This window comes from Hylobates moloch, unplaced genomic scaffold (assembly GCF_009828535.3).
Source record: "Hylobates moloch isolate HMO894 unplaced genomic scaffold, HMol_V3 SCAFFOLD_19, whole genome shotgun sequence".
NCBI lineage: Eukaryota > Metazoa > Chordata > Mammalia > Primates > Hylobatidae > Hylobates > Hylobates moloch.
The window spans coordinates 5,865,596-5,933,984 of NW_026652294.1; the positions used below are offsets into that span (position 1 = coordinate 5,865,596).

Here is a 68,389-nt window from a genome sequence, read left to right on the forward strand (position 1 = left end):
GGGCCACTTCCTGAGGTCAGGTCTTGGTAGGTGCCTGCATCTGTCTACCTTCTGGCTGACAATCCTAGAAATCTGTTCTCTAGAATCCAGGCCAAAAAGTTCACAGTCAAATGGGGAGGGGGATTCTTCATGCAGGAGACCCCGGGCCCTGGAGGCTGCAACATACCTCAATCCTGTCCCAGGCCAGATCCTCCTGAAGCCCTTTTCGCAGCACTGCTATCCTCCAAAGCCATTGTAAATGTGTGTACAGTGTGTATAAAGCTTCTTTTTTTTTTTTAAACTGAGGATTGTCATTAAACACAGTTGTTTTTTACCTGCCTGCTTATTGTCCTTTTGTGAATGCTCAGCCAGGATTGGGAGGCCTGGCCACTGTCCAGCCCAATCCTGGGAGCTAGGGTCGAAGTCCACCACCCCCAAGCCTCTGGCCCTTGGGGCTGGACACAGTGCTCAGGGCTCTTTCAGCTCCATTTCTACATCACATTTTGTTACAGTGGCTTCTTAACTGGCTCCGCACTTTCCTACTTGTCCCCTCTGTTCATCCTCCAGAGTGGTGGTTTATCTGCTCATGCCACAGCCCAGCCTTCCATACATAGCTGTGGTTTCTGCATCATAGGCTCAACTAACCTCGGGTAGAAAAAAAAAATGTTTAAAAGATGTGGCCGGGCGCAGTGGCTCGTGCCTGTAATCCCAGCTCTTTGGGAGGCCGAGGTGTGTGGATCACCTGAGGTCAGGAGTTCAAGACCAGTCTGGCCAATATGGTGAAACGCCATCTCTACTAAAAATACAAAAATTAGCTGGGTGTGGTGGCAGGAGCCTGTAATCCCAGCTACTTGGGAGGCTGAGGCAGGAGAATTGCTTGAACCTGGAGGCAGAGGTTACAGTGAGCCGAGATAGTGCCATTGCACTCCAGCCTGGGTGACAAGAGCAAAACTCCGTCTCAAAAAATAATTAATAAAATAAATAAATAGGCCAGGCGCGGTGGCTCATGCCTGTAATCCCAGCACTTTGGGAGGCTGAGGCGAGCAGATCACAAGGTCGGGAGATCGAGACCATCCTGGCTAACACGGTGAAACCCCGTCTCTACTAAAAATACAAAAAATTAGCCAGGCGTGGTGGCGGGCGCCTGTAGTCCCAGCTACTCGGGAGGCTAAGGCAGGAGAATGGTGTGAACCCAGGAGGCGGTGCTTGCAGTGAGCCAAGATCGTGCCACTGCACTCCAGCCTGGGCGACAGAGCAAGACTCTGTCTCAATAAAATAAATAAATAAATAAATAAATAAATAAATGATGGTTACCTCTGTACTGAACATGTACAGACTTTTTTCCTTGTCATTGTTCCCTAAACAATAGTATAACAACTATTTATATAACATTTGCATTGTATTAGGTAGTATAAGGAATCTAGAGATGATTTAAGGTATACAGGAAAATGTGTGTAGGTTATATGCAAGTATGACACCATTTTATATAATGGACTTGAGCATCTGTGGACTTTATTATCTGCAGGGGGTCCTGGAACTAATTCCCATGGATACTGAGGGATGACTGTACTTTGGTTTCCCACCACTGTGAGGATACAGAGCAAAGCAACTTCAGTCACTGCCCTTCCCAACTCTCCAGTGTCTCCTTGCCCTACCTTCCAGCCCCATGTGTGTCTTCGTAATAGCATAGTTGCATTTTTTTTTTTTAAGAGAGGCAGGGTCTCCCTTTGTTGCCCAGCCTGCAGTGCAGTGGTGCAATCAGCTCACTATAACCTTGAACTCCTGGGCTCAAGGGATCTTCCCCTCTCCACTTCCCAAGTAGCTGGGGCTACAGGTGCACACCACCAAGCCACACCAAGCTTATTTATTTTAAAATTTTTGTAGAGACAGGGTCTTGCTGTCTTGTCCAGTCTGGTCTCAAACTCCTGGCTTCAAGTGATCCTCCCTGCCTTGGCCTCCTAAAGAGTTGGGATTACAAGGCCGGGCGCAGTGGCTCACGCCTGTTATCCCAGCACTTTGGGAGGCTGAGGCGAGCAGATCACGAGGTCAGGAGATCGAGACCATCCTGGCTAACACGGTGAAACCCCGTCTCTACTAAAAATACAAAAAATTAGCCAGGCGTGGTGGCGGGCACCTGTAGTCCCAGCTACTTGGGAGGCTGAGGCAGGAGACTCCAGCCTGGGCGACAGAGCAAGACTCTGTCTCAAAAAAAAAAAAAAAAAATAAGAGTTAGGATTACAGGCATGAGCCGCTGAGCCCAGCCACAGCTGCAATTTCATTAGACTGAACCGTGTGAAATCATCAGTAGTGGGCCACTGTTTTACTCCCTGCATTATTCAATCAGATACATAATTGCTTTGAGACTTTCATCAGTTTCATTAGCTTCGCGCTGTAAGAACCAAGAGGCAGAGCCACAGGGCTGGGCTGCCTGGTTTCGCTCCCCACTGCAGGGCTCGGTTAAGCAGAGTGTAGAGCTAAGAGAGGAATGGAGAAGGTGGAAGGTGTCCCTCCCTTCCAACGCTCATCTGATGCACCAGCCAAACCAAATACCACCTGGGCCTTTGAACATTGCCAAGCCTCATCCGCTGTTGTCATTTTGTCCACCTCCACAGCTGCAGGGACAGCCGTAGGCCTGGTACTGGGATATCTCTTCCTAGGGGCCTGCCTATCTACTCAGCTGCACTGCGTTTTAGGGGTGGGGAAGCTAGGGCACCAGCTTGGGGTCCCAAAGCATGCCCAGACCACTCAGGCTTCCAGATACTAGGTCCTCCTCCTTCAGGCCTCACTTCGTTTCTTTTCCCCTGGGCTCAGTTCCAGTCCTGGCTGTAAGACTGGGAAAGCCACTGCTTGAGTCAGGACCTCAGTGGCTATTTTTGTCCGTGAGAAGTCCTCTACACCACGACTTAGGAGGCAGCCTGGGAGAAAGAGAAATTAGTCGTGGCTCCTTTAAGGGGTCCGCGGAGGCGCGCCCGGCCTTTTGTTTGAGCGGCGGCGCGCGCGTCAGCGTCAACGCCAGCGCCTGCGCACTGAGGGCGGCCTGGTCGTCGTCTGCGGCGGCGGCGGCTGAGGAGCCCGGCTGAGGCGCCAGTACCGGGCCCGGTCCGCGTTTCGCCTTCCGGCTTCGGTTTCCCTCGGCGCAGCACGCCCCGGCCCCGCCCCAGCCCTCCTGATCCCTCGCAGCCCGGCTCCGGCCGCCCGCCTCTGCCGCCGCAATGATGATGATGGCGCTGAGCAAGACCTTCGGGCAGAAGCCCGTGAAGTTCCAGCTGGAGGACGACGGCGAGTTCTACATGATCGGCTCCGAGGTAGCCCGCGGCGCGTCCTCGCCCTCCCCGGGCTCGGCCCCGCGGGAGCCCCGGGGCGGGCCCATGCGCCGAGAGCGCGCGTCTCCATTCATCGGGGCGGGCGGGCGGGCGCGCGCGCGCGCTCGGGGCTGTGGGGCGTGGCCTAGTGGGCGTGTCGGGTGTTGCCCCCGCCCCCTCATCGACCTGGGATTTCCTTACTCATTCGCCGAGGTCCGCCGTCTTAAGTGCTGCCAGGATTTTGGCGCCGTGAGGAGCCCCAGTGGTTCCGCGCTGGGTTGGTTTCCAGCCAGACGCAAAGAAACGGGATATTTAGTTAGCCCCTGCGACGCTTGGGGGACCGCACTGCTGCCTTTGACCCTTTTTAGCTGTCGTAAATTTCACGTGCACCCGTCCCCATATTGCTACTTGTGGGAACCTGAAATGGCAGGCTGGAAACCCTGGACTTAGTGAGGGCTCATCCTCATTGTGTTTGTTGCCTCTTAGGTGGGCAGTGGAGGTCTTTTGACCTTTGTTTACCAGTGAAGAAACAGATTGGAGGAAGATGTTTGCTTTTGGGTGAATAAGGGCCCCATGCCTAAGCTAGATCTTTAAGCAATTCTGAAGCAATTGACACTTTCCATATCTGTGAACTGCTTCTGAATTATTACAGGGGAAAGAGCCTAAGGATGTTTAACCCTTAACTAGAGTGGCTGCATTTTGTTGCATCAACTGGATGACTGACTTCAGGAAAACCCTACTGGCCTTTGAATGGGTGTTTGTTCCAAGTCTATTAGGTTCTTGTTTTTTGTTTTTTATAGAGACCCGCTATGTTGCCCAGGCGGGTCTCCAACTCCTGGGCTCAAGCAGTCTGCCCGCCTGGGTCTCCCAAAGTGCTAGGATTACAGGCATGAGCCACCATGCCCAGCCGTATATTAGGTTTTTACAGATTGTCTCAAGCTAGCCTTTTTTGCTCCAAAGGCAGTCCCCAGCTAGTATATGTTACCTTTTTTAAAAAATTATGGATATACAGTTCAGATGTACAAATGTCAAGCAGTAGAATCTCATGTAAGGAAGTAAGTGCCAATCCTGGAGAATTAAAGCTGTCATGAAATGCCAAGAGTTTCTTCTCCTTATAGCAGTTTTTAGTATCATATTCCAGCATTTTATTCATACTTTGTTTTATTTTTATTTTTGAAAAAAGGTCTCACTTTGTGCAGTGATGTGATCTCGGCTCACTGCAGCCTTGACCTCCTGGGCTCAAGCGATCCTCCTGCCTCAGCCTCCCAAGTAGCTGGGACTACAGGTGTGCACCACCATGCCCGACTAATTTTTGTATTTTTTGTAGAGACAGGGTTTTGCCATGTTGCCTAGGCTGGTCTTGAACTCCTGGGCTCAAGTGATCCTTGCACCTCAGCCTCTCAAAGTACTGGAATGACAGGTGTGAGCTACTGCACTCACACTCAGCGCATTCATACTTTTTAAACTTGTAGGTTTTTTCCTTCACAATTGAGCATAGCATGAATGAATGAAGCCTCGAGATGGTCACACTGAGTCCCATGGATGAGACTAAAGTCAATAGCATCAGAATTTTAGTGTTAGCATTTTCCACCATTTTTTTTTCTTCTGGATGGGGTTTGACTCTGTCACCCAGGCTGGAGTGTAGTGGTGCAATCTCGGCTCACTGCAACCTCTGCCCCCCAGGCTCAAGCCGTCCTCCCACCTCGGTCTCCCAAGTAGCTGGGACTACAGGCACACACCACCACACCCGGCTAATTTTTATATTTTTAGTAAAGATGGGGTTTTACCATATTGTCCAGGCTGGTCTTAAACTTGTGAGCTCAAGTGATCTGCCTGCCTCGGCCTCCCAAAGTGCCGGGATTATAGGCATGAGCCACTGTGCCTGGCCTCCACCAATTTTTATAAAACAAAAAATACAGGATTCAATAAAATTTTCACGTTGTCACTTAAATTACAGCTCTTCAAAGATGCCAGTGCTAGGGAGGTGGAGCCAGTGCCTGTCCATCTGCCACAGTTGAGAATGGTCCTCATTGGCCAGTAGGCGCCTGCCTAACTGCAGAATGCAAAGGGTGTCGAATTTCAGCCTGTGATACTAGGCGAGTTGTTTACCTGATATAATGGGTGTGAAAGTAATCAGTTTGGCTCTGAGTGGGTGACACTTCAAAAGAAAGCTTTCATTTATTAGTTGGAGCAAATTGAGAAGCTGTGCGTGGCCAAGTGGGAAGAACCTTGGGAGGCCTGGTTCCAGCCCTGCTCTGCCTTGCTGTCGTGTTTCTCATGTGTATAGTGTGATGCTTAGACTAGATGGTCTCCAAGATCTTCCCCAAAACACATTTTAGTTTCTAGAAAGCTAATTACAGTCTTGTCTTTCAGCCCCTTCACTCCTGGGCCTCCCAGTAAGAATAATCTTCCTGAGACCCAGGCTGTAAGAGACTCAGATGGAGAGGCAGTTTGTTCTTTTGGGCCTGACTTAATTATCAGACCTTCGGAGTTTAGGGAAGGGTTCAAGGTCAGAGCTCTATTGAAATTCAGTAGCTCCAGTGACAGTAGTGGATGGACGGTCTCAGCCCACTGCCCTGTGGAAAACAGGCACTGTATTCAGAGAGGTGGGCCAGCCATAGCAACATACCCAGTGCCTGCATGCGCCATCTGTGGAGCTGTCTTGGGAAGGCATCTGCATTTACTATGAGTGTGTGTCACAGTTCTGCCATTGACAGCTGTATTTACCAAGCCGGAGTCATGGAGCTTTGAGGACCCTAACAGATCCCCAAGTTCAGCACCTTCATTTTATATTCAGGAAACCTGGGTCCCAAGAGGGTGAAGGCTGGTTCAGAGAAAAGCCAGGAAGGCAAGTCCAGTTTCCTAAGTTCTGAAGGGGCTTTGTGGGGCATCTAGGAGACTCAGAGCCCTGCAGGGCCTGCAAGGTAGTCATAGGGGGGAGTATTGTCAATTTCTTTTAAAAAACCTAATGGAAACTCTACATTTACCATGATACTGGATGATACTGACACATAAGCCAAATAACATAGAGGGGTCTGTGCCCTCTATGTGGAAAGCGAGTGACTTACTGTGGCTGCTCTTCTGTCAGTGTTCAGTAGCCCTGGTTGTTGATTACAGTCACTGCTAAAAATGGAGAAACATTTTATTTAATACTATGCCTGGGTCTCATACCTATAATCCCGGCACTTTGGGAGGCCCAGGCAGGAGAATCACTTGAACTCAGGAGTTTAAGACCAGCCTGGGCAACATAGTGAGACCCTTGTCTCTACAGATTTTTATTTTTTTTAATTAGGCCAGGTATGTGGCTCACACCCGTAATCCCAGCACTTTGGGAGGCCAAGATGGGCAGATCGCTTGAGCCCAGGAGTTTGAGACCAGCCTGGGCAACATGGTGAAACTCCGTCTCTACAAAAAATACAAAAATTAGCCAGTTGTAGTGGCATGCAACTATAGTCCCAGCTACTCAGGAGGCTGAGGCAGGAGGATCGCTTGAGCCTAGGAGTTTGAGGCTGCAGTGAGCTATGATCACACCACTGCAATCGAGCCTGGGTGACACAGCGAGACCCTGTCTCAAAAATAATAATAAAAATTAAAAATAAATTTAAAAATTCAAAATATATACTATGTTGGGCAGATAAAATGGGAAACATAATAGAAGTGGTCCTTCATATGGGTGAAGTTCAGAGTTGCTGAGCATTTGGCAGATGAGTAAAGAGACCCAGAAAATGGGAAGTGATCCCAGGTTACAGATGGAGCCAGCACCTGGCACCCAGTCTGTTGGCCATCCCCTGCAATGTGACTCCAAAGTGATCATACTTGAAAAGTCAATGAGACAATAGGGTACCCTCATAAAAACTTTAGGTCTAGATTTATTTTCCTTAAGGAAGTCAGACTTTCAGTATTTGGTACAAGCAAACTGAAGCCATTGTTTGAGTCAGTGATGATTTATATAGCAGTCTGGTGATTGCCTTGTAAACCTTTTGGAAAATTCCTTTGGTATCCCTGGTTTGGGTTTTGTTACTAAACAAAGCAACACAGGCCATCGGGGAAATTATCTGGCATCTGTCTAAAATTAAAAGACCTTTTTGGTGTTTATTACATTGTAAAAATATCAAAGTCTCGTCCTTAAGATAAAAGAAGGTCAAGGAGGCCTTGCATTTCTGGAAAGTGCCAGAGATCCTTAGTCCAAAATCAAAATCACCACGAACTTCTTGCTAAGCTCTGGGGGCCTCCCACTCAGGCATCTGCCCAGGCCTTTCGGAACTTGGTTCTGTTGTCAGGATGCACACATGCAGGCCAGATGTGCACTGCTGGTGAACCCTTCATATCAGTGGAATGTGTTTTAATGCTGCCGAAAGCGTGGCGCCTGGGGGCCACCTCGAGGCCTGTTTGTCTGTTGCTTGATGCAGTCTGCGCCAGGACCCTCCCCTTCCCTGTGGTGCTGCGACCCTTATAATGAGCCTTCTTGCTTTACTCATAGGTGGGAAACTACCTCCGTATGTTCCGAGGTTCTCTGTACAAGAGATACCCCTCACTCTGGAGGCGACTAGCCACTGTGGAAGAGAGGAAGAAAATAGTTGCATCGTCACATGGTAAAAAAACAAAACCTAACACTAAGGGTGCGTCTTCACGAGGGTTTGTAAACCTGTTTCAAAACCACTCGCTTATGTCATAAAAATAAAACGTTTTCACTCCAGAGTGTCTTCACTGCAGCCTTGGCCTTAGTCGGGCAGGGAGCATCCCAGGGGTGGGCCGCCCTGTGAGCCCTCCAGGCGAGGAAGTGGCTCCAGGGAGCCATTGGTGGTCCACCGTCAGGTATTTCCAGTGGGGCCATTGGGTACGTGAGCGGGCCGGGGCCAGGACACTAGCAGGTGCTGTGAAGACATGTTGGTCTCAAAACGTTTTAGGAATGCTGCGATGCTCTGCCATCTACCGTGGGTGTGTCGCCATAATCATCTTCCATGCAGCCTAAGTGGCGGGTGGTGGTCCCAGCTCCCACTCTCCTCTGGGGCTTTCACCGCTTGCTTCCCGGAGCACATCCATCCCATAGCACTTCATCCTGGCAGCCAGTGTGCTAGAGCCCATGTGCATGTCGCTGCTCCTGGTGGCCTGCGTGTGCCTGGGGCTTGCTAGGTACACTAGTGAAACTAGTGGGCTTTGGGTCATGGCAGCTCTGTGCAGGGTGAAAGGGTGCTCTTCAGACACTCTGAGGGCTCTGCGGGAGACACTCCCATGGAGACATTTGGGTATGGACACAGCATGTCCTTTGGCAGGTGGCGAAACTGCTTCCCACGTGGCAATGGCGCCTTGTAGAGAGCTGCCCTGGGCCTGGGTGTGTCTGTGAGCACGTGCGCGATGCTTCGTAGTCTGCCCTGTTTGTTTGTGTCTGTAGGTGCTGCTGTGGTTTTGTCCACTGCGGGAAAGTAGTGGTTCTTTTAATGCAGGAGCCGGAGCTTCTTTTTGATCTGCTGCTATGACATTTCCACTCACTTGCTTAAAATAGTTAACTTTTTGTTCTCCCTCCTCCCCTAGCAGAGCACCAGTCGCTAACACAGTGAGTCCCCAGCTTTGCTTCCCCCTCCGCAAGTCCCTGGGCTAAGTCTTGGGAGATACCTTCCCCATAAGCGATTGATTTCTCCAGGAGAAGCCAGACTGGGCCCACAGACAGGTAGCTCTTGACGGAGATTCCCCGGAAGAGCTAGGGGTCGAGCTGCCTAGAATCTGTCCTGCTTCCCAGGCAGCATGTGTGGACCGGCTTGGGGATAGAAATTCGTGTTTGGTGTGAAGCAGCTCTGTCCAACTCTCTGGGCTCTTGTTTTAAAAGAAAAGTATTCTTCATCTTCCATTCCATCTCCCCACCTTGCATCGTGTTGTGGATTGTGGTGGTGTCAGACCTCTTCCCACTGGGGTGTTACTCTGGGAGCTTTCTTTTCCCCTGAGTGAGGACCAAGAGAATATGCTCTGGAGTCGAGTGTCCCCGCTGGTCGTGCTGTATTGTAGTCACTGGTGCTGCCCTGAGCACTTCCCTCTGCCCCTGAGCCAGTGCTCCTGGGGCAGATTAGTCCAAATCAGTCCCATTGGAGGCTCTACCCAGCAGGACTTGTAAGTAAAGCTCTCAGTCCAGATTGCCCTTTTGGAAGAGGCCAGCATTCAGCAGTAGTAAGTTTGACACCTTGCTTTTCCCACCTCCCGCATGCGAGGACCTTGATGTGCTGCATCCACTTGGCTGGCTGCTGTGTGCCACCGCCACCAGCAGAGTGACCCAGTGATGTCTGTCTGTTACAGATCACGGATACACGACTCTAGCCACCAGTGTGACCCTGTTAAAAGCCTCGGAAGTGGAAGAGATTCTGGACGGCAATGATGAGAAGTACAAGGCTGTGTCCATCAGCACAGAGCCCCCCACCTACCTCAGGTAATGCGTTCCTGGCCAAGGCATCTCTGGGGACATCTGTGGGGTCTTTTCGCAGACTCAAGAACTAGTTGGGTTGAAGTTAAATTGAAACACTTTTTTTTTTTTTTTTTTTTTTTGAGGTGGAGTCTTGTTCTTGTTGCCCAGGCTGGAGTGCAGTGGCGCGATCTCGGCTCACTGCAACCTCTGCCTCCCAGGTTCAAGCGATTCTCCTGCCTCAACCTCTCGAGTAGCTGGGATTACAGGTGCCTGCCACCACACCTGGCTAATTTTTTTTTCTTTGAGACAGAGTTTCACTCTTGTTGCCCAGGATGGAGTGCAATGGCGTGATCTCAGCTCACTGCAACCTCTGCCTCCTGGGTTCAAGTGATTCTCCTGCCTCAGCCTCCCAAGTAGCTGGGATTACAGGCATGTGCCACCACGCCCAGCTAATTTTGTATTTTTGGTAGAGATGAGTCTCTCCATGTTGGTCAGGCTGGTCTCGAACCCCGACCTCAGGTGATCCGCCCACCTCGGCCTCCCAGAGTACTGGGATTACGGGCATGAGCCACCGCGTCCGGTCCTAATTTTTGTATTGAAACACTTTTTAACAGTTCCCTCTGTTTTTATACATTTTCTTAGCCATGTTTCTAAGTTTCTTCTGTATCATTGGAATTTCTAAGAAACGTAAGCCAAGTCCTGGATTCCGGAGAACAGTTTTAAATGCTTGGAAAGTGGGACTCGCGGGGCACGTGGCTTATGTTTGTAATCCCAGCACTTTGGGAGGCCGAGGCATTGCTTGAGGCCAGGAGTTTAAGACCAGCCTGGGGCAACACAGTAAGACCTCATTTCTTAAAAAAACAAATAAGTGGGACCAGTTTGTCAGAAAAATCAGTGGCTCACATAAACTCACAAAAGAAACAATAGATTTGAATGTATAAAAACTTAGAACCTGGCTGGGCACGGTAGCTCACGCCTGTAATCCCAGCAGTTTGGGAGGCCGAGGTGGGCGGATCACCTGAGGTCGGGAGTTCGAGACCAGCCTGACCCACATGGAGAAACCCCATCTCTACTAAAAATACAAAATTAGCCAGGTATGGTGGTGCATGCCTGTAGTCCCAGCTACTTGGGAGCCTGAGGCAGGAGAATTGCTTGAACCCGGGAGGTGGAGATTGCAGCGAGCTGAGATCACACCATTGCACTCCACACTGGGCAACAAGAGCGAAACTCCATCTCAAAAAAAAAACAAAAACAAAACAAAACTTAGAACTTTTAGAAGAGTATTTATAGTAACAATTAAAAAACCAAGTAATTGGGAAGTTACGATGTTGTATCTAGAATCTATACATCTAGATTTATACAACAAACTTGGATACCCCAACAAATAGGTAAAAGATAGTCCATACCTTGAAGTACAAGGGAGTAAACAAACATGGAAAGAATTTGCCCTCATGTGTAATTTCAAAAATTCCAAGCATAAGACTGGTGGCTTATGCCTGTAATCTCAGCACTTTGGGAAGTCAAGGCAGGAGGATCGCTTGAGCCCAGGATTTGACTGTGTTGCCCAGGAGACCAGCCTGAGCAACATAGTGAGACGTTATCTCTACTGAAAGTTAAAAAAATTAGCTGAGTGTGGTGATCACACCACTGTCCTCTAGCCTGGGTAACAGAATGACACTCTTCATCTCTTAAAAAAAGTAAAAAATAGGCCGGGCACGGTGGCTCACGCCTGTAATCCCAGCACTTTGGGAGGCCGAGGCAGGCGGATCACCTGAGGTCAGGAGTTCGGGATCAGCCTGACCAACATGGTGAAGCCTCATCTCTACTAAACATACAAAGTTAGCCGGGCGTGGTGGCGCAGCCTGTAATCCCAGCTACTCAGGAAGGCTGAGGCAGGAGAATCACTTGAACCCGGGAGGCGGAGGTTGCGGTGAGCCAAGATTGTGCCCCTGCTCTCCAGCCTGGGCAACGAGAGTGAAACTCCGTCTCAAAAGAATAAAATAAAATATAAAAAATAAATAAAAAATAAAAATAAAAATTCCAAGCATAAAACAAAAAACTGGCAATGTAAGGAATTGGGGAAGGTGTGATAGAGCTGTGCTCATATGTGCTGGAGGTGGTTTTTTTTGTTTCTTTGAGACGTGGTTTTCACTCTTGTTGCCCAGGCTGGAGTGCAGTGGCGTGATCTCGGCTCACTGCAACCTCCGCCTCCTGCGTTCAAGCGATTCTCTTGCCTCAGCCTCTGGAGTAGCTGAGATTACAGGAATGCACCACTATGCCTGGCTAATTTTTTTGTATTTTTATTAGAGGCGGGATTTCACCATTTTGCCCAGGCTGGTCTCAAACTCCTGACCTCAGGTAATCTTCCCTCCTCGGCCTCCCAAAGTGCTGGGATTACAGGTGTGAGCCACTGTGCCCAGCCGGGAGTGCCCTTTGTGTAAAGCATCCTGACATCAAACTTTTTTGTTCTCTGGCCCATTAATACCACCCCTGGGAATTTGTCCCAAAGAAACATTTTCAAAGTACAAAATGAATCAATAAACCCACTATATGTACAGAGATTCTTTGTAGCATTGCAAATAATACTGGAGAATATAGAGTTGCTTAAGTATCCAGCCTTAAGGAAAGGCTAGGTTAGTGATGGGTCAGCCACTTGAATGGACAAAGGTGTGACCCATACATGGTATAATTAAGTAGATTCTGCAGTGACCCGAGACAGGGGTCCTGTGGGTGAGACGTGCGTAATACAAGATTGTACCCATCTACCTTGTGCATTCAGCCCTCAATAAAGTATGCAATTCTCTGCACAAAGCCCAAGGAGCATTAAGGAAGAAAAAGGATTATTGTTCAGAGTGATGTGGTTATGGAAAATCTTTTTTATGATTCACCCAAAAGAAAGGTAGCACGCCTCCAGGCTGGCCAGTGTTACAGACGTGTGCTTTGCAGATTCTTTTTCCCCCAAGGGATGTGGTAAGAACGTAAGGATGGCTTGACCTTCCCAGGGAAGTTGCACAAGGAAATTGTGTACATATGGATGGCACTTTAATTCTGCACACTTCAGCTGGGAATCTTTTATGGGGCAATAAAGCAGTTTCTTGGTGATCATGTCGTGAGGAACAGCTGCAGGAGTGGAATCCTGTTGCCCTGGAGGTCAAGTCTTTAGGGGTGGGGGCTGGCAGAGGTTTGAGGGAAGTGGCTCTGGCTGGCTCCACACTACTCAGTCAGCCCAATAAGGGGACTCATGGCACCCTCCCCATCCTGTCATTGGACAATTTGAGCAGAGGCTGGGTGCCCTCTCTCAGGGATGCTGGGATTGCAATGGAAGGAAGGTTGTTTTTTTTTTTTTTTTTTTTTTTTTTTTTTTTGAGACGGAGTTTCATTCTGTCACCCACGCTGGAGTGCAGTGGCGCCATCTTGGCTCACTGCAAGCTCCGCCTCCCAGGTTCACACCATTCTCCTGCCTCAGCCTCCCGAGTAGCTGGAACTACAGGTGCCCGCCACCACACCTGGCTAATTTTTTTTGTATTTTTAGTAGAGATGGAGTTTTACCGTGTTAGCCAGGATGGTCTTGATCTCCTGACCTCGTGATCTGCCCACTTCGGCCTCCCAAAGTGCTGGGATTACAGGCATGAGCCACTGCGCCCAACCTTTTTTTTTTTTTTTTGAGATGGAGTTTCGCTCTATCACCCAGGCTGGAGTGAAGTGGTGGGATCTCAGCTCACTGCAACCTCTGCCTCCCGGGTTCAAGTCATTCTCCTTCCTCAGCCTCCCAAGTAGCTGGGATTATAGGCACCAGGCACCACACCTAGCTGATTTTTCGTAGTTTTAGTAGAGACGGGGTTTCACCATGTTGGCCAGGCTGGTCTCGAACTCCTGACCTCAGGTGATCCATCCACCTCGGCCTCCCAGAGTGTTGGGATTACAGGTGTGAACCACCACACCTGGCCGGAAGGTTGAATTTTATGGCTTAGATTTGCAGATTCTGTGTATGGCTGAGCATGTTACTCACATTCACTGTGTCTAGTGACACTTGCATTGCCCACTTGGTAGCTAGACCTGGAAATGAGAACTTGCTACCGAGATAGGGCAGGATGAGGGGGAAGGGGCTCAGCCCAGGCTCTAACGTATCCAGTCAGAAAAGAGGAGGTGGTCAAGATCTGTGGTTTCCAAATACAGGCTCAGCTGCCTGGGAATCACCCATGGAAGCTGCAAAGAACCCATCTTCTTGGGCCCTTCCTCAGAGGTGGGAAGTCACTCCACCTGGGTGGGGCTCAGGAATGTGCTACTTAAAATTTTGCATTCTGGGGTCGGGTGTGGTAGCTCACACCTGTACTCTCAGCACTTTGGGAGGCCAAGGTGGGAGGATTGCTTGAGCGCAGCAGTTTGAGACCAGCCTGGGCAACATAGTGAGACCCCCCATCTCTATAAAAATAAAAAAATAAAAAAATTGCACTCTGAGTCTGAGCGGCCAGGATTAGGAACCATGACCCAGATAGGCTGTAGAGGGGACCCCTGTCTTGCTGTCCCCTCTCGTAGTCTCTGCCCAAGCTGATTCCATGTTCCCCAAATTGGGTACTACAAAATCCTCCCTACCCCTACCAGCGATCAAGGGGTAGTCCCGGGCCTCAGCATCAGACGTGTAAGTGACTCCCACTTTAGAAGGGAAAAGAGTTAAAGGGCCCAGAGTCCAGGCAGGTCTTGGCCATTGCTTCTGCCCTCCCCCTTCTGCCCTCCCCCACCCTCTGGAAAGGAGAAGGACCTTTGTGCTGTCTTCCCGGGTCCCTCCTTAGAGGGCGCTGGCAAACATTTGTCGGCCAGGCGCAGTGGCTCACGCCTGTAATCCCAGCTCTTTGGGAGGCTGAGGCGGGCGGATCACGAGGTCAGGAGATCGAGACCATCCGGGCTCACACGGTGAAACCCCGTCTCTACTAAAAATTAAAAAAATTAGCCAGGCGTGGTGGCGGGCGCCTGTAGTCCCAGCTACTCGGGAGGCTGAGGCAGGAGAATGGCGTGAACCCAGGAGGCAGACCTTGCATTGAGCCAAGATGGCACCACTGTACTCCAGCCTGGGCGACAGAGCGAGTCTCCATCTCAAAAAAAAAAAAAAAAAAAAAAGTTTGTTATGACTTGCTCTGAACGGTTGAATAGTTACTGTGGAAGTGGTTGCGCAGGTGTTGGGGTTACACAGGGAAGTGACACACAGTCCTGCCTGCTCCTGCTCACAGCCTTGCCAGGGAAAATGGGAACGCACAGAGCACAGCGGGCACCCAAATGCTCTCATCTGTCTCACCCAGCCGTGGAGCCTTAGTTTAAAATAGCTTTTTTGTTTTGTTTTGTTTTGTTTTGTTTTTCGAGATAGGATGTTGCTTTCTCGCCCGGGTTGGAGTGCGGTGGCTGATCTCGGCTCCCTGCAACCTCCGCCTCCTGGGTTCAAGTGATTTTCATGCTTCAGCCTCCTGAGTAGCTGGATTATAGACGTGTGCCACCATGCCTGGTTAACTTTTGTATTTTTGGTAGGGTTGACGTTTCACCATGTTGGCCAGGCTGGTTTTGAACTCACCTTTTTTTTTTTTTTGAGACGGAGTTTCACTCTTGTTGCCCAGGCTGGACTGCAATGGTGTAATCTCGGCTTACTGCAACTTCTGCCTCCCGGGTTCAAGCGATTCTCCTGCCTCTGCCTCCTAAGTAGCTGAGATTACAGGCTCCTGCCACCACACCTGGCTAATTTTAGTATTTTTAGTAGAGACAGGGTTTCACCATGTTGGCCAGGCTGGTCTCGATCTCCTGACCTCAGGTGATCCACCCTCCTTGGCCTCCGAAAGTGCTGGGATTACAGGCGTGAGCCACCACACCTGGCCTGGTTTCGCACTCTTGACCTCAGGTGGTCTGCCCATCTTGACCTTCCAAAGTGCTGGAGTTACAGGCGTGAGCCACTGCACCTGGTGCTTTTGGTAAAAGCAACCTGGAATTTGGGAGAAAAGATCAAACTCTTCATGGGATATGGGTTATTTAAATTACCTTGGATGTCACCTCTGGAAGGTATTTATCAACCCATCTTCTCACTTCTACTGCTCTGGAAGCTCAGAGGCGAGAGGCCTTGCCTAGTTCATCTCAGGATGGCTGGTATGTCTAAAATGACAGCCTGATGACATCTCTTCCTTCAAAACCCTGGGGACTCCCAGCCACCTGCTGAGTAAAGTCATCTTCTCACGGAGCATGTGAGACCTGTGATCAGTCCCCTCCCTGGGGTCCTCCTCCTTGGACTGCCCCTCAGTCTCTCCTCCTTGCTGCTGCCCATTTCCCTGCCCGCAGTGAACCCTGTCTCAGTGTCTAAGGCTCGGCTCTATTGTCCACTCCTCTGGGAAGCCTCCCCCTTGTACCACTTCCCTGCTTGCAGGAAGTGCTTCCGTGGAGCCATGCCTGGTTCATAGTGCGGTACACCATGGCCGTGCTGTGTCTGCTGCCCCTCCATACCCTTGCCCTTGCCCAGGTGCCTCTAGCATCTGATGACAGCCTGGGGAGCAGGCTCCTGCAAAATCAGGTGCACAGACAACTCCCACGGGAGCCTTGAGCCTGACAGTGGTACAGTGGGCATCCCTGGAGCATGCTGGTGGGCAGGATCAGGCTCCTAGACTGACTGGGGGGACTTTTCTTATATCTCCTCAGAGAACAGAAGGCCAAGAGGAACAGCCAGTGGGTACCCACCCTGCCCAACAGCTCCCACCACCTGGATGCCGTGCCGTGCTCCACAACCATCAACAGGAACCGCATGGGCCGGGACAAGAAGAGAACCTTCCCCCTTTGGTGCGGCTGCATCACCATGCTCACCCTCCGTGCTGATTCCGCCTTAGTTCTCCAGCACGTTTCAGTCCCTTCCTCCCCAGAAAAACACTCTGCTTTGACCTTGTGCTCCCCACGCTACAGTACCTCCACCCCTCTGAACCTCTGTGTTTCCCTGACTTCCAGGACATTGTCCGTAGCCTCTTTGGCTCTGTCTGCTGTCACCTTGCCGTGTCCTCCTCACCTCTCTGGCCCCTCAAGTGGAGTTACTCGGGGCACAGTCCTTGGGCCCTTTCTCTGCCCTCAGTTTCACAGGAGTGGGCCACAGCCAGTCTGATGGTTCAGATGCCATCCACGTGACTCCCACTGCGCCACAACTTCCCAGAGGCTACTGGAATAAACCACCACAAACTGGTGGCTGTGAGCAGAGCACATTTCTTCCCTCTCGGTTCTGGGGCCCAGGAGCCCGGATTTAGTTTCACTAGACGAGACTCACGTGTGGACAGGGCCATGCTCCCTCCAGAGGCCCTCGGGGCGATTCGGTCCTTGCTTCTTCCAGCTTTGGGGGCTGCCACGTTCCAGTCTCGGCCTCTGTGGTCACGTGGCCTTCTCTGCGTGAAACTTCCCTGTCTCTCTCTTAAAAGGACACTTGGTGATGTAATTTAGGGCCCTTCTAGTTAATCTCTCAGGATCTTAATCGCATCTTCAGAGTCTCCTTTTTTGGCCATATGAGGTGACAGTCACAGGTTTTGGGGATTAAGTTATAGACGTCTTTGGGGTCTGTTTTTTACCTCTGTGGCCCAGACTTCCTCAGCTGCCCTCACCCCCTCAGCCTCATGCTGCCTAAAGACCTCCATCTTGGCACGTGGAGATCCAGCCCTCTCCTTGCTCAGGCCATAGGTTTCTTTCCCAAGGCCTGCCTTTTCCTCACACAGTAAGTCCAGTCTCTCCAGGTTCTCGCCTGGGAACTGCCTCAGTCAGCCCCCTACCTCTCTCCTTGGGGTCTCTAGCAGCCCCTGCCTCCCCTCCCTGCTGCCTTGTCAGCTCTGCAGCTGGTGTGGCCTCTGCTCCAGGCAGATCATGTCACCTCTCCACGCAGAATCCTCCAGGCTCCCCATCACCCTCGGAGCAGAAGCAGGAGTTCTCACTGGGGTGCCAGGCCCAACCTGGCCTGGTGCTGCGACTGCCGCACTCTGCCCCACTCACCCTGCCTCAGGGCTGAGAACGTCCTCATTGCTGTCAGACCTCCCAGAGCTCCTGCCCTGCAGTTGCCTCTGCTGAGGTTTAGCCCTGTTCTCCCTCCTTCCCTCTTTCCTTTCCTCCTTCCTTCCATCATTCCTCCTTCCATCCCTCCCATCCTACCCCCTCCTCCTTTTCCTTCTGTCTTCCTTCCCTCCATCTCTTCTTCCCATCCCTAGTTGACTGTCGCTTTCTCCCTTAGAGTGGCCACCTCTTTTCTGCAGCACCCCTGCCCCTTTCCCTGTCTGTTTCCCAGCGCATTCATGCCTGGCACTCAGCTCATTTCTCTCTGTCTTCCATCTGCCTCCCAAGGTCACTGGGGGCCCTTCTCAGCCCTCTCCTTGCTCCCAGACGCCCTTAGGTGTCCTCTGTCCTCCAGCTCCATCTCACCAACCTGCCTGCCCGACTCTTCCCTCTTTATCTTCCCAAAGTACTCAACTCCATTGCTTAGAATCCTCCTGGGACTCCCTGAGGGCAGTGGCCAGTTTGCATAGCCTGAGAGGAGAACTGTGGGTGCTTCGACACCCGCTAGCTTTGCAGCATCCCTGACCACTGCTCCCCATGGAATCTGTGCTCTGTGGTCTGTTTATGCGTCCTCAGCAGTTCCTCCATTCACCTGCCTTGGCCTTGCTGGAATATTTCCTCTTCTGGAAATGCCCTTCTCCTTTCCCACAGCCTTCCATGAAAGTCCTGCCAAACTTCAGGCTTAAATATCCCTTCACAGGACATCTGGGTGTTGTTCCAACACTGCCCAGGTCGATTCTATTGCAGACAGACTGGTGCTTGTTACTTATGGCCCCAACTGTCCCCATTAGACCGTGGCCCCGGGACCCCTGCTGGCCTCGTCTGCTGCCTCAGCTGTTAGCTGACAAGTGGCTGTCTTCCCCAGACGGGTTTGCAGAGGCCTGCTGTGCAGAGAGAGAGGCTGAAAATTTGCATACCTAGGGCTCCGGCCCTCTTGCTGACTGTTGCTTCCATTTCACTTTCAGCTTTGATGACCATGACCCAGCTGTGATCCATGAGAATGCATCTCAGCCCGAGGTGCTGGTCCCCATCCGGCTGGATATGGAGATCGATGGGCAGAAGCTGCGAGACGCCTTCACCTGGAACATGAATGGTACAAGGTGGTCAGGCTTGGCTGGGCCTGGCCCCAACCCCTGTGTGTTACGTGGGAACAGTCCCCTTTCCTGCCAGCTGCCTGTCTGGCAGATTCTGGACCTGACACACAGGACATTGGGGCATAGTTTTGGAGGGTGTGGGCTCTGGGTTCAGTCCTGGTTCTGTTGCTGTTCACTGTGGGTTGGGCCTGTGAACTCGGACTCCTTTCCCCATACTGAGATTGGGTGGCCCAAGGGGCCTGGCATGGGAGGTGGCTGATCTGCATAGCATGGATGATGATGACAATGCCAGTCAGACCTAGTTCAGCCCCCGAGTCCTGCACACGCCTGCCTTGGGTCCTGTCTGCCACCCTGCTTCTGCTGTGTGAGGCTGCATGTGTGCCCCGTGCCTCTCTCCACCCCTAACTGGTCATCTCTTTAGACATCCTCACTCTGTAAGTCCTGGGTCAGATGCCATCTCTTCTGGCTCTTCCTGGGCTTCCAAAGCCTGAACAGAACTCGGTCTTTGTGCAGATGTAGACAGAAAGGTTAGAAGGATATGCATCCCAAGTGTCTAGACTGCTTATCCCATCTGGGAGGGAGGATCATGCATGCATTTATTGTTTTCTCTATTTTTAAGTCTGTTAGAATGTATTTTTACTATTTTATTATTACTGTTGTTTTAGATCTTGTTGCATACCAGTTTTTTTTTACTTAGTGTCTGTATCCTGCTGAATTTTTATAATGAACATACTATTTATATTCAGACAAAATGCAGTGAATATCATCTTTATTTTATTTTACCTTTTTTTTTTTTTTTTTAAGAGACAGAGTCTCATTCTGTTGCCCAGGCTGGAGTACAGTGATACTCTCATAGCCCACTGTAATCTTGAACTGCCTGGGCTCAAGCATTCCTCCTGCCACGGCCTCCCAAATAGCTAGGAATACAGGTGTGCGCCACTGTGCCCAGCGTTATCATTTTTAAGTGAGTAAATGTTTAAAATCATCAGAATCTCACCACCTGAATAATGTTTTCAGTTTTACCTTTTCTGTCAATTCCACATGCAAACATATTTAACATAGTTGTCACTACAGAGCAAGTATCGTTTTATTTTTCTTCACTTATCATAAGTATCTTTCTGGTTTCTCTTTTTTTGCAGGGGGAGATGGAGTCTCACTCTGTCGCCCAGGCTGGAGTGCAGTGGCGCGATCTTAGCTCACTGCAGCCTCTTCTAAGTTCAAGCGATTCTCCTGCCTCAGCCTCCTGAGTAGCTGGAACTACAGGCGCGTGCCACCATGCCTGGCTAATTTTTATATTTTTAGTAGAGATAGGGTTTCACCATGTTAGCCAGGCTGGTCTTAAACTGACCTCAGGTGATCCGCCTGCCGTGGCCTCCCACACTGCTGGGATTACAGGCGTGAGCCACTGCACCCAGCCTCTTTCTGATTTCTTTAATCTTCAAACAGTGCAGCATTTTCTCCTGGGTCAAGGCGCCTTTGTTTGCTAAAACTCCCCCTGCTGTAGACGGCTCCACAGCAGATAACATAGTTGCAGCATTTTTCTCTCAGAAGGGATTTCCTAAGGGAGGAGAGTGTGAGTGGTTGTTGATATGTGGCTGCCTTGAGCTTTCTGGAAGGATTAGGCTGCTTCCTTTGGTCATCCTCAGGCACTCAGCATGCTAGGCCTGAGTGCTAGGCCTACCACTTGCTCACACCAGTGCCAGGCCTGAGTCCAAAGGCCTCTGCTCAGCCCTGAGAAGAAGGCCTGAGAGCCATGTGCTGGGTGCTTGTCCCCTAGGTCCCACAGGTCAGCTGGTGAGGGGGGACGCCAGTGGGAGGAGACATGGGTGAGGGAGGACACTGGCAAGAGACTCCAGGAGGTTGTATTGAGTGTAGATGGGGACAGGTACAGTTCACTGGTCATGCCCCAGAACAGGGACAGGACAGCCCATGGGGACCAGGCCACCAGTGCTGCACAATGCCTGTTATCTCTGCCAAGGTCCCCGCTTATCTCTGCTGGCCCACATCATAGTTATTTGTTAATTCTTGTCTCTCCCTCCCCATTTCAACCCTTTAAGGTCAGGGGCCTTGTTTTTCATTGCTGTTTTTCTTCTTTTTTTTGAGATGGAGTTTCACTCTTGTTGCCCAGGCTGGTATGCGATGGCGTGATCTCAGCTCACCACAACTTCCGCCTCCCAGGTTCAAGTGACTCTCCTGCCTCAGCCTCCCGAGTAGCTGGGATTTACAGGCATGCGCAACCATGCCTGGCTAATTTTGTATTTTTAGTAGAGACGGGATTTCACCATATTGGTCAAGCTGGTCTCAAACTCCTGACCTCAGGTGATCCACCCGCCTCGGCCTCCCAAAGTGCTGGGATTACAGGTGTGAGCCACCGTGCCCGGCTGCTGTTTCTCTTAACATAGAATCTAGCCCAGCATAGGAACTTAGTTGTTCAAATTGGATCAGTCCATGCTCTGTCTCGTTACCTTTCTTTGGGCAACACATAGAAAGTTCCGGTTTGTTTATACATCTGCCCTGTTCCAGAAAGGATGCAAGGAAGCTTACCATATGTACACTGGGCCCAAATGACTAAAGCAAATGAAAACAGAGTGGTTAGGAAAAACTGGATAAAGAGGAAATGTTCAAGTTGAAGAGGGAGCTCGTACTCAGATTTTATTTGGTGAATGTTGGCTGGGAGTTGGGCGTGGCTCTGGGTCTTTTTAGAACCAGGCAGAATGAGACGTGAAGATCATTTGCATACTCAGTGTGGTCAAGGTTAGCAGCAGCCTGTGGCCCTGAAGAAGTAGAATCACACGTGGTCCTGGAATCTGAGATTTCCTACAGCCCTCAGGAAGAGGGCACAGTATAGTAAGGAAGACCAGGATCGTCCATGAACTCCACAGTGAGTTTCACTGGGCTGTTCCTCCTAGGAGTCCTCATGTAAAATATGATGCCCACTGAAAGTAATTTAGAATAAAGTCTTAACCAGTGGAGAACCAAAATAGTGTTGTTCTGCGAACTCTTCCTCAGCTCTGAGTGGTATTTGGCATGTGTAAGAGCTGTGATTCTTAATTGGTGGTTAGAAGGCCATGCCAAAATTGTTATTGATTTGCTTTGAAATTTCATACATTTTAAAGGTGGGCATGAGAGTCTATCACAGAGGGATTAAATATGTGAAGTAGCATTACTTGAGTAGCATGAATGAAGTGTATGTTCAGGCCACCTTCAGAAGCAGGATTGGCCAGGCATGGTGGCTCACGCCTGTAATCCCAGCACTTTGGGAGGGTGAGGTGGGAGGATCACTTGAGGCCAGGAGTTTGAGACCAGCCTGGCCATCATGGCAAAACCCCATCTCTACTAAAAATATAAAAATTAGTCGGGTGTCGTGGCACACACCTGTGGTCCCAGCAACCTGGAAGGCTGAGGCACAAGAATCACTTGAACCCAGGAGGCAGAGATTGCAGTTAGCTGAGATTGTGGCACTGCACTTCAACCTGGGCGACAGAGTAAGGCTCTGTCTCAAAAAAAAAAAAAAAAAAAAAAAAGAATCAGGATTTTTCTCAGGTTTCTGGTAGGTGTTGTGATGAGTTTGAGGTTATTTTCTCTGAAAAGGACTTGAAGTAGTGCTTCTCTGAATCACTGGTGATGTATGGTGTCACCTGCCTTAACAGCCTGCTGAGGGAGGGAAGTATTAAAATCCTCCAGAAAAGATGAGTTGCCTAACCAGAACACATGCGGACATAGACGCCATTTTCACCCAGAAGGGGAACAAGGGAATCCCCTCAGGAAGAGGTTTGGAATCTGTCTTGGCACACAGGCAAAGGAGTGATTAGGGCCCTGAGTGTTACACTTGGCTACAGAAGGCAAGTTTTTAGAGATTTATATCCACATGCTTGTTTTGGGCTCTAAAAAATTAAATGAGGCTGAGCACAGTTGCTCACGCCTGAGGCTGAGGCGGACAGATCACTTTACCCCAGGAGCTCAAGACCAGCCTGGGTGACATGGTGAAACCCCATTTCTACAAAAATTCACCAGATGTGGTAGCGCGTGTCTGTGATCTCAGCTACTTGGGAGGCTGAGATGGGAGGATCGCTTGAGCCCGGGAGGTTGAGGCTTCAGTGAGCTGTGATTGAGCCACTGCACTCCAGCCTGGGCAACAGAGTGAGACCCTGTCTCAAAAACATTTTTTTTAAAGTTAAAAAAAAAAAAACCAAATGATAGATTCAGGAAGCCAAGTGAAGCCCAACATGATTAACCCAAAGCAATCCATGCAAAGACACATCATAATTAAACTTCTGGAAACTCAACACAAAGAAAAAAATCTTGAGAGCAATCAGAGAAAAAGGAAAACTTACTTATAGGGAAAAGACAATAGATTTCTTTTTTTTTTTTTTTTTTTTTTGAGACAGTCTCATTCTGTCGCTCAGGCTGGAGTGCAGTGGGCATGATCTCGGCTCACTGCAAGCTCCGCCTCCCGGGTTCACGCCATTCTCCTGCCTCAGTCTCCTGAGTAGCTGGGACTACAGGTGCCTACTACCATGCCCAGCTAATTTTTTGTATTTTTGTATTTTTTTTTTTTTTTTGAGACGGAGTCCCGCTCTGTCGCCCACTCTGGAGTACAGTGCCTTGATCTCGGCTCACTGCACGCCCCGCCTCCCGGGTTCACGACATTCTCCTGCCTCAGCCTGCCGAGCAGCTGGGACTACAGGCGCCCACCGCCATGCCTGGCTAATTTTTTGCATTTTTAGTAGAGACAGGGTTTCACTGTGTTAGCCAGGATGTTCTCGATCTCCTGACCTTGTGATCCGCCCACCTTGGCCTCCCAAAGTGTTGGGATTACAGGCGTGAGCCACTGCACCCGGCCGAATGATGGTAGATTTCTCATGAGAAACTGGAGTCTAGAGGAAGTGGCATGATATTTTTCAAGTACTGAAAGAAAAGAACTGTTAATCTAGAATCCTGTACCCAGTGACAATATTGTTCAGGAATGAACGATATTGGACATTCTTAGTCAAGACATTCTTAGATGAAAGAAAACTAAGTGCTGGGCGCGGTGGCTCATGCCTGTAATCCCAGCACTTTGGGAGGCCAAGGCAGGCGGATCACGAGGTCAGGAGTTGGAGACCAGCCTGACCAACATGGTGAAACCCCGTCTCTACTAAAAATACAAAAACAATTATCTGGGCGTGGAGGCGCATGCCTATAATCCCAGCTACTCTGGAGGCTGAGGCGGGAGAATCATTTGAACCCGGGAGGCAGAGGTTACAGTGAACGGAGATCACGCCATTGCACTCCAGCCTGGGCGACAGAGTGAGACTCCAACTCAAAAAAAAAAAAAAAAAAAACTATCCCCTGCAGACCTTCCCTAAAAGAGTGGCTAAAAGAAAGGAAATGATTGCCGGCGTAGTAGCTCCCCACCTGTAATCCCAGCACTTTGGGAGGCCGAGGCAGGCGGATCACAAGGTCGGGAGTTTGAGACCAGCCTGACCAATATGGTGAAACCCAGTCTCTACTAAAAATACAAAAATTAGCCGGGCGTGGTGGCACACGCCTGTGGTCCCAGCTACTCGGGATGCTGAGGTAGAAGAGTGACTTGAACCTGGGAGGCGGAGGTTGCAGTGAGCCGAGATCACGCCACTGCACTCCAGCCTGGGCAACACAGCAACTGACTCTGTCTCAAAAAAAAAAAAAAAAAAAAAAAGGAAATGATTAAAGAAGAAACGTTGGGACATCAGGAAGGAAGAAAAGAAAGCATGATAAACAAAAATGTAGATAAATAAAATAGACTTTCCTCTCCTCTTGGGTTTAACAAATTATGTTTTGACAGTTGAAGCAAAAATTGTAACAGTATCTGATATGGTTCTAAATGTATGTCGAAAGATTTAAGCCTGGGCACGGTGGCTCATGCCTGTAATCCCTGCATTTTGGGAGGCTGAGGCAGGCAGATCACCTGAGGTCAGGAGTTCAAGACCAGCCTGGCTAACATGGCAAAACCCTGTCTCTACTAAAAATACAAAAATTAGCTGGGTGTGGTGGCGGACGCCTGTAATCCCAGCTACTTGAGAATGGGAAGCTGAGGCAAGGAGAATTGCTTGAACCCAGGAAGTGGAAATTGTGTTGAGCTGAGATCACACCGTTGCACTCCAGCCTGGGCGACAGAGCGAGACTCTGTCTCAAAAAAAAAAAAAAAAAAAAAAAGATGGATAAAGGTAAAACATTAATCAAAGGAAAGCTGGAATGACAATGTTAGTATCACTAAGGCAGACTTCAAAGAAAATGACCAGAGACAGAGAAGGACATTAAATAATGATAAAAAGATAAGTTCACCAAGAAGACATAGCAGTCCTAAATATGTGTGCAGCAAACGACAGAGCTGGAAAATATGTGAAACAGTATCAGATAGAACCGAAAGGAGAAATAAACAAATTCACAATCATCAGAGACCTCAGCATTCCCCTCTCAACAACCGATGGAACTGGACGGAAAATCAGCAAAATGATGTAAGATCAAAAACAGTATCGACCAACAGAATCTGATTAGCATTTATAGAACACTCCAGCACAGCCGAATGCACATTCTTTCAAGTGCCTGTGCAACACATACCATATAATCCGTATAATGGATCATAAAACAAGTTTCAACAAATTTAAAAGAATTGAAACCATTTAGACTGTGTTCTCCAACCACAATTGACTCAAATACTTGTAAACTAAATAACAGACTTCTAAATAATCTGTGGTTCAAAGAGGAAGTCTGTAGGAAAATTTAAAAACATGCACAGACCTAAATGAAAATGCAGCATATCAAAATTTGTGGGATAAAGCTAAACAGTGCAATGCAGATTATCTGTAGCACCAGTGCGTACATTAGAAAACAGGAAAAGCTTTCCTCAAGTCGATAATCTAAGCTCTAATCTCAAGAACCAAGAGAAACAAAACCAAAGGAAGCAGAAGGAAAGAAGGAGATTTGAAGAGCAGAAATCAATGACATTGAAAACAGAAATCAAACAATAGAGAAAATTAATGAAACCTAGCTGGTTCTTTGAAAAATTAATAAAACTGGCAATCTCTAGCAAGGTTGACAAAAAGAACGTAAATTATCAATATCAGGAATGTAATGGGATGTCACCACAGACCCTGCAGATTCAAAAGGAATACTGCAAACAATTCTATATCTATAAGTTTGACAACTTACACAAAATGGATTAATTTCTTGCAAAACACAAAGTACTACAACTCATCCAATATCAAATAGATAATTTGAGTTGCCCTATAACTATTAAGGAAACAGAATTTGTAATTTAAAAACCCCAAAAAATGGCCAGGCACGGTGGCTCTTACCTGTAATCCCAGCTCTTTGGGAGGCTGAGGTAGGAGGATTACTTGAGGCCAGGAGTTCAAGACCAGCCTAGGCTACATAGCTGGATCCAATCTCTAATTAAATTTTAATATAAAACTATTTTTAAAAAGGAAAACAATTCTCCCCCCCCCCAAAAAAAATCTCTGGGCCCATGTGATTTCACTGGAGAATTCTATCAATCAAATGTTGACAAATGCATTAAAACCAATTCTAAACAATCTCTTCCAGAAAATGGAAGAGGAGAACGCACTTCCTAATCAGTTTTATAAAGCTCGTATTACCTAGATACCAAACCTAAAGACAGTACCAAAAAAAGAAAAATACAGACCAATATCCTTTATGACTAAAGATGCAAAATCCTTAGCAAAATATTGGGAAATAGAATTCGGCAATGTATAGAAATAATTACATACTGTGACCAAGTGGGATTTATTGCAGGGATGGAAGCCTGGGTCAATATTTGAAACTCAATCAATGTAATCCACCATATTAACACACTAATGAAGAAAAATCACAGGATCAGATCAGTTGATAACAGAAAAAGCATTTTGTAGAACTCAACACCTGATGATAAAAATGCTCAGAAAAATAATAGCAAGAAACTTCCTCCATTTAATAAAGAGCGTCTATTTAGTACAGAAAGTCCTGTTGCTATTTTTTTTTTTTTTTTTTTTTTTAGACGGAGTATTGCTCTGTCGCCTAGGCTGGAGTACAGTGGCATGATCTCAGCTCACTGCAAGCTCCGCCTCCTGGATTCACGCCATTCTCCTGCCTCAGCCTCCCTGGTAGCTGGGACTACAGGTGCCCTGCCACCACGCCCAGCTAACTTTTTGTATTTTTAGTAGAGACAGGGTTTCACAGTGTTAGCCAGGAATGTCTCGATCTCCTGACCATGTGATCCACCCGCCTTGGCCTCCCAAAGTGCTGGGATTACAGGCATGAGCCACAGAGCCTGGCCTCCTGTTGCTAACATTTAATAGTGAAAGGTTGCATGCTTTCTGCCAGAGACCAGGAACAAGCCAAATATGTCTGCTGTCACTATTCTTATTCAACATATTGTTGGAAGTTCTGGCTAATCCAGTAAGCCGAGAAAAGGAAATAAAAGACGTGTAGATTGGAAAGGAAGAAATAAAATCCTATTTGCAGATGACATGATTGTCCATGTAGAAAATCCCAAGAGATCTACAGAAAACTTGGAGAACTAGTAACTGAGTTCCCCAAGATCACAAGATACAAGGGATACAAGGTAAACATACAGAAATCCATTTTATTCCTATATACCATTAATGAGTACCTAGACACAAATTAAAAATACATTACCATTTATCATCACTCAATAAAAAAAGGAATACTTAGGTATAAATCTAACAAAACATGTACAGGATTTATATACCAAAAACTATAAAACACTGACGAAAGTAATTAAAGAAGACCTAAATAAGTAGACATATCATATTCACGGATTAAAAGACTCAAGATGATGTCAGTTTTCCCCAAATTGATATACAGATTTAATGCAATTTCATTGAAAATCCTAGCAAGAATTATTTTGTAGATATAGACGAGATTGTTCTAAGATTTATATGGAAAGGCAAAGAAACTAAAATAGCTAAAGCAATTTATTTATTAGTATTTTTTTTTTTGAGATGGAGTTTTTTCTTTTGCCCAGGCTGGAGTGCAGTGGCATGATCTCTGCTCACTGTAACCTCCACCTTCTGGTTTCAAGCGTTTCTCCTGCCTCAGCCTCCTGAGTAGGTGGAATTACAGGTGCCCGCCATCATGCCCAGCTAATTTCTGTATTTTTAGTAGAGACAGGGTTTCACCATGTTGGCCAGGTTGGTCTCGAACTCCTGAGCTCAGGCAGTCTGCCTGTCTCAGCCTCCCAAAGTGCTGGGATTACAGGTGTGAGCCACCGCACCCGGCCAGCAATTTTGAAAAACAGTAAAGTGGGAGTAATCATTCTACCCAATCTCAAGGCTTACTATATAGCTACGATAATCAAGGTTGTGTGGTATTGGTGGAGTGACATACCGTGATGGAACAGAATTGAGAATCCAGAAACAGACCTACACAAACGTGCCCTCCTGATTTTTACAAAGATGCAAATGTGATTGAATGGAGGAAAGACAGCTCATTCAACAAAATGGCACTGGAGCAATTAGACAATCATAGGCAAATAGGCTGGTGCAGTGGCTTACGTCTGTAATCCTAGCACTTTGGGAGGCTGAGGTGGGCGGATCACCTGAGATCACGAGTTGGAAACCAGCCTGACCAACATGGAGAAACCCCGTCTCTACTAAAAAAATACACAATTAGCTGGGTGTGGTGGCGCATGCCTGTAACCCCAGCTACTCGGGCGGCTGAGGCAGGAGAATCGCTTGAACCTGGGAGGCGTAGGTTGCTGTGAGCCGAGATCGTGCTGTTGCACTCCAGCCTGGGCAACAAAAGTGAAACTCTGTCCCAAAAAAGCAACAACAACAAAAAAGGCCAGGCACAGTGGCTCACGCCTGTAATCCCAACACTTTGGGAGGCTGAGGCAGGCAGATCACCTGAGGTCAGGAGTTTGAGACTAGCTTGACCAACATGGAGAAACCTTGTCTCTACTAAAAATACAAAATTAGCCGAGCATGGTGGCGCATGCCTGTAATTCCAGCTACTTGGGAGGCCAAGGCAGGAGAATTGCTTGAACCCAGGAGGCTGGTTGCTGTGAGCCAAGATCACGCCGTTGCACTCCAGCCTGGGTAACAAGAGCAAAACTCCGTCTCAAAAAAAAAAAAAAAAAAAAAAAAGGGCAAAAGACACGAAGAGAAACTTCACTAAAGAAGTTATACAGGTGGCAAATAAACATTGAAAAGCTTTTCCACATTGTTAGCCTTAGGGAAATGCAGGTTAAAATTACACTGTTATTCCACATCTTTAAAAAGTGGTGACAGCATCAGATGCTGGCGAGGATGTGGAGGAACTGGGTCACTCATAAGCTGCTGATGGGAATGTAAAGTGGCTGGAAAACTGCCCTGGAAAACAGTTTTGCAGTTTCTGTTAAAAACTAAACATGCGGCCGGGCACGGTGGCTCACACCTGTAATCCCAGCACTTTGGGAGGCTGAGGTGGGCGGATCACGAGGTCAGGAGATGGAGACCATCCTGGCTAACACGGTGAAACCCCGTGTCTACTAAAAATACAAAAAATTAGCTGGGCGTGGTGGTGGGCGCCTGTAGTCCCAGCTGCTCGGGAGGCTGAGGCAGGAGAATGACGTGAACCCGGGAGGCGGAGCTTGCAGTGAGCCGAGATAGTGCCACTGCACTACAGCCTGGGCAACAGAGTGAGACTCCATCTCAAAAAAAAAAAAAAAACACTAAACATACAACCAGTGTACCTGAGCATTTATCCTGGAGAAATGAAGACATGTTTACACAATAGCCTGCACATGGATGTTCATAGCAGCTTTATTTATAATAGCAGGAAACTGGAAATGATCTAGATAGCCTTCAGTGAGTGAATAGTTAAAGTGAGGCCCCTTCGTACCACAGAATGTCACTTGGCAGTAAAAGGAAGTGACAACCTGGATGAATCACTGGACACAGATACAGTCCTGTATCTTGACTTTTTTGGAGGAAACTGGGCGCAGTGTGCATGGAATTTCTCTGTGTTGTTTCTTGCATCTGCACAGGAATCTACAATTACTTAAAAAGTTTAATTTTAAAATGCTCTGGGCAGTGTATTCACTGGGTGTTTACCCCATGCACCTGAGGTTCCTGCTGTTGCTGCCCTGCGGGCTGTTAGGATGCTGGTCCCCAGCGTGTCTTTAGGGCAGGGAGGAAATAGTGGGGCTATGATCTGTTAGGCAGACCTGCTTCTTGATGATGGAATCCTGCTGTCTGCTCTGAGGGAATTTTTCTTGGCTTTTTCAGCTTATCCTTGCAAGGCGTCTTATCAGTAAGGTCTGGGCAGAGTAGGGAGAGAATGTTGACTGAGAGGACCTTGCTGAGGTCTGGCTGGCCACACATGGTCCCTGTGAGCTCCCATCTGGTACAATTACTTTTCCAGGATCTGGGATCTGTAGGGACCTCCACGCTTGTGACCTTGTTGAGGCCCTGCTGCTGCTACTGCAGTCAGAGGCCTGGAAATCGCTGTGGCTTGGCACAGTGTGTTTTGCTCACATGAGGCCTGGTATTGGGCCAGCCTCTGTGCCATCACGTCTGCCACCAGTTCAGCACAGAGGGGAGTAAAGAGATGGCACGCAAGCTTCGATGTGCCTTTGCTGGCCTCGCCCGGATCATCTCATTAGTTGGGATAATCTCATGCGCCCACCCAGTTATGAGTGGAATGGGGGTAGTGTTTATGGCCATGACCACCCCCAGGGCATGGAGCAGGAGGTCTGTACAGGATGAGGGCTGGGGGCCTGCTAGTCATGTGCTTCCTCCTTCCACTCCCAGTTTCCAGGAAGGCCACCCTCAGTGTCCTGATTGTCATCTCCTGCATCCGGAGATGTTTGGCTTCAAAGAGGAAGGGGTGAGGGAGGCCAGTCCATGCCCAAGCACGGTGCAATCTGTTGGCATCCCTTCCCTCTCCTGATTTCAGAGAAGTTGATGACGCCTGAGATGTTTTCAGAAATCCTCTGTGACGATCTAGATTTGAACCCGCTGACGTTTGTGCCAGCTATCGCCTCCGCCATCAGACAGCAGATCGAGTCCTACCCCACGGACAGCATCCTGGAGGACCAGTCAGACCAGCGCGTCATCATCAAGGTGGGTGACTTCTCATCCAGCACTGGAGCCTTCCTGGCCCTCAGGGTGGGTGTCATCATGGAGCACTGAGGGTACACCAAGGCCTCAGCAGAAGCCCGTCTTTGGGTTCCATGTCATCTGGAAAGTCATAGCACCTGGCTTTGCTCCTTGCAATCCCCCAGGAAGGGCATAGTCTGAGTTCTCATAGTAAAGTGTTACATTCTGCACACATTCAGGGGGTGCCTCTGAGGCACTGCCAGGCTATGAGCAAAGCCCGGAGGTCTAGAGGAGGTGAAGGCAGCTGATTGGCTGGGCCAGGCTGAGCGCTCCAGGGTGGCCTAGTAACCCAATAAGACGCTGCCTTAGCGGCCATATTACAGGTGAAGAGGTGGGCACGTGGAGAGCTGAGATCACCTGCAGAAGTTGCAAACTGGCCAGTTGAGAAATGGTGGGGCTGGCGATTGGGCGCAGGCCTGCACCCTGCAGAGCCTATAGCATAATCCTTGCTGTGCTGAGCTGCCACTGCCAGACTATGCCTTGAGGGTGAGGGGGGCTTTGAAAATAGGAAGATATGAGAAGTAGATGAAATTGGCACATGTGATGACCCTAAAAAGGTCAGTGGTTTGGTTAGATCTGATGCTGTGCCTTTGGCTTCCATTTTAGGAAAACGTTGATGTACAAAAATAAGAGCCATGTTACAAAGGGTTCCTGAAAATAGTCTTTGGGGTGGAGGAGCCTCGGGAGGGACGCCTCCTGTGACCGAGGGACGCCTCTGCCCTCTGCGCCAGATGGAGCCTGGGCCCACTTCTTCCCACTGTGGTTCTCCGTGGCACTTTACAAAGATTTTGGGAAATAATGTGGGGGAATCACCAGCAACTTCCTCTGTGGTCCCCTAAGTAGCAAATAACTAAATATCTTATTTAGTTAGTTAAGAGTCTCACTGTGTTGCCCAGGCTGGAGTGCAGTGGCACGATCTCGACTCACTGCAACCTCCACCTCCTGGGTTCAAGCAATTCTCCTGTCTCAGCCTCCCGAGTAGCTAGGATTACAGATGCCCGTCACTATGCTAGGCTAATTTTCGTATTTTTAGTAGAGACAGGGTTTCACCATATTTGTCAGTCTGGTCTCAAACTCCTGACCTCAGGTGATCCACCCACCTCAGCCTCCCAAAGTGCTGGGATTACAGGCATGAGCCACCGCACCTGGCCTAAATACTTTGTTTTCTTTCTTTCTGTGTGTGTGTGTGTGTATGTGTGTGTGTGAGAGATGCAGTCTCACTCTGTCGCCCAGGCTGGAGTGCAGTGGTGCGATCTTGGCTCACTGCAAGCTCCGCCTCCTGGGTTCACACCATTCTCCTACCTCAGCCTCCCAAGTAGCTGGGACTACAGGCACTTGCCACCACGCCTGGCTAATTTTTTGTATTTTTTTTTTTTTTTAGCAGAGACTGGGTTTCACCGTGTTAGCCAGAATGGTCTTGATCTCCTGACCTCGTGATCTGCCTGCCTCAGCCTCCCAGAGTGCTGGGATTACAGGCATAAGCCTGCAATACACCGTGCCTGGCCAATACTTTATTTTCTTGATTAATATTTTAAAATTGTGGTAACATTCATAACATAAAATTTACCATTTTAACCACTTAAGTGTAAATTCAGTGGCAGTATATTCACATCCATGGCTGTGTAATTATCACCACCACCCATCTCCAGAATTCTATCATGTAAAACTGAAACTGTCCATCAAACACTAACTCCCCATTCCCCCTCCCCCAGCCCCTGGCAAGCACCATTCTGCTTTCTGTCCCTATGAATTTGACTACTTGAGGTGTCTCATTTACATTCCATAAGGGAATCATGCAGTATTTGTCCTTTTGTGACTGGTTTATTTCACTTAGCAGAATGTCTTCAAGGTTCATTTATGTTATACCATGTCAGAATTTCCTTCCCTTTTTAAAATGTATTTATTTTTAGACAGAGTCTTACTCTGTTGCCCAGGCTGGAGTGCAGTGGCACAGTTACGGCTCACTGCAACCTCTGCTTCCTGGGCTCAAGTGATCCTCCCAGCGCAGCCTCCTGAGTAGCTGGGAAGCTAGGACTACCGGCACACTCGCCACACCCGACTAATTTTTTGTATTTTTTTGTAGAGATGGGGTTTCGCCATGTTGCTCAGGCTGGTCTCAAACTCCTGGGCTCAAGCCATCTGCCCACCTCAGCCTCCCAAAGTGCTGGGATTACAGGCGTGAGCCACTGTGCCCAGCCTCCTTTCTTATTAAGGCTAAATAATATTCTGTTGTATGGATCTATTACATTTTTATTTGTTCATCCCTAAATGGACAGACACTTGGGTTGCTTCCACATTTTGGCTATTGTGAATAATGCTGCTATGAACCTGGGTGTGCAGATATCTGTTGGTGTCCCTGTTTTCATTTATTAATTAATTAATTCATTCATTCATTTAGATGGAGTCTCACTCTGTCGCTCAGGCTGGATGGAGTGCAGTGGCACGATCTTGGCTCATGGCACTCCTGTCTCCCAGGTTCAGGCGATCTCCTGCTTCACCTTCCTGAGTAGCTGGGATTACTGGCGCCCACCACCATGCCCAGCTAATTTTTTTGGATTTTTAATAGAGACAGGGTTTCACCATGTTGGCCAGCTTGGTCTCAAACTCCACCTCGGCCTCCCAAACTCAAATGATCCACCTGCCTTAGCCTTCTAAAATGCTGAGATTATAGGCGTGAGCCCCTGTGTCTGGCCCCTGCTTTCATTTCTTTTGGGTGTATACCTAGAAATGGAATTCCTGGATCGTACGATAATTCCGTGTTTAGTTTTTTGAGGAACCACTATACTGCGTTTCTCAGTGGCTGCACCTTTTTATATTCCTACCAGCAATGCACAAGGGTTCTAATTTCTCCACATTCTCACTGACACTTGTTAGTTTTTCTTTTCTTTTTTTTAGACAGAGTCTCGCTGTGTTACCCAGGCTGGAGTGCAGTGGCATGATCTTGGCTCGCTGCAACTTCCATTCAAGCGATTTTCTTGCTTCAGTCTCTCGAGGAGGAGCTGGGACTACAGGCGCATGCTACCACGCCCAGCTAAATTTTGTATTTTTAGTAGAGACAGGGTCTTATATTGACCAGGCTGGTCTCGAACTCCCGACCACAGGTGATCCACCTGCCTTGGCCTCCCAAAGGATTATAGGCGTGAGCCACTGTGCCTGGCCAGTTTGCCAGTATTTTTTTGAGGATTTTTGCATCAACATTCCTAAGGGGTGTTGGTCTGTAGTTTTCCTTTCTTGTAGTATTTTTTGTCTGACTTAGGTATCAGGGCAATGAGTTAAAGAATAGTTTGAGAAGGATTGGTGTTAGTTCCTATTTAAATGTTTGGTAGATGGCCGGGTGCAGTGGCTCACGCCTGTAATCCCAGCACTTCGGGAGACCGAGGCAGGCAGATCACCTGAGATTGGGAGTTAGAGACCACCTGACCAACATGGTGAAACCTCGTCTGTACTAAAAATACAAAAATTAGCCGGGTGTGGTGGTACACGCCTGTAATCCCAGCTACTCAGGAGGCTGAGGCAAGAGAATTTCTTGAGCCCGGGAGGCGGAGGTTGCAGTGAGCCGAGATAGTGCCACTGCAGTCCAGCCTGGGCGACAGTGAGATTCTGACTCAGTCAATCAGTGTTTGGTAGAATTCACCAATGAAGCCATCAGGTCTAAGGCTTTTCTTTGTCAGGAAGGTTTTGTTATTGATTCAGTCTCTGTACTTGTTAATACCTTTTTGAGAGGAATACAAATTTGTTTCCCATAACCTGTTTCAGTTTCACATTATGGCCAGCTAGGAGGAAAAGAAGGGACAATGGTAGGAGAGAAGTGGGGTGGGGATGGGAGCGGCAGCAAGCACCTGCCCTGTGTCCTGTATATGGTCTGCTGGCTCTGGAGGGCAGCCCTGAGGGCTCCACTCTGTGCTCCTCTTTGTCTTGTAAACATGTTGAGGATGAGGCCATGTGGGCTAACCCACCCAGCCACATGGTTCCAAATGACTGGGATTGGCCACACACAGGGTCCTCATGACGCCTAACTGGCAGCTTCCCTTACATTTTTCTCAGAATTGAGCCCATTTTCGTTGTTATTACCTTGATGGGCCTGTGGAGGAGCCATACAGGAAGTTGCCCAGCAGCTGTAATCCTCCTGGGGCTGTCCCCTGCCCCACCAGAAGAGGCTTCCCCAGTGACCCTCTGACTTACCCATGATTCCCACCTGGGGGATGGTGGCAGCTGGCAGGTTGAGAGACTGTCCCCAGCCAGGTGTCCTGCTCTGCCCTTTGGGTCAGACCAGATGTCACAGGATGGACACAGCTGGCCCAGGGAAGCCTGCGTTATGTGGGACAGACTGCATTTTTCAGGCCAGAGGCCTCCTGGGCACCGTGACCCTGGGAGCAGTGTCCTGTCTTGCCCATGAGGAATAGAAGGTCACACCCAGGGTTTCCTATCTATAACTCGGACTCAGAAGAGCTGGGTATTTCTTTTTTCTTCCTTCCTTTTTTTTCATGGTTCACCGCAGCCTTGACCTCCTGGGCTCAAGTTATCCTCCCATCTTGGCCTCCTGAATAGTTGGAACTATAAGCATGTACCACCATGCTTGGCTAATTTTTAAATTTTCTGTAGGAAATGGAGTCTCGGCCAGGCACCGTGGCTCATGCCTGTAATCCTAAGACTTTGGAGAGCTGAGGTGGGCAGATTGCATGAGCTCAGGAGTTCAAGACCAGCCTGGGCAACATGATGAAACCCTGTCTCTACTAAAAATATAAAAAATTACCTGGGCGAGGTGGCATGCGCCTGTAATCCCAGCTACTCTGGAGGCTGAGGCATGAGAATTGCTTGAACCCGGGAGGTGGAGGTTGCAGTGAGCCAAGATTGTGCCACTGCACTCCAGCCTGTGCGACAGGCTGTTAACATCCCACTGACTCTGTCTCAAAAAAAAAAATAAAAAAGAGAAAATGGAGTCTCACTATGTTGCCCAGGCTGGTCTCGAACTCTTGGGCTCAAGCAACCCTTCCACCTTGGCCTCTCAAACTGCTGGGATTACAGACATGAACCACTGTGCCTGGCCAGAGCTGGGTGTTTCTGTAAGGACATCCTTCTTTGTCTTGATCCTGGAACATGACTGAAGGAAAACAAGAATCTTTGGAGCCATGGCACGTGAGGACCATCTCTCTCCTCAGAAAGAGTGCCTTAGGTTGGAGCAGCATCTTCCAGATATTCTTGGCAATGCTAGGACCAAAGCCCAGGCCTGGCTGCCCTTGCCAGGGCACCTGGCCCAGGCTGGCTTTGCCCAGTTCCAGCAGGGGTTGAGGGGCAGGGGAGGAAGCTGGGGACATGGTGCTGCTGAAATTTGAGCCATCAGACCCTGTGGCACTGTCCAGGCCCCGTCTGGAGAGTGCATGGGGTGAGATGTGAGTCAGGGCTGAGGAGGTGGACAGGGGCCTGGCCCTGTCTTAAGAGTTTTGTGAGTCCACCTGGAGTCCAGCGCTCCTCACTACCCTGCCAAGGCCACTGCCAGATGGCTCCCTTCCTCCCTCCCCACCTTCCGATGGAGGTCTCAGCATGGCAGCTCAGCCCGTGTCTCTTGTCTGCCCAAAATACCGCAGAAGCTTCCCACATCCCTCTGTGGAAGCCAAGCCCTTCCAAAGGCCTCAGGGCCCTAACTGCTCTCTGCTGCAGTCCCTTGCCACCCTCATCTCCTCCCTTTTCCCCTCACTGGGCCAATCCGGGTGCCAGACCTTGGCTCCTCAGGCTTTCACATCACTGTGTCCCCCACCTGGGACTGTTCTCCCCCCGGGAGCCACATTCCTGCTCCCTGGGCACGTTCACTTCTTCCTAAAGGCCACCTTCCTAGAAGCCTTCCTGGCCTCCTGACTTCTGAGGCCAGCCCGGACTTTCTCCCCCTCCCTCCCTTTCCTCCCTGGCACTCCCGTGCTGTCCGGCACACCACATGCTCACTTAACCTACTTAGTGTCTGTCAGTGCCCCCACCAGCATGGCTTTTTTTTTTTTTTTTTTGACACAGAGTCTCGCTGTGTTGCCCAGGCTGGCCTCAAACACCTGAGCTCCAGTGATCTTCCCACCTCAGCCTCCCAAGTAACTGAGACTACAGACGTGCACCGCCTCACCTTTCTCAGAGCAGCCTTTTGAATGTTTGTCTCTCTTGTGCCTCTCCTTGGTAGACACACAGTCTAGACTCTGGCATAAATGAATGTGTTAGTGACTGAATGGCAGGGGACAGGCAACTCCATCCATGAGCCCAGGGCAGGGAGGGCCTGCTGGGTGGGAGCCATGTGCCCATGGTCCTATGGGGTCCTGTTGGGTGGTTCCATGGGCTGTTTGCTGCTGCACGTTCTTTTTGGACCGAGCACCCACATAGTTTGCTTGGCATTAGATTCCAGTTGGGAAGGCCCAGCACCTCCGATTCCATTCATCATTAGGTGTGGGCGTTGTGGAGATAGCAAAGGACATGGGGGCCCGACTGCAGCCCCCATTGCCTGGCTGCATGCCGTGTACAGGATGCTGCAGCTGTGCCCTCGGCTTCCTCCCTCTGCGTGAGGATTCCTTCATTCCCAGAACAAATACACTCTGCCTGTGCTAGGATTCCTGGAGGCAAATGATTCAGATTGTTTCAGACAGTCCTAAGTGCTGTGAAGAAAATAGGGGAGGTGCCAGCATGGTGGCCTGCACGTATAGTCCCAGCTACTCAGGAGACTTGTCGGGGGACGATCTTTTGAGGCCAGCCTGGGCCGACACGGAGAGGCAGCAGGGAAGCCTGCGGGGAACAGAAGGCTCAACCACAGGGTCTCTTCTCTGCCCAAAACACTTGGTACATTGCCTGGGCCTTGTAGAGACCTTGTCTCTACAAAATATTAGCCAGACATGGTAGTGCATGTCCGTAGTCCCAGCTACTCAGGCGGCTGAGGTGGAAGGGTCTCTTGAGCCCAGGAGGTCAAGGCTGTAGTGAGTCATGATCATGCCATTGCACTCCAGCCTGAGTGACAGAGTGACATCCTGTCTCCAAAGGGGGAGAAAATGGAGAGAAGGGTGTGGAAAGGGGCTGATGGGAAGGGGAGCTCTCAGGAGCTGGCACTTTAGCTTAGACCAGAATGCTGAGAAGAGGCTGGTCCTGCCAGGTGAGTGGAAGACCATTCTAGCAAGTGGGTGGTGGTGTGCAGGACTCAGAGGCACAGGGTTTTATGAACATGATCGGGGATTGGGATGCCCTCATCTCTAAAAGGAGGCAGAAGTCCCCGGAAGGGCTGGGCTCTGAGGCAGTGGTGAGTTCTCCCTGCAGCTGCCCACCCTGATCCTTGACTTAAAAGATAAGGGCCAACAATGAATGGGCAGGTGCACCGTGGCCTGCTTGCCCCGTGGAGCACTGGACAGCAGTGAGGGATGACCCCAGCCCCACACTGTAGTGGGAGGAGTCTTGTAAGCATGACGCAGAGTGAATGAACCTGGACCCCGAAGTGTCCATCCTATTCAGAACAGCCACACCTACTCAAGGGGTGAGAAGTCAAAATGGTGCCTCCCCAGCGGGGGCGGGCGTAGGTGGGAGCTCCTGGGGTACAGTCTGTGTTCTCTCCAGCTGGGTGCTGGCCTTCCAGGTGTCCACTGGTGAAAAACTCCAGGTGTCCACTGGTGAAAAACCCGACAGCACACCCGGGGCCTGGGCCCTCTGGCTGTGAGTCACACGCTGCAGGGAGTCCTCTGGGGAGTGTGGGAGGAGATGGCCCAGCACTGTGCTCCTTGCAGGCTTCTCTGTCCCCTCACCGTGTTGGTCCAGAGTAGGGTGCATCTGTGAACACGCTAGGCAGGGTTTTCCGAGAGGGGTAAGCTCTGTAAAGGGCATAGACATTGTCTTAAGACAGGGCTTAGGGATGCCTTAGCTGAGCCCTGCCTGGCTGGAGTAGTCACATAAGACCGATGGCAGCAGGAGTGAAGGGCAGAAAGGAAGGTCCCCGCCAGCACAGGGCACAGGGGGGATGGGATGAAGGTAAGGTGGGACTCAGGTGGGACTCAGGCCCTGCTCCTTGCAGCCTCCCTGGGCCACAAAAGCTCTAACTTGTGTCCTTTGGTTGTTGCCTCAGCTGAACATCCATGTGGGAAACATTTCCCTGGTGGACCAGTTTGAGTGGGACATGTCGGAGAAGGAGAACTCGCCGGAGAAGTTTGCCCTGAAGCTGTGCTCGGAGCTGGGGTTGGGCGGGGAGTTTGTGACCACCATCGCATACAGCATCCGGGGACAGCTGAGCTGGCATCAGAAGACCTACGCCTTCAGGTAGGATCGCGCACGAGTCTCCTCCCTCATCTCCCTGCAAAACTGTTTTGAGAAAAAGACTTCTCTGTGTGAGTGGTGATACCTTAGAGGCTTTCTCAAGCTTTGCAGCATGATCTGGCTGGGGTCTGTGTGTTTGCTGTGTCCTCCTCCTGCCCTGTGTATCTCACCAGGGCTCTGCTGTGCCAGGTAGGGTTAGAAGCACCTAACGCAATAGCTGGCAAAGACTTGGAGCTCTGTCAGGGTGAACCTCAAGTCCTTGCCTTCACGGAGCCCTGGGCCTGTCCCCGCCGTCCACCATTCAGTCGTCCTGCCCCACACCCTCTCTCTCTGCTCTTGCCCAGACTGTTATTTTGGTCAGGGTGACCCCTGCCCAGGGTTCTTCATCTGTTGAACTTGAATTCTGTCTTAAACACAAAGGCCCGCCCAGCTTTTGAGAGTCAGGGGTCCCTAGCAGCTCCTTCTTACTGTAGTATCTCTGCCTTTGGTCAGTCAGAGAGCATTTGATGAGTACCATGCTGGGCTGGACCCCATCCTGGCTGCCCTGGAAGACAGAGACAGGTCACCTTGATCCCTGCCTACAGCATTTGGGCCGGCTGAGATGGTGGAGGTGTGAACAGAATATTCCAGTCCAGTGTCCTCTGTGGTAGGGATGAGGATGGACCCGGGAGAGGCCCTCCTGTTCCTGGCAGGAGGTAGGACTCAGAGTTAAAAGCGAGGTCAAGGCCCAGTGCGGTGGCTCACACCTGCAGTCCTAGCACTTCGGGGAGCTGAGGTGGATCACCAGAACCCAGTAGTTCAAGACCAGCCTGGGAAAAACATGGTGAGACCCCATCTCTACAAAAAAATAGAAAACATGAGCCGGGCATGTTGGTACACGCCTGTAGTTTCAGCTACTCAGGAAGCTGAGGTGGGAGGATCGCCTGAGCTCAAGAGGTCGAGGCTGCAGTGAGCCAAGATCATGCCACTGCACTCCAGCCTGGGTGACAGGGCGAGACCCTGTCTCCAAAAAAAAAAAAAAAAAAATAGGTTGAGCCCTCCTGGGTCAGCAGGACTCTAGGACTGGGAAGCCCCGTGGTTCCTAACCCTGTCCTCTGTGTTGGGATGGGGTGGGGGTGCAGCAAGCATCCCTACATCAAAACAGGATGTTCGGATTTAGTCTGCTCATCAGACTATCATCATCCACATCTGCAGTCATCACTCAGGGATGACAGCTTAAAATGCTCCATGAGGAGCAAATAGGAAGGTCTGTTTTGCAAAGCCATGACAATTAATGGAGCTCGTTAGGTTTGTGTCTAACTTGTTTTCCCAGACATCCCAAGAGATAGCTTTCTACGACTTCCCGTAAATCTGAGCAAGGAAGAAGGAATGAGAGCCACCCACGGGGCTGGAGGGCCCCGGGCCTGGGAAACAGCTGAGTCCCTGCCTGAGCGCCGTGGTGCTGAGATCCTGTGACCTGCCCCCCAGCAGCCCTGCCAGTCACATGGTTCTGCTTCACAGACAGGGCAGCCCAGAGAGGAGGCTGGGGGGCTGGTGTCTGATGCCTCCCTGTTCCCTCGGGGTGTTGCCTGGGAGTGCAGCTGTATCGTGCATTCACCCTGCACGGAGCCAAGCCCTGTGGCCGGAGAGCCAGTCAAGGGTGGCCTCCCTCCACCAGCGTTGACTCTGAGGCCCCGGGAGGCAGTGATGTTGTGCACATCAACACTGAGCACCTCCTACCCCAGAGGCTGATCCAGTCAGAACCTTCATTCTGGGCTCGCAGGTGCAGGTGGTAGACTGGCTGCCCCCGGCATCCAGCCCCTACGGTGTTAACCTTCACTTAGTCCTGCAACCGCTGTCAGTGCCCACAGTCCAGGGTCAGGAACTGAAGTCCCCAGGGCCTCTTGACAGGTCCTTGCAGCATCCTTTCTTTCAGCCACCATGGCACCATCCCTCCTGCTCTGACCCGAAGGTGACCTGAGCCTAAATTCCTTGCCAAGTTCCGGGCCCTCTGCAGTTTGCAGAGTGGCTCCAGAGCAGATCCCCTGGGGAGTCCCTGGTGGTGGCAGGTCAGGACTTAGAGGCAGAGGGGACCCCTTCTTTATCTCATCGACCACTTAATGCATTCCAGTTGTGGGGCCTGGGGGCATCACAGGCCCCCTGCCCCCTGCTGTCTCTTATGCTGAATGTGCAGGTTTCAAATCTTTGGGGTTAAAGGCAAGGCCATCCCGCTGGGACCAAGGTGAGCACACGTCCCTATCACAGCAGCCAGATGGAGAGGCGGCCTGCCTGGGGACCTGGGAAGTGTCCTGAGTGGGCTTTTAGTATCAGGAGGGCTGCGTGTGTCTTCCCAGTCCCCATACTGGAAGACAGCCGCAAGGACAGGACAGGGCCTTAGGGTTGGCTGTCATCCCTGACTCCAACCCGAGTTCCCCCCACTGCACCACCCCACCCCATGGGATCTTAGGAGGGACTTCATTTAACTCCCTCCCCAGGGAGATCAGTGTCAGTCCTGCCTGGCCTTGCCTGGGGAAAGGAGGCTGGGCTGCTGAGTCCCCAGGTCCAAGGGCCAGTCAGCCCATAGAGAGCTAGACCAGGAGTCCTGGCCTGGTCTCTGCCACACAGAAAGCTTGGCAACTGCTGTGTCACATGACTTCCTTTTTTTTTTTTTTTTTTTGAGATGGGGTCTCGCTCTGTCGCCCAGGCTGGAGTGCAGTGGTGCGATCTCAGCTCACTGCAAGCTCTGCCTCCCGGGTTCACGCCATTCTCCTGCCTCAGCCTCCTGAGTAGATGGGACTACAGGCGCCCACCACCACGCCCGGCTAATTTTTGTATTTTTAGTAGAGATGGGGTTTCACCGTATTAGCCAGGATGGTCTGGATCTACTGACCTTGTGATCCACCCGTCTCGGCCTCCCAAAGTGCTGGGATTACAGGCGTGAGCCACCGCTCTCGGCCACATGTTTTTTGTGTTTGTTTTTTTTTTTTTTTGAGACGGAGTCTCGCTCTGTCGCCCAGGCTGGAGTGCATGGCACAATCTCGGCTCACTGTAAGCTCCGCTTCCCGGGTTCACGCCATTCTCCTGCCTCAGCCTTTCCGAGTAGCTGGGACTACAGGCGCCTGCCACCACGCCCGGCTAATTTTTTGTATTTTTTTTAGTAGAGATGGGGTTTCACCATGGTCTCGATCTCCTGACCTCGTGATCCGCCCGCCTCAGCCTCCCAAAGTGCTGGGATTACAAGCGTGAGCCACCGTGCCGGCCAGCACATGACTTCTTAAGAAGGGTTTTCAGGCTAGGCATGGTGGCTCATGCCTGTAATCCCAGCACTTTGGGAGGCCGAGGTGGGCAGATCACCTGAGGTCAGGAGTTAGAGACAGGTCAACACGGCAAAGCCCCGTCTCTACTAGAAGTAGAAAAATTAGCCAGGTGTGGTGGTGGGTACCTGTAATCCCAGCTACTTGGGAGGCTGAGGCAGGAGAATTGCTTGAACCTGCGAGGCGGAGATTGCAGTGAGCTGAGATTGCGCCATTGTGCTCCAGCCTGGGTGACAGAGCTAGACTCCATCTCAAAAAAAAAAAAAAAAGGGTTTTCAGCTCTGGGCCTAGGTCACTCCATAATGGAAGCACTCGCTGATTCCCCAAGAGCCAGTCCCTCCATCTCTCCCAGCCAGAGCTCAGTGCCTGGCTTCCATACCCTCCTCAGCAATGGAGACATTGATTGGATCCATGGTACAGTGGTGCAAGCTGCTGACCACAGGACATGTGTGCCCAAGGCCACTATGCCCACACCTCAGGGGAACCAGGGCAGAGAACAGCCTGCTCCCTTTGGCAGTGGGACAGACAGGTGACAAGCATGAAGGGGAAACAGGGGCATGTGACAAATTGGTCAGAAGCCCTAGGCTCCTAGAGGACAGACTGGGACCAGAGTGACACAGACGTCCTAGAGCCAGTGGAGTGGGATGAAGGGCCAGCGAAAGGAGGGAGAGAGGGCTCAAGGGGAAGGAGGCTGAGCTAGGCAGAGCCTCTGAGGAGAGCTGATCCTGCAAAGTTACCGGCACCTCCCCTGGGCCAGCCCTGTGTTCCTGGCCAGGGACCGGAGGAGACAGTGCCCTGTCTGGCAGAGGAGACAGATTCATGTGCATGGCCACAGAAAGCACCGGAGGCTGTGGGCATGAGGAAGGGCAGTGGGGAGCATAGAACCTGGGGTGAGGATGGCCAGGGCAGGTGCTGATGGGGGACTGCAGCAGGAAGGACTGAGAGGAGGCCAGGGACAGACAGGTGCTTGAGAAGGAAGGTAGGCCCTGTGGATCAGGCAGGGTGTCTGCCCCAGGGGGCTCTGCACACCAGCAGTCCTACACATACAGGGTGGGGATGAAGAGAGACTAAGGGTCAGGGAGCTTGCTAGCTGGGCCTGCGTGAGGGACAGAGAGGCAGTGTCCCTCTGATGGCACAGCATCAGGAATTAGGCTGGGGGACGTCAGGGACACGTTGGGCTGGTTGAGTATGAGCCTCAGAGTTTCCTTCCGAAGCTCTGCCCGCCAGCCCCTGGCCTGATGTCAGGTTTTATTTGTTTTTTTAACAGCTTTATTGTGATATGATTCATAAACCATACAATTCATACATTTAAAGTATATAGTGCAGCGGTTTTTGATATATGCAGAGAGCTGTGTAACTATCACCACTGTCAATTTTAGGACTTTTTCATCACCCCGCTGCAGGCAGTCCCGTTCCTCCCCGCTGTCTCTCAACCCTAGGCATCCACTCATCCACTTTCTATCTGTAGATTTGCCTATTCCGGGTACTTCATATAAATGGAACCATCTAATATGTGGTCTTTTATGACTGGCTTCTTAGCATAATGTTTTCAAGGATTATCTGTGTTGTAGCATCTTTTATCAGGACTTCATTCTTTTTTATGATCGAATATTATCTCATTGCATGGATACACCACATTTTATTCATTCATCAGCAGATTGACTTTTGGGTTGTTTCCATTTTTCGGCTATTGTGAGTACTGCTGCTGAGAACATTTGTGTGCGAGTTTTTGTGTGAACATCTGTTTTCAATTTTCTTGGATAGATACCCAGGAGTAGAATTGCTGGGTCACGTGACAACTCAGTGGTTAGCATTTTGAAGAATTTCTAGACTGTTTTCCAAAGTGGCTGCACCATTTTGCATTCCCACCAGAAGTGTGCGATTCCCATTTCTCTGAATCCTGCCGGCATTTGCTGTTCTCTTTTTGATCATAGCCGTCTGAGGAGGTGTGAAGTAATTGTGGTTTCGATTTGCATTTTTCTAATGACTGATGATATTGAACATCTTTGCATGTATTTCTGGCCATTTGTGTATCTTCTTTGGAGAAAGTGCTTTGCTAGTTTCTTAATTGGGTTTTTTTTATTGTTAAGTTGTAATTGTTCTTTATATATTTTACATAGAAGTCCCTCATCAGATACATGATTTGAAGATATTTTCCCTCATTTGGGGGATTGCCTTTTCACTTTCTTGATAGTGTTCTTTGAAGCACAAAAGTTTTCATTTTGATGTAGTCCAATTTATCTTTTTTTTTTTTGAGACAGAGTCTCGCTGTGTCACCAGGCTGGAGTGTAGTGCTGTGATCTTGGCTCACTGCATCCTCTGCCTCCTGGGTTCAAGTGATGCTCCTGCCTCAGCCTCCCAAGTAGCTGGGACTACAGGCACCTGCCACCACACCCAGCTAATTTTTTATTTTTAGTAGAAACGGGGTTTCACCGTGTTGGTCAGGATGGTCTCCAACTCTTGACCTCATAATCCGCTCACTTCAGCCTCCCAAAGTGCTAGGATTACAGGCGTGAGCCACTGCGCCCGGCCGGTAATTTATGTATTTTTTTAGTTTGTTGCTAGTGCTTTTGGTTTCATATCTAAGAATCCATTGTCAATCCAGAGTCATGTTGCCCCGGCACCATGTTGAAAACTGCTCTTCCTCCATTGAGTGGACTTGGCACCCTTGTAAAAATCAGTTGAGGCTCCTGGCGGCCTCGGAGGTGTGAACTGCAAACATAAGGGTGACACCAAGTTTTCGCATCTCCCCTTCCTGGTCGAGTGGCTATGGACAGGTCGTTTTCCCTTGAAGTCTATATTTTGTCATTTGTAATGTGGGGATACTTGTCTGTTGCATCACATGAGGTCATGAAAGTGAGATCACATTGAAAGTAAACCTCAAGATACTCGACCGGCATCAGTCCTGGCTCCCTCTGTCACCTCAGACATGAGCATCCCCTGCCTGGGTGTCTTTGTCCCCACCTGGATGCTTTGGGTGGTAGGAAGGTCTGGGGTCCCTGGCGGCTTCGAAGCCCATGAACCAGAATTCCCTGGAAGGAGTGGGGAGCAGGTGGCTCCCAGGGTCCCCAGCACCCTTTGGAACTCAGGACAGCATCTCCCTGCCCACATGCCCCCAAAATCCAGGGCAGGCTAGTGCAGGCTCTAGGCCCGTTCTTACACGGTTGGTGCGAGCATTTCTTATTTTAGAACAAACCCACTGGAGTGGAATCTTCTCAGCATCAAGGGGAGGTAAACAAAGGAGCCTCTGGGACCCACTCGCCAGCTCTTGCTTAAGTTAAGAGGAAAACATGTTTTGCTCCCCTCGGTGTGGGCTTGGTGCCTTTCATGTCTGCCCTCCAAGGAAGGCTGCTGGGAGCCCTCACGGTGAGGAATGATGTTTGGGGTCTGAGGCTGGGGCGGTCCCTAGACTGCTAAACCACCCGGTGCTGGCCGGGGACCAGCTGTCAGGAGCTGCTGAGGATGGGTCAACCCCAGAGGGTGGGGGTGCCGACACTGCCTCTGCGTCACCAGTATGAGCTCGAGCTTCTGGGACTCATGAGCATGGACCTGGTGGGCTGAGCTTCAGCTGTGAGGGGTCAGGCCTGCTGCAGGGAGAGCCAGCCGCAGCCAGTGCCCTGCACTGTGCCCTGTGTGCCCACAGTCCCTGAGACCCCAGGCTGAGGAGAGCAGCACTGAGCCCAATCTGGAACGGGCTCACGGCTACCGGAGCTGGGTGTGCGCTCACTGGTGTGGATGTGCAGAGTCAGGACTTGCCCTGCAAGCAGGCTGGTCCCACAACCTTGAGCACCGGCTACAGGGAGGCTGTGAGAAGGTCCCTGGCCCCTAGGAAGCTCCCTCAATGGAGATGTGTTGGCTGCTTTAATAACAGTCATCCTTCAAAAGCCCTTCACAGCAATAAATGTTTCCATATTCCAGATGAGGTTTGCAGGGACCTGTCCTCTCTATCAGTGTCCGCCTGGAGCCTCCCCTGAGCCCGGCCTGCCCTTGGTCCTCCCAGAGCTCATGGTGTTTTTCAGGGCCGCAGGCTGGCAGGGTGTCCTTCTCCCAGGAAACTGAGCCTAGGGAGAGCCAAGTGGAGGTGCCCAAGTGGAAGAGAAAGGAAAGGACCACGGAGAAGGGAGGGGAAGTGGGAGAGTCATGGTTAGGACCTCACGCTGAGGCCTTCTGCCAAGCCAGGGGTCTGGTGTCACTCAACTGGGAAACACTGTCAGCACCCAAAGCTGCTCTCTCAGAGGTGGGGGTGATGGGAGCCACTGCATGTGGGGGGCACACGGGCCCTGTGGCATCCTCAGCTGTGGTCTCCTTAGCGTCCTGTCACAGACTTGCAAATCAAAGCCCAGAGAGGCGGCAGCCAGCCACCCTCCCACCTCCCCAGCACTCCTGTGCCCACCCCATGCCTGTGTAGCCTCTGCCCTTGCTGCCCCCCTCCTCTGCTGTATCCTTTTGGCAAGAGGAAGGTACCTTGGGGCAGAGTCGGGTGGTCCTTGTGAGAGACCCAGGGCAGAGTGTGGTCCAGGGATATGGCTTCAGTCCAGCTCCCTGCCAGCCAACTGTCTGATTCTAAGCACAGACCAGCCTCTCGGGGGGTTTTGTTTGGCCAGGAGGTGGGCTGAGGGGCAAGTGTGTGGAACGTGCAGGAACAGGCTGTGCAGTGGCCCTCAGTAGTGGGGTGCTGGGGACTTCTGGGAGACTCCTTTGCTCCCATTCGCCATCCATCCCTTTTCCCTGATCAGTGGGCCCTGGCTCTGGACACCGGGTGGAGCAGACAGTCCTCCTGCCCCTATGGGTTCCACCTCCTGACTGGCACTGTGGCATCAGCATGGTCCAGCCCGTGCTGTCCTGTCAAGGAGGACCACCTCCACAGCCAGTGGCCCCCTCCTCCATCTCAGAGACAGATGCTGGGCACAAAAGGCCTATTGAAAGTTCACTTTGAAGGGAAGCCCATGGGGTCACGGCGACAACACTGTTGTTCTGGAGAGGCCCTGGCGCCTCCAGCAGCTCCCTTGAGGTTCAGGTGACTGGAGCATCCACTGGGTGCCAACAGTGCTGCTGGGAGGAGCAGGGCACAGACAGGGGCCAGAGCTTTCTGAGGACTCTCCATCTATAGCTGGAAAAGTCATTCTTCTCACTGCCTCCCCTCCTCGTAGCGAGAACCCTCTGCCCACAGTGGAGATTGCCATCCGGAACACAGGCGATGCGGACCAGTGGTGCCCGCTGCTGGAGACTCTGACAGACGCCGAGATGGAGAAGAAGATCCGTGACCAGGACAGGAACACGAGGTACCCCTGGCCCTGTGGTCCTGGGCTCTGCCCACAGGCACCTGGCTTTCCAGGCAGGGGCAGGGCCATTGTCTTTCCCAGTCTCCCATGGTCTCTGGGAGAGAGTACCTCTAGTGCTGCTAGAGGCAGGCAGGCTTCTGGGTGATGAGGCCCATCCAAGCCCCAGGGTATGTTTCCCTGCATTGGAACAAACATAATTCCTCAGGCTGAGGGTCTGACCACAGCCCAGATCCAGGTTTTGGGGTCCCTAGAGTGATGAGCAGGGCCTGAGTGGCAGACAGGCAAGGCTGAGAGAAGGCTGGGTCCGACCCTGCTGGGGGCCCACATCCTGCCTCTGTTCCCACCCCCACACCTGGCTGCCCTGTAGAGCCTTGGGAAGGGCAGCGCCCAGGCTGGGAGCTGGCCCCGACTCATTGCCCTCCCCACTCCTCCTCCAGGCGAATGAGGCGTCTCGCCAACACGGCCCCGGCCTGGTAACCAGCCCATCAGCACGCGGCTCCCACGGAGCATCTCAGAAGATTGGGCTGCCTCTCCTCCATCTTCTGGCAAGGACAGAGGCGGGGGACAGCCCAGCGCCATCCTGAGGATCGGGGTGGGGTGGAGTGGGGGCTTCCAGGTGGCCCTTACTGGCACACATTCCATTTGTTGAGCCCCAGTCCTGCCCCCCACCCTCCCTACCCCTCCCCAGTCTCTGGGGTCAGGAAGAAACCTTATTTTAGGTTGTGTTTTGTTTTTTGTATAGGAGCCCCAGGCAGGGCTAGTAACAGTTTTTAAATAAAAGGCAACAGGTCATGTTCAATTTCTTCAAAGTTTTAGCATAAAAATAATGAGAGCCAGGATTGGGGCTGGGGCCGGGGCCTGGGGGGATGAAGGTGGTATGTGAACAAGGTTGGCACACAGGCCTCACCCTCCTCTGCCTCAGATTCCCAGGTGGGCGGGTGGGGGTGAATGGGGCTCCTGGTAGCACCTCAGCTCCTCTCAGCTCCCCTCAGCCTGTTTTCCTTCCAGACCCAGAGAGCTGAGAAGAGTAGCTGTGAGGCTCAGGGCAGAGGCTCTCTGCCTTTCAGGAACAGCCCTAACCCTGCTCCCCTTGCTTGGCCTCAGGAAGGTGCCGTGAGCTCTCCTGCTGTCCCTGGGCCGCCCTGGCTCTACTGTGTCCAGATGGCCAGGCTACTGCCAGGTGGGGCCTTGCTGCTCTGAAGTCCCCTGCGGAGGGCCCAGTCCTGTGTGGGCACTGCTGGGCTGTCGCCAGCCTGGGTGCAGGAGGGCTGTTCTAGCTCCAGCGGCACCCATAGCCAGGTCAACTGGGGCCCTTTCCCACCCCAGCAGGCGCTGTGGCCAGGGCCAGCTCCTGCCTCACAGGCCAGCTGTGAGAATATGGGAATAGCCCTCCTGGCCTGGTGCCAGCTCCTGGGGTGTACACGGTACAGGGAGGAGACACAGCCCGGGTCCCTTCTCAGCCGTGCCTCCAAGAAGTTCATGTCCCTCTGTGTTCTCATCTGTAATAGGGAGGTGTCCCCACTCTTTAGAATGGACACAGGAACTGGGAGGGCAGCAAACTGGCTCGCAGCTCCAGCCTTACTGAAGAGAATGGGCACAGATCCCAGCACAGACTGCTGCCACCGTCAGCTGTTGGCAGGTCCCTTGCTGCCAGGGCAGGGCTAGGGTCAGAGGCTGCTGTGCTCCCTGGAAGTGGGGTAGGGCCCCATGTGGGGCAGAGGCAGAGCTCTGACTAGGGATTGGGGTTCTTAGTTGCTGAGATGTGAGAGGGGGGCTCCTTTGAGCACGTGTTAGCATGGGACTCTTCCCAGGGAGTTTGCACTCAGGGCCTCTGCCCTCCATCAAAGAGTGGAACTCCCCAGAACCCCACGCACAGCAAGGGGACAGCTGGGCCTTACTGGAAGGCCTTGAACAAAGGGGAAGATTCCCAGCCCAGCTGCTCTTAGACATGAACAGGTTTCATTGCTGAGATGTTTGTTCTCAGCAATGTTTGTCCATGAGGTAGGAACCTCGGCAATGAAGGGTGAGGCAGCCCTGTGTCTCCACAACTCGGGGGATGGAAGGAACCTTGGCTGCCTCACCCCACAGGTCGGGCAGGGCCACCTGGCTGGGAGGTGCCGGGGAGGCTGGGCCCTCACTCCTGACCGCCAGCTCACACTGCAACAAAGCCATCTCCACAAGGTCTGGCTACAACATGGAGGGCAGACTCAACAGAGAACAGTGTTGTTACCATGAAAATGACAACCTGTAGCTGGAGGAGGCCCCATGCCACGGAGCATCCAGAAATAAACCACAACATGGACAGGCCTAGAGCAACAAGGAAAGCTGCCAGGTCAGAAGAGAAAAGTGAGCCACAGGGGTCGGATAAGGCTCACACAGGTCCTCAGCTAAAAAGGGCAGGAACAGAACCTTCCAGAGGTCCCTGCCTCACCCAGTCTCAGGACTCTGCTAAGGTGAAAACTTAGGCTCTGAGGTCATAGAAAGGGCAGAAGACCCAGTCCTGGCCCTCTTCTGCACCTGACTCCATGGGGCTTTGGCGTCACCAGATGAAAAATGAGGCATACGCCCACCTGTCAGGGTGGCTGATGAGGGACAGGAGAGGCTAGATTGGCATCAGCCTGAAGGCACCACTGGCAGGAACATCTGTAGGTTGGCTTGGCACAACCTATGAGAGGCCTGTCCTGGCCTCAGCAGCCGAAATCTGGTGAACTTCCCTGCTGACTGGCAGGGAGCAGAGGCCTATGGTGGGCAGGACTTGCCCAAGGCCCTGGTGGGGCCAGGATGAGAACCCTGAGCCTGTCACCTGTGAGCTCAAAGCTCTGCTGGGCAACCATGGGCAGTTTCTTTGCCCTCTATGGGCACCCCTATCCTACCACCTGCAGTTGGGCTGAGAGGCCACACTGAGTGAGGATGGGGCAGGCATAGAAAGATGTGGCCGGGTGAGATGGGGAAGCCAGTGCTGTGGGCCAAGAGACTGCAGCTCATTCTGTTTATTCGGGTGGGCCCTTGCATGAGCCCAGCCTTTAGGACGGTTTTTTTCTGCCCCAAGTAGGGGTCACAGGTAGGATGGAAGCTGCCAGAAGCCTCTTAGGCCTGGCCCTGGGTGGGGGTCACTGCTGCGGGGGTGGCAGATGGGGTCCCGGCTGTTCCTCAGGGAGGGGCAGGTAATTGGGGTCTTCCACAGGGGCATCCAGGAGCAGCTTTCTGTGGGGAGGGGCCCGTGTTGAGCAGAGGCCAGCACAGGTCCCCATCGGGGGATCCATCTGAGGGTGGGGAGAGGGAGGGAGGGCTCTCAACACTCACAGGAAGCCAGGGGTCAGCAGGAGCCTCTTGCCTCCAGGCTGGTTGGGGAAGACGTCCTCCAGGAAGTAGTAGATGTGGCCCACGGCAATCCCTGTGAGACAGCCATGGACTGTGGGGTCACCCTCCACAGCCCAGAGTCCTAGACCAGCAGAGCCTGCCCCAGGCCCCCATCCACAGCCTGGTGGCCCCGCAGGCCCCAGAGCATGAGTGCCCCAAAGTCTTGCACAGAGTGCCAGCCCAGGGCGGGCCAGGGTTGGCCCTAAAGGACAAGCTTAAAGGGCCCAGAAGCAGGCAGGACCCAGGGAGGGGAGGGCCTGAGAATAGTGGAGGAGTGGGAGCCATGGGGCAGGAACCCTGACCCACCCATCCCCACCCCCATCAGGACCAGGCAAGTATCAGTAGATCTGCCCTGAAGATACAAATCTTCAGGCCGGCTGGCTTGAGGGGCTGTGAGAGCACAGCAGCTGGGAGGGCAGGAAGATGGGGATGGAGCCAGATTAGAGATCCAGATGTGAGAAGAGCTCCAGCACGGATGGGAGAGGGGCCCCAGGGCATAAGCAGTGTGTCCTGAGGGGAGTGGCCAGCCTGGGGCGGACTAGATGTACCGGGAGGCTCACCCAGCAGGTCCACGAGGATGGAGTTGCCCAGCAGCAGCGAGAAGCCCATGAGCGCCCAAGGCAGGAACGGTGCCTGGAAAGTGAGCAGGCCGAAGAAATTGACCCTCACCCGAGGGCTGCGGCGGCTCCACACGTACACCAACATGGCCATGAGGGCCTGGCCCAGGAAGAACAGGCTGCCCAGGAGTCCCAGCAGCTGGGCCAGAGTCAAGGTGCTCCGGTGCAGGCCTCAGCCCAAGCCCAGGGCCCCTCTGACTTCCCCAGACTGTGGAATTCTTCCCCTCCTCATCTCCCCTATGTGCTATTCTCTCATCAAGATGAGCCTGTGCAATAAAGGCGACACACTCCGCGGGCTTCAGGTCCCACGAGATCTGCCCTTCACACCTACAGCCTCATCCCAGGGCCCAACCACTGCCTGTCCCTGCCCCAGTTTCTCCCGGCTGCTCGCATTCAGGGCTCACCTAGTGGCCCTGGCACCCCACCCGGCTCTTTTGTGCATGGCTTTGTATTTTGCATACAGCACTGAAGATCTAGCCCTGACCCCTGCAGCTGAGCACAAGGTGGACCCTCAACACATACTAAGCTGGAGAGCGTGACTGTGTCCCTTCCTGGCATGGCTGTTCATGTCAGGCCCCAGGACCAACACAGGCCGGACCCTGAGGCGCCCTAGCCCGAGGTTCCAGAGCCTGCAGGAAGGATACGGTCATAAGGACGCCCCCGAAGAGGAACATGAAGACGAAGTCGGCCGTGCGGCCGCGGAAGGAGCCCTCTTCCAGCATGCGGCAGTAGCGGAACCTACGGCGTCGGTATAGGAAGTGCCACCAGGCGGGGCCTCAGTTTCCCCGTCCCGGCCTCTCCCAGCCCGGCAGGCCTGCCCTCCACCCAGCCCGTGTCCTCAGGGCGCAGGATACACGAAGAGCATGTTGAAGAAGAAGCTGAATCCCAGGGGCCCGAAGAAGAGGAAGTTGGTGACGAGCCTCCAGACCTGCGGGGTACGGGTGGTCAGGTGCGGGGTGGGCGGGCCGGGCCCACAGGTGCGCGGCGCGGGGCGGCCTCACCTGGAACTTCCGGAACACAAGGTGCGGGTTGAAGTAGAGTTGAAAGGGGCTGAGAAGCTCCAGCTGCTGTGGAACCAGGGGCCAGTCAAGAGCTGCCCGGGAGCCACGCCGTAACCATGGCGACCCTCACCCCTCCCACCAGAGGCTGTAACCAAGGCGACGTCCGGTCCGCCCGGCCGCTTACCACTGCGGCGGTGGTGAGGACACAGGCTGCGGTGTAAGCCCGCGTCACCGCCGGCACCTGCAAGAACTCGGCCGCTAGTCCCTGCCACGCCATTGAACCTTCTCAAGCACGCAGGGCCCAGCCAGCAACGCGCTCTTTAACCCGCCTCCCAGCCCCGCCTTCAGCCAATCCGCATCCGAGGCGCTGCGCGCCCCAGGCTGAAAAGAGAGCCCCTGAGCCCGGCAGCCAATGGATGGAGGAAGAGGGAAATTAGGGGCGGAAAGGGGGAGTGGGCGGGTAGCGGCTGGTGGCCAATGGGCAGGCGCCAAGGTTGAGCACGTGGCGGTTGTTGTGGCTGCCGTGGCAGCGCGGGAGAACGTGTGGCCAATGAGGAACTGGTCATTTCGCGGCTTTCTAGGAGCGGTCCAGTAGCGAGGACCCACGACACCACGGGGCGGGGCTGAGATTGTAAGGGTTAGAGGAGCGAAGACCCAAGCAGGCGAGGCAAAACTGGAAAGGGCGGGGCGCGTGGGCGGGGCGCGTGGGCGGGGCGCGGAGTGTGGCGGCTCAGACCGTGCTGGCTCACTTGCAGCTCACTGACAACGTAGCCACAACGTTCTCCTAGCTGCGAACCCGAGACAGGCCCACCTAACCCACAGCAGGGAGGCATTCGGGAATGTGTCCAAACCTCCCCAAACGTCCAGGGTCCCACTCAAATGTGCCGGCCCCTGTCGGGGTTCTTCCTGGAGGCCCACGGAAGGAGAGGCTGGACTGGGGGATTGAGTCCAGGTGGGGTGCGAGGGTTGAGAGGCGCACCAGAGCAAGTGAACAGGCAGGAGAGGGCCTCAATATTTTGGTGGAAAATAGAAACCTACCTACCTACCTACCCTCCCTCCCTCCGTCCCGTCCGTCCGTCCTTCCTTCCTTCCTTCCACCGTTTATTAAACAACTGTATGCCTGTCACTGTTCTAGATGTTGGGGGTACAGCATGCAATAAAAGACACTGTCTCTTAGAGTCCAGCCAGGAGGCAGTCAATACAATAAGCTAGTGCTGACACTTGATGAGAATATTGCCAAGTGAGGAGTGGGACCACGTGGGCGTCCGCAGTGCTAGGTGGGGTGACCTGGGATGCCTCTGGGAAGATGTGAAGTTTGTCACTTTACAAGCATCCCTGTGTCCATTAGGATGGTAACTGTGAAAAGCAAAACAATAAAATAAGTGTTGGCGAGGATATGGGGAAATTGGAACCCTTGGGCACCATTTGTGGGAATATAAAATGGTGCATCCGCTGTGAAAAACAGTATGATCATGACTCAAAAAATTAAAAATAGAATTATTGTATGATCCAGCAATGCTGCTTGTGGGTACATATTCAAAAGAATCAAAAGCAGGGACTTGAACAGATGTTCATACACCCATGTTCATGGCCCCATTATTCACAATGGTTCACATCGGTTCACCCACCTATGAGACAGACGAAATGCAATGCAATACCATTCAACCTTAAAGGAATGAAATTCTGATACATGATGCAGCATGGATGACCCTTGAAGACATTAGGCCCAGTAACATAAACCAGTCACAAGGCTGAGCGCAGTGGCTCACATCTGTAATCCCAGTACTTTGGGAGGCTGAGGCGGGTGGATCACCTGAGGTCAGGAGTTCGAGACCAGCCTGGCCAACACGGTGAAACCTCGTCTCTACTAAAAATACAAAAATTAGCTGGGCATGATGGCACGCACCTGTAATCCTGGCTATTCGGGAGGCTGAGGCAGGAGAATTGCTTGAATCCGGGAGATGGAGGTTGCAGTGAGCCAAGATTGCACCACTGCACTCAAGCCTGGGCAACAGAGTGAGACTCTGTCTCAAAAAAAAAAAAAAAAATAGTCACAAAAAGACAAATACTGTATGGTTCCACTTACATGAGAGGGGATCGGGGAGTTATTGTTTAATGAATGCAGTTTCAGTTTGGGAAAATGAAAAAGTTCTGGAGATCGATGGTGGGGATGGTTGCATACGAATGTTTAATACCACTGAACTGAACACTTGGAAACAGTTTGGACAAATTTTATGTTATGTATATGTTACTAAACTTAAAAAAAAAACCTCTGTGTTTGCTGTCAGGGTAGTGGACTGACAGAGGAATCTGTGAGCAGGGGGAGGCTTTAAGGGACAGTGATTACTTGGGGGTGGTGGAACCTGGAGGACAAGGAGGGGTGGGATATGGGTTTGCTTACAGACAGGACAGGGCTGAGAGGGGAGTCCAAGTGGATTCAGAGGCCTGAGCCGCAGAGTGGATGGATGATGGTGGTCTTTGTTGAGATGGAGGGCTCGTGGGGAGAAGGTGAGGGGGATAGGGGTCCTGTTCTGGCCTCATGGAATTTGAGGCATCTATATGACATCACTTGGAAAAGTCTGAGTGTGGTGTTGGGGTAGGGGTTGGAGCAGACAGTCCAAATGTGGGTGCCGTCATCCAGCAGTAGATCAATGGTATTTGTAGCTTTGGGCGTGTGTGAGATGCTCAACGGGCAAGGGTCGATGGAGAAAAGAGGCCAGGCCTGGGTAGCCTGACCTGCAGTAGCCAGGCAGGGAAGGCAGCCCCAGCTAGGGAGGCCGAGGGAGGCTGAGCCAGGAAAGGACTTCAGGAGCTAGGCAGTGAGAGTGCAGGGAGACGTGGCCCAGGAAGGGACTGTGAGCTGCAGCCACGCCAAGGTTCCTGGTAACCAGGATAATGGCAGGCTGGAGGGAGAGGAAGGCACACAAATGGATGTGCCTTAACAAACAAGGCGAGTGCAGCCTTGGAGGGAAGTGTGGAAGACGATGGATGCTCTGGACAGGGCCCTGAGGTCCCCCGAGGAGACTGGAACTGGCCAAGAGGGAGAACTGGCTGAGAAGGCTCTCAGGTGGATCCCAAGATCATGAGGGTCCCACAAGGGCCCTGAGAGGGGTTCCCTGGGGAGTGGGGTGAGACCAGTGCCTGATGAGAGTGGGTTCAGGAGCCTTCCTCCCTGCTCTGCAGGGGACCCGGAGAGCCTGGAGTGCTGGAGGGATGTGAGAAGGTCTGGCTTCATACAGCAGGGGTTGGACCAAGACACTGAGGGGCTGGGGGCTGGGAGCAGGGTGAGCGGACCCCTGCAGACAACCTTGGTTTTCCAGCAAAGCAGGCTAAGGTCATGTTGGAAGCACGCCAGGCAGAGCAAATCCCACCCTGGCAGCCACAGTGTGTGGCAGGGCGGGGACCCAGGGCCTCTGACGCCTGGGCGGGCGCCTGGCGGGCACAAAGGAGCCGGTACAGGAGGTCGGGTTTCATGTCAGCGTGGCGAAGGGGAGGTATTCCTCCTCTAGGCACTTAGCAGGCGCTGGCCGGTCCTCAACTCAGGGTCAGGCTGGGGCTAACAGGAGGGGCCGTCATTGTCGACAGGGGCGTCTGTCTCCCCTTCTATTGGGGGCCGATAAGGCAGGCGCCCAGATTGGGGGCTGAGAAGCACATTCCTGGGAGGCCAGGAGCCTGGGGTGGGTGGGGGAGGCCAGCCAGGGCTGGGAGGGAGGACATCCAGGGAGCAGCAGCTGGGTCCACTGCAGAGGCTCCCTTTCCGGAGCCCCGGGATATCCTCAGATGGGGAAACTGAGGCACATAAGGACGCAGAACAGGGCCTGGGGCAGACCTCCATTCTTTCTTGTCCAGTCTGGGGCCCAGCACAGGCCACTCTGGAAACACTAGGTCCACTTCTCCTTGGACCTTTGAGCCCCTCCAGATAATTCTTTATAGAGAGAAGCCCTGGGCATCCCAAGTTCCCAGGGTCCTAGAGATGCAGGGTGTGCCTTACACTAACATCAGGGTGGCAGACCTGCCGGCTGGGCCAGCCTTCTTTCTCCTGTGCTGAGGACTGTGGGCGGGCGGGGGACCTGTGGTCCCTCGGCAAGGTGACAATGGGCTCTGCTCCCCATGCCACCTCCCTGGCATTGTGACACTTCCTGCTGACTCCCAGAGGATGCCTAGATCTCCTGTCCAGGCCCTTTCAGTGCCTGTAGGCAGGATAGTGCCCTCTGCATACTCCCCACCCAGCTTTCCCCCTCACTGGCCTCACACACTACCAGGAGGGGCCATCCTCAGCCCCCGAGTCTGGAGTCAGCTCTGTACCCTCAGCCCCATGTTGCACTTTATTTTTTTTTTATTTATTTTTTTTGAGACGGAGTCTCACTCTGTCGCCCAAGCTGGAGTGCAGGGGCGTGATCTCGGCTCACTGCAAGCTCTGCCTCCCGGGTTCACGCCATTCTCCTGCCTCAGCCTCTCTGAGTAGCTGGGACTACAGGCGCCTGCCATCACGCCCGGCTAATTTTTTTGTATTTTTAGTAGAGACGAGGTTTCACCATGGTCTTGATCTCTTGACCTCGTGATCCGCCCACCTTGGCCTCCCAAAGTGCTGGGATTACAAGCGTGAGCCACCGCGCCCAGCCACTTTTTTTTTTTTTCTCTAGAGACAGAGTCTTGCTCTGTTGCCCAGACTGGAGAGTAGTGGCGTGATCACAGCTCACTGCAGCCTCAACCTCTTGGGCTCAAGTGATCCTCCCACCTCAGCCTCCTGAGTAGCTGGGACAACAGGCGTATGCCACCATGCCCCGCTAATTTTTTAATTTTTTTGTAGAGATGGCGTCTCACTGTGTTACTTAGGCTGGTCTCAAACCCCTGTCTTCAAGCAATCCTCCCTTGGGCTTCCAAAGTGCTGGGATTACAGGCATGAGCCACCACGCCCGGCCTCCTATGTCACACTTGATGCTCCCATGGAACTCTCTAGTCCTTTCCCTTCTCTTCTATGCCTCACCACCACCACTAACTCTTATTCAAGCCTCAGGTTCTCTCCTCTAATATTGTCCCAGCTCTCTGAACTATTCATTCTGTTAAAAAAAAAAAAAAAAAAAAGAAAAAAGGCCGGGCGCGGTGGCTCACGCCTGTAATCCCAGCACTTTGGGAGGCCGAGGCAGGTGGATCACGAGGTCAGGAGATCGAGACCACGGTGAAACCCCGTCTCTACTAAAAATACAAAAAATTAGCCGGGCGCGGTGGCGGGCACCTGTAGTCCCAGCTACTCCACAGGCTGAGGCAGGAGAATGGCGTGAACCTGGGAGGCAGAGCTTGCAGTGAGCGGAGATAGCGCCACTGCACTCCAGCCTGGGTGACAGAGCGAGACTCGGTCTCAAAAAAAAAAAAAAAAAGGAGGAAGGCTGGGTGTGGTGGCTCACGCCTATAGTCCTAGCACTTCTGGAGGCTGAGGAAGGCGGATTGCCTGAGCTCAGGAGTTGAAGACCAGCCTGGGCAACGTACAGAAACCGCATCTCTACAAAAAATACAGAAATTAGCCAGACGTGGTGGTGCATGCCTGTAGCCCCAATTGGGAAGGGGGAGAGAGCCAGGGGGCTGAGGTGGGAGGATCGCTTGAGCCCGGGAGGTCAAGGCTGCAGTGAGCAGAGATTGCACCACTGCACTCCAGCCTGGGTGACAGAGTGAGACCCCGACTCTTAAAAATATTTAAAAAAAAAAATGTTTCCTGGCTGGGCACATTGGCTCATGCCTGTAGTCCCAGCACTTTGGGAGGCCAAGGCGGGTGGATCACCTGAGGTCAGGAGTTGGAGACCAGCCTGGCCAACATGGTGAAACCCCGTCTCTATTAAAGATACAAAAATTAGCCAAGCGAGGTGGCACGCACCTTTAATCCCAGCTACTCAGGAGGCTGAGGCAGGAGAATCACCTGAACCCCGGGGGCGGAGGTTGCAGTGAGCCAAGATCGTGCCACTGCACTCCAGCCTGGGCAATAGAACAAGACTCTGTCTCAAAAATAATAAAAATAATAAATATGTTTCTTAAAAGCAAAATAAATAAAATTTTAAAAATAAGAGGAAGAGCAGAGGGTGAAAGTGCCTCCTACTCCAGGAAGCCCTCCCTGATCACCTTCAAAGGGACCAGAGCTCACCTACTTAGAGTCCTGAGCACTTAATTTTTAAATATATTTTTTTCTAAAGGCAGTCTATGCCTGTTGTAACTAACCACAAGAATCAGAAACAAACTGAATATTTGTGTACCTGCTGGTGCAGCTGTATTTTCCTCTTGATGACACATAGTGCCTCTTTTGGGCCCTGAGCACTTGTCCATTGGGGGACCTCTCCTCAGGGACTGTGAGCACGGGGCCCACCCCCTTTGAGCACAGGGACCTCTGCAATTGCTGTGAGTAGGCTTCCAGCCAGCCCCTCCCAGAAGCAGCTGTGTCCCCCTTGGCCTTTCCTGTCTGGGCCACGGGCTATTTTTATCACTGAATCCGGAACCCACACAGCAGCAGCTGCTTGTGGCCGGAGCGCAAGAACAACAAACCATCCAGGTGGGTTGTGTCAGGCTGCAGAGGGAGCAGCCTGGGCCTGGCCCTCTGAACCTGGTAGCAGATTCTGGACTTTCCAGGAATAAGCTGGTCTCTGGGTGGGATGGGGAGGGAGGAAGCAGAATGGAGCAGAGGATGGGTTGCACTAGCCAGGCCAGGATAGGGGAAGGGCCTGTGCAAAGGCCCTGAGGTAACTGGGGGAGAGGAAGACAGCAGAGGAAGGAGGCAAGGAAGAAGAGTTGCTTGTGATGCGAGGGAGGAGCAGGGCCAGGCCAGGTAGAGGTGTGTCGGCTGTGGTCTCTGTCCTAATCAGATGAGCAGGGGAGGAGAGCAGTGGCCCGCAGTGGCTTGCATTAACAGCGAGGGAGCGGAAGGGTTAGGATGGCTGAAGCCACAGGCCTTAGTGAATGCTTGGTAGTCAGGGTGAAGGTAGGAGGGGTCCTGGCCTACCCAGCTTGGGGGACAGTGAGCCCCCACTGGGCGGAGACATGGGTGAATGGTCAGTAAGGGAGGGAGACCACTCGTTGAGTTGGGCAGGTGAGCTTGGGGTGCTGTGGGGTGGAAGCCCTCCCTGGCCTCTAGCCCAGTCCTCCCAGCTCCTTCCCTTCCGTGGCCCTGGTCATTCCTGCTTCATGCAGAAGGGCTGCGGTTGTCCATATAATGGCCCCTCTAGGCCTGGTTTCTGCTGCGGAGCTGGCACAGGCAGGGGCTTGGTAAACAGGGAAAAACAGGGAAACTTGTGAAGACAGAGACCTGGACTCCAGGGCTGGAGATGCAGCCTCGGGGCTGGCATTGTGACCTGGCCACTCCCTTCCCTCTCTGGCTCTGTGTCCCTCTCTGTGAGATGCGGGTCAGAAGGGTCCACGTGTAGAGTCTCTTTCAGCTCCAAGGTTGTACTCTGATCTATAATGGGGGTATCAGAGATTTCTGGGTGGAAGCCCCTTCCTGTAACAAACACAGCTGGCCTCCCCATCCAAGGCCCATCTCTGCTATGAATAAGTGAATGCTTGTGAGCAAGAATGCACCAACAGAGGAAGCTGGAGGGCCCCTGCCAGTCCTCTCTGCCGGATCTGTTCCTCGCTGTCTCCTCTCAGCCAGGAGCTCTCATGGGCCTATGGTCAGGAACAGCCAGAGAGGCCTGCAGGGCTGGGGAGGGTGTCGCTGTGGGTGTCTTTTTTCCTGCAGGAGCTCAGCTTCTGGCCAGGGGAGGAGACACTGAATCCCATACCAAGCAGGGAGTGGAAATGCACTGGTGAGTGGTCCAGGGCAGCCATGGGGCAGGAGAGCTCCTGATGAGGACGGGAGGAGGAGGGGATGTGCTAGGCAGGGAGAAAGGCTTGAGCAAAACTGGGGAGGCAGGAATGGGCCCGTGTGCTGCTCATGGACTAGGCAAGGACCTGTGAAGTGCGAGAGATAATAGCTGCTCAGTGATCTATAGCCAGACTGCACTATGGCTTTTACTAAACTCACCGAAGCCTCATCACCACCTGATGAAATAGGTTACTATTACGGATGAGGAAATAGGCTCAGAGAGGTTAAGTAACCTGCCTGAGGACACACAGCTAAAGAGGCACAAAAGCAGCAGTCCTGGCTTTGCCACCATGACGGGTGATGGAAGGGACCCATGCGGAGGAAGTGAGCTATCCCTGACCCCATCACTGGGGCACAGGGGAGTGAGGGGCATCACCAACCAGCTAACACTGTGCAGCCCCAGACCCTTTTCCACTCTGGTTTGGAGGTGAGAACTTTCTGCAGCCTCTGGGCTCCCAGGGAGTGTCTCTGACACGAGACTCCACTCCCGAGCTGCTTGCCTGCTGTCTGGGCCTCGTTTTACTGTCTCTGACCCTTCATGGCTGATGAAACTGTCCCCATTCAGCCCCCAGCTGTGGGACCTGCCCGAGCCTGTGTCCTGACTGTCATGACCCAGAGCGATTGCCAGGAATTCCCACTTCCTGCTGTGGCCGCTGCCAGAATGTCAAAGCCACCTCCGGCCAAGCACCACAGAGCTCCAGAGCATCTGGTGGGGGCTTCCCCCTCCCCTACCTCAGCTATTTTCAGGCTCAGCACTGTGGGCGGTGTTAGCGGAGAAGCAGATTATCTGTTTGGCAGAGTCAGCCATATGGCAGGGCCAGGGATACGAGTTCACAGAGACAGAACCTGAGACAGATCTGTCTTTGACTTCAAAAAAGCCGGGTGGAGTGGCCTGTGGCTGTAGTCCCAGCGGAGGCAGGAGGATTGCTTGAGCCTGGGAGTTCGAGGCCAGCCTGGGCAACAGCGTGACACTCCATCTCTACAAAAACAACACTAATCTTTAGGGACTGGGGCCACAAATCTGGAAAGCCTTGTCCAGGACTAGTGACTCAGAGCCATGGGTCTGGTGGAAGGAGAGGTTCAGAAAGGCCTGGGTTCAGCCGGGTGCGGTGGCTCACGCCTATAATCCCAGCACTTTGGGAGTCTGAGGCTGACAGATCACCTGAGGTCGGGAGTTCGAGAGCAACCTGACCAACATGGAGAAACCCATCTCTACTAAAAATACAAAATTAGCTGGCGTGGTGGCGCATGCCTGTAGTACCGACCCCTTGGGGGGCTGAGGCAGGAGAATCGCTTGAACATGGGAGGCAGAGGTTGCGGTGAGCCGAGATCGTGCCGCTGGACTCCAGCCTGGGCAACAAGAGCGAAACTCCGTCTCAGAAAAAAAAGAAAGAAAGGCCTGGGTTCACCCCATCTCCCACCTGGCTTGCATCCACTGATAGCCCCACCAAGCAGCCAGGCCCTGCTCCCATGAGTGAGGGGCGTGCTCCCCATGACAGGTGATTGTCCAGCCACTGGGATGGGAGGCTCCTAACAGTGGGCTGAGATGAGAACCCAGGTGACCCATCCTCTCACAGTGACACCACCAGAGCCCCTGCCTCCACGTCCTCCTCCAAACACTCACCCAGCCCTCCAATGCCCTTCACTTTCATGAGACTGGGGGGCCTCTTTAAGAAAATGAATGCGGGCCAGGCGCGGTGGCTCACGCTTGTAATCCCAGCACTTTGGGAGGCCGAGGAGGGCGGATCACGAGATCAGGAGATCGAGACCACGGTGAAACCCCGTCTCTACTAAAAATACAAAAAATTAGCCGGGCGTGGTGGCGGGTGCCTGTAGTCCCAGCTACTCGGAGAGGCTGAGGCAGGAGAATGGTGTGAACCCGGGAGGCAACTTGCAGTGAGCGAGATTGCGCCACTGCACTCCAGCCTGGGCGACAGAGCGAGACATCGTCTCAAAAAAAAAAGAAAATGAATGCAAAACAGCCGGGCGCGGTGGCTCATGCCTGTAATCCCAACACTTTGGGAGGCCGAGGTGGGTAGATCACCTGAGGTCAGTAGTTCAAGACCAGTCTGGCCAACACGGCGAAACCCTATCTCTACTAAAAATACAAAAATTATGAAAATTAGTGGGGTATGGTGGCAGGTGCCTGTAATCCCAGTTACTCGTGAGGCTGAGGCAGGAGAATTGCTTGAACACAGGAGGAGGAGGTTGCAGTGAGCCGAGATCACGCCATTGCACTCCAGCCTGGGCAACAAGAGTGAAACTCTGTCACACACACACACACACAAAATGCAAAACAAATGCAAGATTAGGTCACAAAGTGAGTATTTGAAATGCAAACAAAAACGACCAATTTGGTTGCCCCACTGGAGAGAAGAGAAAACCGAGGCTGTGGCACGGAGAGGGCTTTCTTGGTGAGGGCAGACGCAGGAAGGCAACCTGTCCCACTGCTTGCGCATCCCAAACCAGCAGAAGGTGGTCCAGCCACAGCGGACTGGCTGCTTTGGTATCTCCCCACCCCCTTCCAAGGGGCCCTGCTTAGAGGCCCCCCTTCGTCCCAAGGAATGCAGGCGTCAGTGCTTCAGACTCTGGCCTAACCACCGTTCCTACCTCCCAGGCCCCCACCCTTTCCCTCCAGATGTGGGCACAGCTGTATTTTTAGAACAGCCGACCACGAGGACATTCTTTCCTTCTAATTAAGATGGCTTCAAATCTCTCATCCGCAATCAGCCCCATTGTTCAGTCCTCAAACATCAAAGGGTGGCCAGGAGGGGCCGCCCCAGCTGGTAGTGGGGTTAGGGTTTGTTTTCTTTCTTTCTTTGTCTTTGAACCATTATGCTGGAAATGAAACCCAGAACCGGAGTGGATGCCAGCCCTGAGGAGGAGGATGAAGCAGGGCTTTGGGTAGTTTGCAGGACCTGCCTCTGCACCCCTGCACCTTGTCCCCAACCTTGAGTGGGGTTGTCCAGCTTGGCTGCAGCCCCCCAGTGCACCCGTCTGAGGTTAGGGTCTGTCTGGGACAACTGGAGGATCAAAAAAGGCCCTGTGTTGGCTGGGCGCGGTGGCTCTCGCGTGTAATGGCAGTGCTTTGGGAGGCCAAGGTGGGCAGATAACCTGAGGTCAGGAGTTCCAGACTAGCCTGGCCAACATGGTGAAACCCCGTCTCTACTAAAAATACAAAAATTAGCCGGGCATGGTGACTCATGCCTGTAATCCCAGCTACTCAGGAGGCTGAGGCAGGAGAATCGCTTGAACCCTGGGGGCAGAGGCTTCAGTGATCATCAGGCCTCCCGACCTCCTCCCCCTCCCCCGCAGGAGGCTCCTGGTGTGGGACAGAGATGCCCACCCACGTGGGGGCAATAGGAAAGGCTGCAGGGAGGAATGGCCTCTGGGTAGCCTTGAACCGCGTTGCAGTCCTCCGTGCTACAGCGCTCTCAAGCCCACTGACAGATAAGAAAACTGAGGCTCAGAGAGGCCAACAGGGTGGCCTAGAGCTGCTCAGCCCACTAGTAGTGAGGTACTCAGGAACGCTAGGTCCCCGCAGTCAGCCGTGCCCCGCATCCCTCACTCACCCCCAGGGGTGGACCGGGCCTGCCGCTGCCTGAGCCTTGGCTCAAGGTAGGAGGCAACTGTCCCACCCCGCATGGAGCAGAGAGGAGAGCCACGCAGGCGGGCCGAGGCCGGGTGGGATTGGCGTCGGGCTTCTCAGCTCCCCAGGGTCCAGGCCCACCTGGCACCGCGCTGCTGGATGTGAGGACAGGGGAAGTGAAATCGCACCGGGGCAGGTGGCGCAGGGCGGAAGGCTGCAACACGGTACAACGGCCAGGACTTGAGCGCCCAAGGGCTGAGGGGCAGGGAGGGCAAGGCAGAAAAGGGAGCCTCCCCAGATGAAGTGCCCCCTACCCAGCGGCGCTTGGGCGCAGGCCTTTGTTTCACCGCCACCACTGAACCTTCGCGAGTCGGCGGCAATCGCTGGTACCGGGTTCCGCAGAGCCCGGGCTCTGTCGCCCCCTCGCGGCCGGAGCCGGTCTGGGCGGCGTCGGGGAAATCCCGAAAAGCCTGCGGGGAAGAAACTGAACGGGGGCGGGACCCGGGCGCGGTGAGCCCATTCGTTCCCCGAGGGCTGGGAAAGTCTCCATCAGGAGACGGAATCCCTGGGATGTCCCCAACGCCGGGCCCTGCCTCCCTAGGCCCGGGTAACAGGCATTTTCTAAGACAGTTCAGGGACACGGAGGCACCCCGCTAGAAGAGCCGGTGAGCTCCGGGGCGGGGTGCGGGCCGGGTGGGAGTCAGTATCACCAGCGGGCTTCGCTGGATTGATTGTTTTTATTTATTTATTTTTAAATATTTATTTATTTATTTTTGAGACTGAATTTCGCTCTGTCGCCCACTCTGGAGTTTAGTGGCACGATCTTGGCCCACTGCAACCTCTGCCTCCCCGGCTCAAGCAAGTCTCCTGCCTCAGCCTCCCCAGTAGCTAAGATTACAGGCGCCCACCACACACCCGGCTAATCTTTGTATTTTTAGTAGAGATGAGGTTTCACCAGGCGGACCTCAGTTGATCCGCCTGCCTCAGCCTTCCACAGTGCTGCGATAACAGGCATGAGCCACGGCGCCCGGCCTGTATTGATTGTTTTTAGTTTGAGCTGCGCTCCTCCCTTGGCAACGTGAGGAAGACCAGCTCTGCCAGCCGGGCTGTAGGGCTGGTGCGGGCACCGGCTTGGCCTCACAGAGCCTCAGGGACTCCCCCTGTAAATGAGGCTGACATCCACATATGGATAGTTGCACCTAGCACTGCACAGGGCGGATGTGAGAACCAGGCTGCTACAAATACAGCTATGACTTTCACATGCTCAAGGTTAAACTCCCAGTCAATGTTTGCTGAGGCGAAACCTAGAGCTTCCTGGCCAAAGGATAATAATTAATGTCTGGGGAGCCCACACATGGGGACCTGTCTCCAATGAGATGGGGGTGGCTTTAGGGCATCCAAGAGGCATTTCAGGGAGAATCAAGGGGCAGCCAGGTATTGTTAATGGTGGCCAGGTCAGGGTCCAGTCTGGCAGGGTCTTGGATTCAAGGTTAAACCCAGTTCTAAATTTGGGACTTATCCCCAGGCTCGCCCCCAGGCTTTTACTATGTAGACATGTATTCCTACACACATTAGGTACAGTTTTGTATATTTCCAAACAATATATAGGCATAATAGTGTATGTGTCTTTCTGCAACTTTCTTCATGCAGCGTTGTGATTCACACATGTTGATACTGTTCCTCTCGTCTAGTCCACTGATTTTCACTGACGAGTGGTATTCTGTCGTATTCCACAGCTTATTTCTCCTTTTTTTGCACGATTGACATTTGCATTGTTTCCAGTTTTCCTATGGCACAAACGATGCTGCATTTGTGAACAGTTCTCGAGCATGAGATTAAGAGTTTCTCCAAGGTAAACCCAGGAGTGGAATTGCTGGGTGGGAGAGGTATGTGAACTTCAACTTCTTGGTCTGCCCAAATTGCTCTCCAGAGTCATTGTACTGATTTACATTTTTTTTCCTTCCTTCCCTCCTTCCTTCCTTCCTTTTTTGAGAGAGGGTCTTACTCTGTCACTCAGGCTGGAGTGCAGTGGTGTGAACATGGATCACTGCAGCCTTGACCTCCTGGGCTCAAGCGATTTTTCCCACCTCAACCTCCTAAGTCACTGGGACCACAGCTGTGTGGTGTGCCATTGTGCCCAGCTAATTAAAAAAAATAAATTATAGAGACAGGGTCTCACCACATCGCCCAGGCTGGTCTGAAACTTCAGCCTCAATTGATCCTCCTATTTTGGCCTCCTAAAAGTGCTGGGATTACAGGCATGAGCCACCACACCTAGTTCCAATTGATATTTTCATCAATAGTACGTGGGGGTTCCAGCTGATCAACACCGCCACTTGGTATTGCCAGAATTAAGCTGTTAGTCTGTTGAGTGGAAACCAATATGCTGATGTGGATTTAATTTGCATTTCCTGATTACTAATGCAGCTTTTAATTAGTTTTTTGGTCATTTCAGTTTTCTCTCTTCTGTAAATTCCCTGTTGATATCTTTTTTTTTTTTTTTTTTTTTTTTTTGAGACGGAGTCTCACTCTGTCGCCCAGGTTGGAGTGTAGTGGCATGATCTCGGCTCACTGCAACTTCTGCCTCCTGGGCTCAAGTGATCCTCATGCCTCAGCCTCTCAAGTAGCTGGGACTACAGGCCAAACCACCATGCCAAGCTAATTTTTTGTATTTTTTGGTAGAGATGGGGTTTAATTTTTTGTATTTTTGGTAGAGATGGGGTTTTACCATGTTTCCCAGGCTGGTCTCGAACTCCTGAGATCAAGCGATCTGCCCAACCTTGGCCCCCCAAAGTGCTGGGATTATAGGCATGAGCCACCGTGCCAAGCTTGTTTGCCCATTTTCTTTTCCTTATTGGTATATGGGTATTCTATATAGATTCTGAATACTAATACTGTGTTGGTCATATGTTGTAGTTACCTTCTTCTACTTGGTAGCTTTAGGTTTCAACTTTTTAAAAAAATGCGTATTTTTTTATTTAAAAAATTGAGATATGGTCTCACTATGTTGCCAGGGCTGGTCTCGAACCCTTGAACTCAAGTGATCCTCCCACTTTGGCCTCCCAAAGTGCTAGGATCACAGGCTGGAGCCACCATACCTGGCCAGGTTTCACCTTTTCATGGCATCTTTTGTTTGTTTATTTGAGACAGGGTCTGTTGCCCCGGTTGGACTGCAGTGCTGTGATCACCGATTACTGCAGCCTCGACTTCCCTGGCTCAAGCAATCCTCCCTGAGCCTCAGTCTCCTGGGTAGCTGGGACCACAGGCTCAAGCCATCATGCCCAGCTAATTTTTTGTAATTTTTGTAGAGATGGGGTTTTGCCATGTTGCCCAGGCTGTTCTCAAACTCCTGGGCTCAAGCAATCCGCCCACCGTGGCCTCCCAAAGTACTTGAATTATAGGCGTAAACCACTGTGCCTGGCCCATTAATGGTGTCTTTTAACACACAGATTTTTAATTTTAATGAGGTTAAATCCTCATAAGAAATCTGCATGGTTTATCCTTGTTTAACCCGAGGTTATAAAAGTATTATATATTTCCTTTTTATTTATTTTTTTTGAGATGGAGTTTCACTCTGTCATCTAGGCTAGAGTGCAGTGGCGCGATCTTGGCTCACTGCAACCTCTGTCTCCTGTGTTCAGGTGACTCTCCTGCCTCAGCCTCCTGAGTAGCTGGGATTACAGGCGCCCACCACCACACCCAGCTAATTTTTGTATTTTTAGTAGAGATGGGGTTTTGCCGTGTTGGCCAGGCTGGTCTGGAACTCCTGACCTCCGGTGATCCACCCGCCTTGGCCTCCCAAAGTGCTCGGATTACAGGCGTTAGCCACCTCGCCCAGGCTTTACTTTTTTTTTTTTTTTTTTTATAGAGATGGGGGTCTGCCGGTGTTGCCCAGGCTGGTCTTGAACTCATGCACTCAAGTGATCCTCCTGCCTCAGCCTCCCAAAGTGCTGGGATCACAAGTGGGAGCTACTGCCTCCAGTCTAAAATGTTTAAAGTTAGGTTTTTGCATTAGATTTGTGTGTACCTGGAATAACTTTTGTATATGAAGTGAGACAGAGGTCCAGTTTCATTTTTCCGCATATCACCAATTGTCCTAGCACCATTTATTAGCCCGTCACTTCCCACTTATTTATTATTATAATTATTATTATTTTTTGAGACGGAGTCTCTCTGTCGCCCAGACTGGAGTGCAGTGGCACGATCTCAGCTCA

At 51.9% G+C, this 68,389-nt stretch overlaps 3 protein-coding genes across 5 annotated transcripts in view; 2 read left to right on the plus strand and 1 right to left on the minus strand.

Moving 5' to 3' along the window:
- The window catches only part of MMP11 (matrix metallopeptidase 11), an 11,199-nt gene extending 10,886 nt beyond the window's left edge, over window positions 1-313 (plus strand). The window contains exon 8 of the mRNA XM_032139461.2: window positions 1-313. This exon is cut by the window's left edge and continues 586 nt beyond it. The gene's annotated coding sequence lies outside the window, so the exon portion shown is untranslated.
- Window positions 314-3,009: 2,696 nt separating this feature from the next.
- Window positions 3,010-48,564, plus strand: SMARCB1 (SWI/SNF related, matrix associated, actin dependent regulator of chromatin, subfamily b, member 1). 2 transcript variants are annotated; one of them, XM_032139462.2, is made up of 9 exons: window positions 3,010-3,284; window positions 7,762-7,900; window positions 9,567-9,696; window positions 16,339-16,476; window positions 18,681-18,808; window positions 30,729-30,895; window positions 39,003-39,193; window positions 47,634-47,765; window positions 48,203-48,564. In XM_032139462.2, the coding sequence occupies exons 1-9, from the start codon at window positions 3,192-3,194 to the stop codon at window positions 48,240-48,242; spliced, it is 1,158 nt and encodes a 385-aa protein (XP_031995353.1). In that variant the 5' UTR covers window positions 3,010-3,191; the 3' UTR covers window positions 48,243-48,564. The 2 variants fall into 2 exon arrangements, with proteins under 2 accessions (XP_031995353.1, XP_031995354.1); XM_032139463.2 differs by having other exon boundaries at window positions 7,762-7,873.
- A 63-nt stretch (window positions 48,565-48,627) lies between these two features.
- On the minus strand, window positions 48,628-53,136 carry DERL3 (derlin 3). Of its 2 annotated transcripts, none has more exons than XM_058431344.1 (7): window positions 52,928-53,136; window positions 52,744-52,809; window positions 52,597-52,670; window positions 52,387-52,480; window positions 51,686-51,881; window positions 51,069-51,159; window positions 48,628-49,018 (listed from the first exon to the last, which is right to left on the minus strand). In XM_058431344.1, exons 1-7 carry the CDS (start codon window positions 53,018-53,020, stop codon window positions 48,841-48,843), a joined length of 792 nt encoding a protein of 263 aa, XP_058287327.1. In that variant the 5' UTR covers window positions 53,021-53,136; the 3' UTR covers window positions 48,628-48,840. The 2 variants fall into 2 exon arrangements, with proteins under 2 accessions (XP_058287327.1, XP_031995355.1); XM_032139464.1 differs by lacking the exon at window positions 48,628-49,018 and adding an exon at window positions 50,741-50,969.
- Between the last annotated feature and the right edge of the window lie 15,253 nt (window positions 53,137-68,389).

Bases quoted from the DNA above. Each gene is read 5' to 3' on its own strand.
- SMARCB1 (XM_032139462.2), top strand. From the start codon at position 3,192: ATGATGATGATGGCGCTGAGCAAGACCTTCGGGCAGAAGCCCGTGAAG. The intron at 16,477-18,680 runs GTGCGGCTGCAT...TTTCACTTTCAG, and splicing joins AAGAGAACCTTCCCCCTTTG to CTTTGATGACCATGACCCAG. The intron at 47,766-48,202 runs GTACCCCTGGCC...CTCCTCCTCCAG, and splicing joins GACCAGGACAGGAACACGAG to GCGAATGAGGCGTCTCGCCA.
- DERL3 (XM_058431344.1), bottom strand. From the start codon at position 53,020: ATGGCGTGGCAGGGACTAGCGGCCGAGTTCTTGCAGGTGCCGGCGGTG. The intron at 52,481-52,596 runs GTATCCTGCGCC...CCGACGCCGTAG, and splicing joins TTCTTCAACATGCTCTTCGT to GTTCCGCTACTGCCGCATGC. The intron at 49,019-51,068 runs GTGAGTGTTGAG...TCCTGCACCCAG, and splicing joins CTGCTGACCCCTGGCTTCCT to GCTGGCGACAGCCCAGCAGT.